This window comes from Amblyomma americanum, chromosome 9 (assembly GCF_052857255.1).
Source record: "Amblyomma americanum isolate KBUSLIRL-KWMA chromosome 9, ASM5285725v1, whole genome shotgun sequence".
Lineage (NCBI taxonomy): Eukaryota > Metazoa > Arthropoda > Arachnida > Ixodida > Ixodidae > Amblyomma > Amblyomma americanum.
In genome coordinates this window covers 99547138-99619226 of record NC_135505.1, presented here as the reverse complement: position 1 = coordinate 99619226, position 72089 = coordinate 99547138, and the positions used below count along the sequence as shown (strand labels likewise).

The 72089-nt window shown below is 47.1% G+C and overlaps 1 long non-coding RNA gene across 1 annotated transcript; it reads right to left on the bottom strand.

Annotated features, from left to right (window-relative positions):
- Positions 1 to 45594: 45594 nt before the first annotated feature.
- On the bottom strand, positions 45595 to 60488 carry LOC144105309 (uncharacterized). Its single transcript, XR_013308752.1, has 5 exons — positions 60338 to 60488; positions 51696 to 51856; positions 51512 to 51597; positions 46944 to 47033; positions 45595 to 45801 (listed from the first exon to the last, which is right to left on the bottom strand). It is a non-coding gene; the product is annotated as an uncharacterized LOC144105309 (long non-coding RNA).
- Positions 60489 to 72089: the final 11601 nt, after the last annotated feature.

Genomic DNA, 72089 nt, shown 5'->3' with positions numbered 1-72089 from the left:
AGCCATATCACATGAACCGCTTCGGAAAACGACCGAATCATCATACTGCCAGTGCCGCTGTGCTTTCTACGCAACCGGAAAAGGCTGAGAAATGTGCCTTCTGTGATTCAAGCACGCACGGCACATAGTTTTGCACAGCTGCGCTGAAAAATAAAGAAAAAACAGAGAAGTTAGCCAAGGCATAAAGGTGCTTTCGGTGCACGAAGTGGGGGCACAGATCTAAAGATTGCAGGAGAAAGATAAGCTGCGAGCATTGCGAAAGAAGACACGCCACCTCAATGTGCAATCCAAATTGGACAATAGACAAAACCGACGCACCAACGGAGGTCACTGCCACGAACGTGCATGCAGCCGCTAACAGAAAAGAGACTCAAGAGACAGTGCTGCAGACTTTCCGCGCCTTTGCTGTGGGGGACACTAAATACGGCTACATCCGGGGCGTAATGGACGGTGGAAGCCAGAAAACGTTCATTCGAGAAGACATCTCAAAAACACTTGGTTTGAAGACGTTAGGAGAATGCGAATTCCATCTGAACACCTTTGGGAAGCCTGCCACGCAGTTGCAAAGATGACGGCTCGTAGAACTTCGCCTTCGCAGCCAGTATAGCGGCCAAGAAACCACAGTAGAGGCTATTGAGGTGCCCTTTATATGCAAGGATGTCCAGCAAGTGCCCGCAGATCACAGTTTTGTACAAAATATGGAACTCGGAGGAGCATTAATCGCAGACAAATTTCTCTATCCCAGCATGACATCTGTCCCAGGATTTGGATTATTAGCGCCGATCACCTCTGGAAATTCCAAAGTGGTGAAGTGCAGCGAAGCGACGAAAACGAAGGGTTGGCAGCCGTTAACACTAGGCTTGGTTGGACCATCCAGGGGCCGTTCAGTGTGACCCCCAACCTCATACTGGCAAATAATGTTTGCATATTGCGAATAGGTTTGGAGACGGCTGAAAAAGTCCACACTACGCTGCAGAACTTCTGGGAGTTGGACGCCATTGGCATGAAAGATTCCCCAGAGACGCCGAACGCACGACCACTAGTCAAAATACAATTGGAAAAGAAAGGTCAGCGTTATCAAGTTGCACTGTCATGGAAAGACCCATCGCAGGAACTAAGTGACAACAGACACATGGCGGTGCAACGGCTAACCAGCTTGGCGAGGCGACTTGGGCGGAACAAAGAACTTTTGGAACAGCACGACTCGGCTATTAGAAGTTACATGGAAGCTGGGCATGCAGAAAGAGTGCCCAAGGGAACCATCGGTCCTGACGCCTTCCCATCTCATCACGGGCAAACGGCTGATTGCTTTGCCCGAAGCAAGGATAGCGTCCATTCCTTCGGCCACTGCAACAGACATAGGTCGAGACGGAAATACCGGCAGACTATAATAAAATCATTTTGGAAGCGATGGTTGAAGGAGCACATCCTTCAGTTACGGTCAGCCCACTTCGCCTCTTCAAGCCCTGCGAGCACATAGCCGTGGACGACTTGGTGATCGTGCACAAAGAAAATGCGCCAAGGCATATGTGGCAGACCGTGCTCGTGTTGTGGAGGTCTTTAAGGGGCGAGATGGACATATCCTATCATGCACCGTCAAGCTGCCGTCCGGGGTACAGCTCCTCTACCCATTAGAAACGAACATAAAATTAGTTTGTACTCATTTTTTTTGGGGGGGGGGAGGATGTAAAGAAACAAGGAAACAGAGAAGCAGAAATAGAAGTTCCCCAGAAAGAAGCGCCAAGCTTTGGTAAAGTGCTACAAAGCAGAAACAGACGGCAACAGAAACCTGGGCGCCCTTGGAGACACCCGAACGGCGGCGCCCCGAAGAGAGCGGACAAAAGAACACCAACAGCCCGGCGCCTTTAATTGGCAGCGACATTAGGGAGGGCCGCGCGGTCGGCTACAGACGGCGCTTCAGCTACACGCTCGCAAGCGGTCTCCTTCCTGAATGAACTCCAGATGTCAAACACGGCGCAAGTGTGGGGGTGGGGACGGGACCACCAAACCATGTGCTCGTGCGGGTGAGAGAGAAAGAGTGCCTCGTGGACACTTAGGGTGAAAAAGCGTGTGGACGGGGCCAGTGCGAAAAGAACAGTCGTAGGAAGAAGACGTGTGTAATGCCTCTCGAATATAGCCAATGTTTTTGTTATCGGTAAACAGTTTTGTCCCTGTGTGATTTTTCCGCTGTTATTCGAACCCCAAAGGTTTTAAAGTTTAGAGCTTTAGATTTGTCGCTAGATTGAAAAGTAGCTACTACATATACATTATAACCCTAGTTTACGGACGCGCCGTGACGAAAACCCTCGACGCAATGCCTCCCTATGTAGACGACAACGTAAGTGACGAATTTTCCTCTCTCTCAAGGATTTTATAATGCCCACCAACTAGTAAAAGGGCGAAGGCCGGGACGCTCGCCACTACAACCAACACCGGCGAGATGCCTTATTCCTGGCACAGCTTTGTATCGATTTATTACCCAATGCGACGACATGGTTATTTCGATTCAGCTAGAGGTCATCGGCGCAGGGGGTGATTCTCGGCAGACAGGTGATTCTGCACATGCTAATTAAAACGGCTCGGCAAAATACCACAGGCAACGAGGGACACAGCTGCCCTTCACCGTTGTAGCTTTAATTTGATATGAAATCGCTGAACACAAATACGGGCGTCTAAATATGATGTGTTCTGTTTAAAGTTTTAGAGCGACAGATATGAATTTTTCCATCACGATGCCAGAAATATATCTTCTGGCTTTGTTTTTAACCTTCATCAAGCCCCCTATGAAACAGATGAACACGAATAATTCGCACCAAGTCTAGACATTCTGTCAAGCAGTAATAACTGTGCCTTCGGTACATATACAGCGGCTATAGTCGATTTTACTTTCCGGTATTGTTTGTAACGTTGCGACGATATATTCCGCTATTAAATATTGTAACGTGATCCGCAAACGAAGCCGATAGCTCTATCATTAGCAGCTATCACTATCACTCCGACACCGTGGTCGTGTGCGAGTCTGGGGGCTATCTAGGACCGAATTGCTAGTCGTAACCTGCATCAGGCATAGGTGACGGGTCGAACTGTCAACCAACAAATACACGGGCGTCAATTGGAGCCCGTCGGCCTTGCCAGACGGGGTCCTCTTCGCTCGCATGTTCGGGCCCGGAGGTGCAGATGACATCTTTGCCGGTTTAATGCCATGCCGCTGTCCGCACGTAATTTAAATAAGTGGGTATTGCCTTCATGCTAGAAGTTACCATAAATGAAATGACGACAGAAAAGGGAGAGTTTTCACTTGTCCCCGAAACTCGATTTTGACCACCAGATTGTTCCACGGCAGCTTGAAGTGTGCGGAAAATTTGTTTACGCGAACTGCTCATTTATAAAAATGGAATATATTAAGGACCAATTAATTTCGTCTTTAGAAAATTTCACTTTATATATATTGCCAATATATAAACGCGACTTCCCGAAACGCGATTTCGAGCTCTAGATTGTTCAACGGCAACTTGAAGTGTGCTGCATATATATGTTTGCGCAGACAGCCCTATGTTAGAAATGAAGTATACTTTGGAGGATTTAATTTTGTATTTACGAAAGCACACATTAAATACATTGCCAACAAGCGAATGCCGTTCCCCTAAACGCGATTTCGAGCACTAGATTGCTCTACAGCTGCCAGAAATGTGCTTCAAATATGTTTAAAAGGGCTGCTCGTTTGTTAAAAATTCAAGTATACTTCAGACGCATTTATTTATTTTTAGGAAAGTACATTTTTAATACACTGACAAGATTCTAAAATCGCGTATATATTTTTCATATATTTAAAACAAGCTCAGCGCGTGCTTTAAGTGACACATTTTTCGCAAATAAGAATAATATATTTCGAATACCAAGCATGAAATTTCAGCAATCTATTTCCTGCATGCTTTTAGTGCATTTATTTCAATTCATTTAGGTTTATTAATTTAAAGTCCCAAAAAAAGGGGTGTTACATAAGAGGTGGCAAGGATTAAAAGCACAAATTCACAATAACAAGAAAGTTTTTTACATTTTCAGCGGGAAGACTTGGGCAAATGAAGATGGCAACGGTGTTTGGAAGGCTGTTTCAGTCTGCGGCTGCACGAGGAAATAAGTAATTAGAAAAAGCGACGGTTCGTGAACGCGGACGGGCAACTTGTAGGTGATGGCTGGTGCGATAAGATATGGGTGCTGGGGGAAGAATATAAGGTGCGATGTGCATAGGGCTGTGGAAGAATTTGTGAAATAAAGATACGCTAACAATGCGACGGCGGAGCGATAAGGGTGATAATCCGGATGCCGTTTTTAAGGAGGAAACGCTGATGTCATAAGAGTACGATGAATGAATGAAGCGAGCAGCGTGATTTTGAACAGATTCGAGGGCATTGATGAGATAAGCTTGATGAGGATTCCAAATGTGCGACATAACTTGTAGTTTTGGCCTGACGAATGATTTGTAAGCTAATAACTTTACAAGTTGGGGAGCATGGTGAAGATGGCGCTTGAGGACCTCTATCGTCTGGTTTGCTGACGATATTATGATAGTAACATGCAAGCACCAAGAAGGGTCTCTAGAAATTGTTATGCCTAGATACTTATATCACTGAAATAGTTGTACGGGAACTTCTGATATTACGTAAGAGAAGATTAAAGGATTACGGCGACGACTGATGGCCAAAAGATTACATTTACGTGGGTTAAGTTCAATTAGCCATATATTACACAATTCCTCAACAGCATTAACGTCATTCTAAAGACAAGATTGGTCAGCGACGGTGAGAATAGCACGATAAAGTACACAGTCGTCAGTGAACATGCGTATGTTAGATGTTACGTTTGAAGGCAGATCATTAATGTATATGTGTTTGTATTAATGTAATAACGTATACGTGTTTTTTTTTTGCTCTGGTGGTGGTAGTGGTTTTATTAAAAATAATAGTAAAAAGGAAGGAAAAGATTTTTGCTAGCCCCGGCATCTGCCATCGATACTGAAGTACCTGAGCTGGGGCAGCGGAAATAAAGGACAGCAGGCAGAATAAAGAAATGAAATGGAAGTAGTGAGGGGACAGGAATAGAGGACAGGAGGAGAATTAATATGTACAAACTATTTACACAATAAGAAATGTGTCCAGGTTGTGCGCGTGATTAGTTCATTTTAGAGGAATTAAATCACACACGCGCACAGCACTGTGTAGGTTACAACTGGAGTGGGGCGTCCAGTTATTAGAGACATTTAGTATAGCGTATGAGCGCTTGCGTACGCTATACGCAAGCATTTAGCGGGAGGTAACAGAGAAGGTCGCACGACCACATTTAGTTTTCCGTATGCCAACCTGAACGCAACGATAGCGTAGGTTGCAGTGGCGCCATCTGGTGTTAAATTGTGAAAATATGTTGCGACAAAGTTTTTTCTATTTAGCCAAGGCATGGCCAAAGTTATCCAAGTCGCATCACGCAGATAGCCGGTTGCGTGGCCAAATGGTTCGTGCTCTGCACAGTGGAGGTAGGGCCCGACTTTTTTTAGGTAACCGAACCGAGCGAGGTTTTTAATAACGTCATGGTGCGTACTAGCATCCTTTCGGACCCCTACTGCCTAGCGGTTTTAAACTGGGGCGACATCGAAGCCGTGATGATGCGCGAGCGTGAACAGCAACGCAGACTCTATGCATTCAGGCGCGGCCTGCTGAGTTTTCCTTAAGAATCCAAATCAAGGCAATCCACAGTCGGTTCTGTCTTGTTAGGGTTAAGAGCTGCGGAATCGTTACACAGAATCGAAAATTGGGCAAGTTTATTCCTCTTTCTTTATGCTGTTGGCGAGAGGAGGCAAATAGAATATCACGTGTACCATTTCAAGGCAATGAATATGCCTAAAAACCTAATAACATTGACGAATTCTCTCCGAAGCGGGAGGCGTGGGCGCCGCCATCTTGACAACGCTATATTTCCTAGCGTACGCAAGAGCACTCACGCTAAATTCGAGAAATAGCGTACGTAACGCGCACGTATGCTAAACCTCAGTTTGGAATAGCGTTTAGCGCATGCGCAGTACGAAGGGCGCTATTTTATAGCGCACGCTATGCCTTTGCGTATGTCTGCGTACGCAATACTAAAAGTCTCTATTAATCGTTCAAGGTAGAACTCGCGGAGCGTTCGGTCGCTGCGTGTAACTACCTGACGGAGAACAGACGGGACGTCAAGCCCGTGTGTTCGAGGAATGCACAGAGGCTCACCAAAGTTCGCTCACGAGTGCGCGCACTGCCCTGCGGCCACAATAGCGTCTTGATGGAGTCTGGTAGTATGCCCGGCGCCCTATAGGCAGCGAGCATATCGCGACGAGCATCGGCGAACGCGGAACAGCGAAGGAGCAGGTGTTCTAGTGTTTCCACTGCACCGCATCCGTCACACACATCACTCGTCGCGTTTCCGCGACGCACCCGTCGTTCCCCGGGCCGGGTTAGCACCGGCACGATGCTTCTCTAAAGGGGGAGGTAGTGTAGCGAACAGAAAGTTGAAGCGCGACTGCCGCGTGCCCACGACGACGCTGCTGCTGGCAGACCTGCCTGTTCCTGTGTTCTTGTGCTCCTGCTATCACCACGTGTGTTCGCCGCCGGCCTCTACATCAAGCAAGCCGCGACAATATTTCGCATATGGACTAAATGTTGAATTATTGTAAGATACAGTTATGAATTTAATGATAGGAATTATCTCAGATTCGTAGTTATAGAAGAATTTTGCTGTGAACTTTGTCCGGTTCTCGCACCCTGTAGCTAAAAAGGTATAAAAATGAGCCGCCGTTGAGGCAGCGATAGAATATCGAGCGTTAACACACCTAACATAAATCTCGAGGTCGAATCTCGGCCACGAGCTAAAAAGTACGTTTATGCTGCACGAAACGCTGAATCGTGTGAGACCATCCGGGGCTTTCAGCCACAAACGGTTGGCCCACAAATTTTACGCGAAAGCCGGGACTACGTGGCCCGACTTTGACGCCTGTAAAATAGAGTTATATATAGCGGATCTACTGAGCTTAATTTCCGAGTTGCGTGCTCGGGCATCACACCCCCGCCTGTTATTTTATTTTTTATGTAACCCCCTCGGTTACCACGGCAACCACTGATGTACAATGTCGTTGCCGCCGCGGTGGCTCAGTGGTTAGGGCGCTCGACTACTGATCCGGAGTTCCCGGGTGCGAACACGACCACGGCGGCTGCGTTTTTATGGAGGAAAAACGCTAAGACGCCCGTGTGCTGTGCGATGTCAGTGCACGTTAAAGATCCCCAGGTGGTCGAAATTATTCCGGAGCCCTCCACTACGGCACCTCTTCTTCCTTTCTTCTTTCACTCCCTCCTTTATCCTTTCCCTTACAGCGCGGTTCAGATGTCCAACTATATATGAGACAGATACTGCGCCATTTCCTTTCCCCAAAAAAAACCAATTATTATTATCATTATGGAGGTCGCCATCTTAGTCTCTGTACGTGGAATCAGCAGAACTCGGAAGCTCGAAACGCGACCAGTAGAGCTAGCGGTCTAAAACAAATGAGGTGCATTTTTGAAAAGACATGTACCGCAACTGTTACAAATTGCAAACTGTTTTGCGCATATTGATGGGCATGGCTTAATTTTCGGATTCGTAGCAAAATCCTGCTGTTAAAGATTTTGCTGACCTGGCATTCAGGAGTTAGGGTTCGCATAGGAAACCGAAAAGATGCGTTTTCGACAACACACAGCAGAAAATAAAAGCTGCGCGAGTATCGACCTGGGGATATATTGATTGTTCTGGTGAAATCTTACAAGATGAAAATTATTGGGTTCGCAAAGAACTTGCTCATGCGCTATTCTTGAATTTCTGGGTATGGCAGCACGCTAAACGTTGATTTATTCTTCTACATCGGTGTTTGTTTTTTGAAATGTGAAACAGCGTTTATGATTGCATTCATTTTATGTTTAATTTGGTATTGTTGCGAGTTGGGAACGTCTAACCGAGGCTTTGGACATCGTAGAAGGCTAGCTGTGCATTTGATTAAACAAATTTGCATTACATTAGCATCGACGGAATGCATCACTTGACCCTGGAATATATAAATAGAGATTGCAATAATGCTCTGCTACTTTCGTTTGCGAGAAAATTATTTCTTTCATTCTTTGCGGCTATGATATCTGTTCGCCAGAAATATTGGTATTTATTGCTAATTACGCTGCATTCCAAAATCTACACGTCCTTTCCGGCCAATCGCTTGACTCTAGTAAAGAAGGTATGATCGTTCTCACATTTTCAAAGTAAAAGACGCTTGAACATAGGCTGAACGATATGTGCCCAAAAGTAGGCGTGGACGTCAGCCCAGCCCCGCCGCGGTGGCTCAGTGGTTAGGCGCTCGACTACTGATCCGGAGTTCCCGGGTTCGAACCCGACCGCGGCGGCTGCGTTTTTATGGAGGAAAAACGCTAAGGCGCCCGTGTGCTGTGCGATGTCAGTGCACGTTAAATATGCCCAGTTGGTCGAAATTATTCCGGAGCCCTCCACTACGGCACCTGTTTCTTGCTGCCTTCTTTCACTCCCTCCTTTATTCCCTCCCTTACGGCGCGGTTCAGGTGTCGAACGATATATGAGACAGATCGTGCGCCCAAAACCAATTATTATTATTATTGTTATTCTTGAGGAAAATTCATGCCTCAGTAAGTGTTCGTTTCAGATCTCGGTGGACACTTGAACCGTGCCGTAAGGAAAGAGGTAAAGCAGGAAGAAAACGAAGAATAAAGAAAGAAGCGGTGTATTGGAGGGCTCCAGAAAAATTTCGACCACATGGGAATCTGTATCGTGCACTGGCATCGTAACAAAACATGATGGGCGCCTTTTTGTTTCGCATCAATCGAAACGCGGTTCGCGGCAGAGTTTCGAATCACAAAGACTGCGACTGGTCGGCACTTCCTGCATTCCCTTGAAACACGGATACTAGTCAATGATCCAAAACTACTCTCCATGCCAAGACCAGCACACCAAGAACTGCTCATTAAGCCACTTCGCGGCAACATGCATCTCAAACACCACGATCACTCGTGTGGAGTTTGTGCTAAATCCCACCACCGATGTTAAGGCTCTGAAAAACGCGCCGTCTGGGCAGACCGAGCCTGTACGGGCGATGAAGTTATCGCTGTCTTGGTAGATCGCATTCTTCTCCATTGGCACACACGCACTTCCCTGAGACACCTCCCCTTAAGCCGCTTCGAGCTCCGCTACATCGACAGTATAGAGGTCCTAGTGATCGGAGAGACCATCAATCCAAAGAACTATGATTCCAGGGACTGGAACCGTATCCTAAGCTTACCCGCGCGTCAGAAAGGGGCACCGAAAATCCAGGACCAGGCGAACACCGCCATCGGCTCACGAGCTGGAGATTCCGCACACCAAGCGTCCCAGCTTTGCGCGGCGCGTCTCGCGGCGCAAGGGTCGCAACGCCAGCCGCGGTTGCCTGAGGGTGCCTACAAGATGGTGTTTCGTTCAAACGGGAGACTTACCTTAAACGACCTTTAATCGCGCCAGCCTCGCCTGGCCCTGATAACTGCAGCCAAGGACCTCCAAGCCCCAGACGCCACCAACTTGCGTATCCAACCCCTAAACACCTGCACGATGAATACCCCGCATCAAGCCGACGAGAGGGCGCTGCGGTCGCCGAGGTGTGTGGACGTGCTCCCATAGGCTTCGTCAACTTCACATGATTCCGCAGCGATTTCTATTGAATTTCGCCAAACTTTTTGCACCAGCAGATTCGTGAAGTTACAAGGAATCCGTGGATACCCGATTTTGAGGTGGGCAATCATATCTGAAGAATCGACAAGCACTTTTCTACCGCGTCCACGCCGCCGCCGAACTGAGCCTAGGCGTGTACGCCAGAGGCTAGGCTTAGCCGACACGCCCACTGCGCGCCGGCCCAGGAATGCGCCAGCTCGGAGAGACGCCACCCAGGCGAGACGCCGGGCTCGACACGAAGAGAATGGCAACTTCTACCGAAGAAATGGATAGCTCCGCGGAGGATTTACCAGCAACGTCGACTACTTCAGCAACAGCTAATGGACAAGAGGACGAGACGGGCTGGAAAGTGGTGACCAGCCGGAAAACGAAGAAGGAACGCGCCGAAGCCACTGCGCAACTTTCACAGCAAGCACAACATACAAGAGGCGGGCAGGTGAGCTCTTCTCGCACGCCTCCTAACATTATGAACCGGGTGATAAGATACTCACGCATGCCACCCCTACCGCAAGACAACATCAAGATAGTGCTTCGCCCAAAGGGCGGCTTGAACTTACAAAAGATTGGACCTACCTTAGTGAGAAATTCCCTCATGGCAGCAGTAGGACTTGATCCAGAGCAGACCACGGCGGACATTATATGTCCCAATATTACGCAGAACATCATGGTGGCGCTTACGCCTTTTCGAGAAAATGCAGACAAGTATGCGGCCGTAAGGACTATCCGAATAGCCGACAAATAGTACGCAGTCAGCGCTTAAGAAACAGCCCCAAGCGACACCTGCAAGGGGGTAATCAGATACATCGACACTGCCGATGATCACAGGACGATTGAAAGAAACATCGTGAATGACCGTAACCCCCTGGCATTAGCGGCGAAAAGAATCAAGAACTCAGGATCGGTGATCATTGTATTGGATGGACTTCGCGTCCCAAACTACGTCAGATATGGACCCACACTGGTACCCTGCTACTTATATCGCAAAGAAGTGGACACATGGTTCTTATGCGGCAAACTCGGACATCGTGCGGACGTTTGCCCCGAGCCGGGATCCACCGAATGCCCATCCCACGTGTGTGATCCGAAGTGCAAGCTGTGCGGGGGCTTGCACGCGACGGCGGCCAAGGTGTGTAGGCAACGGTACCTCACTCCATACGTAGTACACGCACGACGACAAAGAGTGCGACTGGAGCAACAAGAGAAGGCACAGCTGGACGAAGAAGAGCAATACTCGGAACGCGGCCGATCTGCGTCAAGGACGCCGGCACGCAGCCGCTTAAAGCCGCTTATACTAAGCTAACACTCGACTTGACTGAAATAGGTAAAGCGAACAGCAGTATGCCATCGCGCACTCCCGAGCCCCGAACCGATATCGAAACTCCCCAACTCGTTGAGATTGAGAGACAGGAAGAAAAACGCGAAGAATGCCCGCTTCCTAAGAAGCGAATGGCCGTGCGATCAGACGTTAAGGAGGCTATGAACGCCATGAGTGATAATATGAGGCTAATGCATGACAGCATAGCCCGCATCAACGAGAAGTTAGACATATTTAGCACACGAGTACAGAAAGTAGAAATGTATCTAAACAACACAGTAGTACCGGCAATGGAGAGGATGGATTCACAACACATCGCTGCGCAAGGGCCACCTCGCGACGGTCTCACTGCAAGCGGAGGGGGCTACAATGGTCAACATGGCAGTGAAAAACACGACACGAAATCTCTGGGTCTGGCAATGAAACTGCAGGGGGATCGCCTCAAAAAAGGCGGTCCTCCTGCAGCTGGTCAAATCAGAAACCGAGAAGCCACACGTCATTATGCCACAAGAAACACTCACAACCGAACTGACCCTTACGGGCTATAAGGCCGAAGCCCACAGAAGCGAGCAAGGCAGATACGTCGCTTTACTGATTGGAAAGAAGATCCTGTACATTCGGCATGGCATCCGCCACACAGCCTCCTATCTAGAACACCTCACGATCGAGATTATACCGAACGACCACGTAGGGAACAAGCAAAGCATCTTCCTCCAAATCTGTACAGCAGCCCTAAAGATACCAGGCAAGGGTTCAGAGGAACTCTGGACAAGATTGCGACATCGCCAAACACAGTCCGCTGATTGTAGGTGGAGATTTTAACGCCCCACACCAGGCATGGGGCTACGCGTATCCCTCTAGTAAGGGCGATCGTCTTCCAATGACAACCTCTGATCTCGAATTCACGCTGATCACAAACCCGGAAACTCCAACTAGATGTAGCACTTCCACATGTAGAGACACCACACCGGACCTCACATTCGTCCGAGGCCTTGAGAAATGTGCCTGGCACAACTCGGGCATAGGCCTTGACAGTGACCACTATATTCTCCGAATTGATGCAGAGATACTGGGAAAGAAGCAAAGGGAGTACAAACTCATCGACTGGGACAAATTTCGTGCAATATGGACGCAGCCATCCGACTCATCAGGGGCAAACACAGAGCACACGATAACGAGCTGGATCGAGCAGCTCAAACATTGTAGCCTCGGAACGAACGATTACTACGGATGTTAATGTAGAGAGAATGGACAGTCGGCTAGCGAATCTTCTTGAAGCCAAACATTCTATTCTAGCCAGGTGGAAGGGTCAACGTTTCAACAGAAGACTACAAAGAAAACTGGGCGAAGTGTGTAACCCACTCAACGGGCAAATACGCAGAGGGAGTGGGTTGGGCCTCATAAAATACTTCCTCGATGAAAACGGAACAAAGTCCAAGACTATGCAACGGATCAGGCTAAGCAAATTAGTACACCGTGCGATGCAAAGCAGTATTGCCGAAGCACTTCTGAATGACCTTGCCAAACGGTACTTACCACATAAATCGGGGCAACCTAGTAACTTACAAAGGACGAACTATGATGGTGCCGCAAACTCAAAGCTTAGATAAGGACTTCACAGAAAGTGAAGTACTCTTCGCAATTCACCAACTGAACAGTAACTCTGCGGCAGGCCCCGATGGTATCACAAATCGGGCTCTCCGAAATTTAGAGGACAACTCGGTCAGGTTCCTAACGCAACAAATCAACGAAGCCTGGAAAAATGGCCATCTACCTGCAGAGTGAAAACGTACCAACATGGTCCTCATCCCAAAACCAGGCAAGCCGCTGGGCCTACCAAACCTAAGGTCAATCTCACTAACGTCCTGCCTACAAAAGCTAGCCGAACACGTCATCCTGAATAGACTATCGGAATACGCAGAAGAAAAGGAGTACTTCCCCTACAATATGATCGGCTTTAGGCCGGGCCTCTCAACGCAAGACGCTATGATACGAATCAAGAAAAGTCTGCTGGATCGCCCCACACGAGACACCAAGGCGTTACTCGGACTCGACGTGGAGCACACTTTTGACAACATCCACCATCAAGCCATTCTAAAAGCCATATCTGACCACAATCTCGGAACACGCTTCTACCACTACGTCAAGGCGTTTCTGGAGGATCGTTAGCCACTCTCCGGATAGGCGAGCACGTGTCGGAGAGCTTTGATCTGGGCGATAAGAGAACATCACAAGGCTTCGTACTTTCACCATTCTTATTAAACTTGTCGATGACAAACCTCTCTCGCGCACTGGGTGAAAGTGCCGATGTGGAGCACACCATATACGCAGACAATGTCACCATCTGGAGCACCGGTGGCAGCGATGCGGAATTGGAAGCTCGCATGCAAGAAGCCATCTCAGTTACCGAGGCCCATCTCATCCCAATGGGACTTCGCTGCTCTTCTAGAAAATCCGGGCTGCTCATCTACCACGCCCCAAGACCAGGGCGCCCGTCCAACGACTGGCGCAAACACCACACTTAGTGCATAGAGTTACACGACATGGACGGGAATCGCATACCTGTGGCTGACAAAATACGAATTCTAGGACTAATCATCCAAAGTAACGGCTCCAACTGGGCGATGCTGGAAAGCATCACGATGAAGATTGCGAACGCGATCCGAATGTATCGGCGCATCATGAATAGACACAAGGTACTGATTTAGGACAACTCCATTAGAATGGTCCACGCTTTTGTACTGTGTCACATCACATACGTGGCTGCAATGCTTAACTGGAAAAAAGAACATCGGAAAAGGCTCGAAGTACACATACGCCGAGCTTTCAAGACAGCGTTGGGGCTCCCCGATAATGCCTCCACTGATCTACTCTTACAGCTAGGAGTCCACAATACCTTTGACGAAATCATAGAGGCTCAGCACACGGCACTGCTCTCACGCCTATCAAGCACCAAAGCGGGCCGAGAGATTCTCGTCAAGCTCGGCCTGAACACCATAACAGAAAGGGACAACGTCCCGCAGCTACCTGAAGTCATGCGAGAAGCAATTAAAGTGCCCCCTTCCCTAGAAATATACACCCGGTCCACAATCAAGGACGAAGACTTGCCCGCGCCAAAGCCCTCGCTGCGTACGCGGCAAGGTTTCCCGACGAGGCAGCTTTCGTGGATGCAGCCTCCATACCGGGAAAGCATGCCTACTCGGTAGCAGTAATTGACGGGCACGGGCGAACGCGCAACTCACTCACGCTTTACACAAAGAAGCCAGAGGTAGCTGAACAAGCAGCGATAGCACTAGCTCTCAAAGACTCGAGCTTCACAACTGTCTACAGCGACTCTAGAGCAGCCACACGAGCTTTTGCCAAGGGCGGAATAGACAAGACGACGCTACGAATCTTAGGCGGAAGTAACATCAACGATCACTCCATCGTATGGTTCCCCGCGCACATGGGTAGCTTAGGGGGTGGTCTGCGGAATCTCAGCGAGATCGCACACGAGGCGGCGCGAGGACACATCGACCGCGTCCCTCCGGTTTCCTCCGCTATCCCCCATATCGAGTATAGGGATCATTTATTCACGTACAACGAGCTCACTAAGCACTTTTATTTAGGCAGACGAGAAATTCGCCTCCCGGATAAGAAATTTACCCGCAGCCAGTCGGTCAAGTTACGCTTACTCCAAACGAATTCATACTCCAACCCCTGGCGCATGAAGCACATCGACCCAGACTACGACAGACAACATGTGTGTGAACAGTGCAGTGAACGTGTAGACTTGAACCATATGCTGTGTGGTTGTGCATCGAGTGACGCTTACACGAAGAACAAGGAACATTGGGACAAAGTGCTAAAGAGTGCTTCACTTCACGACCAGCTTCGGCCTGTCCAGGAGGCCCGAGCGGCGGCGGAGAGCTTCGGGCTCTTTGTGCCGACGTGGGAGCTGCCCTCTACACCTGGCGCCTAGCCAAGTGTCCTTCAGGACCCCTACTATGGGATGACCCTACTGCGCTCCGAGAACCCGGCCAAGCAAGCCATTGCCACAGGCCGGGCTGCCAGCGTCATGAGCTTCCGGGACATCAACGTTTCAGTGCAGTGGGGCCGTGCGTGTCCCAAGGACCTGCGCGTCCTTTACTCCCCTGTCTATAATAATGTTTCCACCGCCATGACCACCACCCCGAAGCTGCGGAGGAAGCCACTATTGCTCTTGCCAATGTGCCAATATAAGCGCAGAATTACGGTATGTATTATCAGATTCAAAAACTTTAATGTGCAATTTCGCATGGGGCCGAATCCACGTACCTACTTTTATTATACTGGACACACTTGCTGCACCCCTATCACGTCGCGTGGAGCTGATATGAGTTCCCGCCGAATCCGGGAATCCCGGAAAGGAGACCGCCAACCATCCAGCCCGAGGTTCTTTAAACCGGGCTCTGGCGACCTCCCGCCCGGATTTACGAAGGAGCGCGCCCATATTTTCAGCGAGCTGACGCAGGCTTCTAAGGCCTTGCGTTAGCTATGCACTCTACCGCTCAATTCCGTCAGCAATCAACAGACAACCCATGCTCTCAATCTTGAATACGGATATAGTATGGACGATAGGTTAGAAATGGCGTATGTATCGGACTTTGTTGAGGCCACAGTACGTGTCGCTTAGGTTAGTGATTATGATCACGTCTGTTACATGGTAAAATCCACTTTAACATCCAAGGCGAGTAATACCCGTTCATTATCGCGGAATTCAAGAAGGTCAGGGACTTTCCGCTTGAGTGTCAGGAGGACGTCATGTTCGGATTTGTGTGGTCGGAGTACGAACATGGCGCTCGCAAGGACATGTTTGTCTTGAAGATATGCATATAACTGGTCGCACAGCATCGCCGCCATTAGTTTTCCATACGGGAGATGAGAGAGATGGGGTTTGCCTTGTTCAGGAATAAAGGTTACCCGCGTAGTTTTCCAGTCGACTGGCAGGACGGTGTCCCCACACCAAATCGCCTTGATGTAGTCGAGGAGGGACTGGTATGCCAAGACGGGTAGGTTCGTCAAAACGTTGACGCCGATCTTAACCTTTCCCGGCGGAGTGCCCAGTTTCATTTAGGCGAGATCACCCTCATATCATAGAGATGAAAAGGTTGATCCAGTTTCGTGTTCTCTCTGCCGCGCATAAGGGAATACTTCCGAGATAGAGAGCATGGTCGTTACCTACTCGGCACGCACTGTACCCCCAAGGCGCGGTACTTTGCCCGCTGCTGTTAGGGCGCTCGGCTACTGATTCGGAGTTCCGGGCTCGAAACCGAGCGCGGCGGCAGCGTTTCAATGGAGGCGAAACGCTAAGGCGCCCTTGTGCTGTGCGATGTCAGTGCCCGTTAAAGATCTCCAGGTGGTCGAAATTATTCCACAGCCCTGTACTGTGGCACCTGTTCTTCCCTTATTCTTTCACTCGCTCCGTTATCTCTTTCCTTAAGGCGAGGTTTAGGTGTCCGCTGATACGTGAGGCAGATACTGTCCCATTTACTTTCTTCAAAAACAATTTTTCATTTTTTTATGCAACTGGTGGCTGGCTGGGTGGAGTCGCCAGAGTATAGCACGCCCTGAATGCCAATGACAACGCGCTATGGGTGACGCAGGGCAGTACAGGGGGCATTGAATCCACTCTGCAGTTTGCAGGATAGTAGCCCGCCACGCCCTCGGCTGCGGTTTTTTGTGGTTTTCTCATGGGATATCTATTTCAGTCTGCAAATAGCGGCGATGATAGTAGACCGCTACGCCCACGGCTGCGGTCTTTAATATTGGCCTCAAAAATTGGAATTTGTGCACGTACACCCCTCGGGAAAGTGCACTACTCATAGCTCTTGTTTTCTTGACAGTGGTCCCATATCGAAACTGAGGAGATACGGGTACTCTGACTCTGCCTCCACAAACGCAGACGGCCAGACACTACACTGGTCAAACACCGCATGGTGGGGGAGCAGCTGGGCCGCTTGGTCCGCCGGGTTTCCAAAAAACGCAAGTAGATGCGAAGTAAAGAAGCCTTGCCGCTGGCAAACGCCTTTGTGACCAGTCAAATTCTCTTTTCGACTCCATATCTCAACCTGCGGAAACAAGAGGAGAATTCCCTTAGGCTCATCGTTCGCAAAATTATTAAGTATGCCCTGGAACTCCATGTCACTATTTCAAACAACCGTCTTGTGGCCTTTCAAGTACTGAATAAGTTCCGGGAGCTACTGGAGGTGCACCTTACAAACCAGTACATGCGCTTGTCGCAAACGGAGTCGGGTCACTGCGTTCATGCTCGACTCCATATCCAACACTCCGCTCTCAAAGAAGACAGGTTTCGCATCCCAGAGAAACTTCATTGTGTAGTTATATGTCCTGATTGCATTGTTTAGCGCGCAGAGGCTCTGTAGTATGGCTACGTGTTTGACATTATGAAAAGCTTTGGAGACGTTCATTCCCACAGTGACCCTATATTCAACAGTCTTTTAATCAATTAGAGAGAGCGAGAAAGAAAGACGCTAGGAAAGGCAGGGAGAATAACTAGGCAACGCCAGGTATGCTACCCTGCACGTTAAAAGAGGAATAGAGGGAGAGATAAAAAAATAGAAAGGGGAGAGAGAAAATTGGGATAACTTTTTCCGCATGTCCGTTAGCCATTACTTCCAGGGTACGCAGGGCACACACTGATAGTTCACAACCTTGCACTCAGTCTTGAGTCCTTAGAGAACTTGAAAAGTGCCTTCAAAGCTGTCCTCTGCGATTAAGGCTTACTCCAAGGGCCCGTAATCTTGACGTCAGTAAGAGGCCGAGGATCTAAGCGGCGGAGTGTTGCAGCCAGGACTTTAGGCTCAAGATGAAACCGATGGCATTCAGAAAATAGGTGTTCTATTGCTTTGTCGCACCCACAGATCTCACACGCAGGAGAGTCTGCCTTTGCGATTAAGTGCGAGTAGGAATTTGTAAACGCCATTCCCAGGCACAGGCGACACAACAGCGTAGCATCGCAACGGGAGATGCCGGACGGAGGACTGAGTTGAAGTAGGGGTCGAGGCGGTACACCCGGCATTTTGAGTTTCCGGGAGAATACCATGAGGCTACAATCTCATTTCGGCCGAGCGTTCGCCAATGTCTTGCCGCCTCGGCTCTTGTCAACGGTGTCTGGACAATGCTGGCACTGCCATGAGCCGATCGAGCTGCAGCGTCAGCTGCGTCGTTTGCGACAATGCCCCGGCGTCACGGTATCCACTGGAAGACGATGTAATAACGTTCTTCCTGTGCCTGGTGTTGAAGATGTCTTTATTCAGCTAGCAGTTAATCGTGATCGCCATGGAGTAAAGCAGAATTAAGAAATTGTAGGCCTGTTTTTTAGTCGCAGAACACAGCCCATATTGGGGTGTTTGTGCACCAATATACTGCACAGCCGCACGAAGAGCGGCCAGTTCTGACCCGGTGAATGTTGTCTGATATGAAGTTTGCTGGCTAATACTGGACTGTCTCGTAGGAATGACCATGGCGTAGATTTAACTTGCACGTGGGACCGAACCATCTGCATAGACATGAGTGTGGTCATTATATTCGGCGTGGAGCAGGTAGAGTGTCAAATGTTTGATCGCGGACGACGATAACTTCGATGTTTTCGTTATGCCTGGAATTGTAAGGCGCAGACATGGCTGCCGCAGACACAACAGCGCAGAGGAAGGCAGTGCTGCCGGGCTGAACTATGATGAAATGGACGACTGGTGTGCTGCCGTAACATTTTAAAACGCGGCGTGTGGTCTTTGAACCGCCACTGACACAAGGTGGGGCTGGGGAATCCTTGTGAGATGACGTATGTGGATCCGTAGAGTGTCAATGATTACATACGTCGAAAGTGGGTAGTCCTGGGCGATAGCAATGGTAGCAACTGTTGATGCGCTGCGAGGGAGACCCAGGCATTTGCGTAGTGCCTGAACTTGTATAGTCTGGAGGGCACGCAAATACGTCTTGCATGTGCCTGAAAGCACGGGTGTGCCATACTGCGGAAATCCCAAAAAGAGCGCTCTGTACAGCTGCAGCATTGACCGAACCGATGAGCACGAAGATTTTTTGCCAAGAAATCTGAGCATGTGTGTGATTGAGATTAGTTTTTTTTACAAAGCTGCAATGCGCGCTCTAGGATAAATTCCGCGCTATGATTCCTAAAAAGCGATGAGAAGCACGATAGGTGATTGCATGGCTGTCAATAGTTAGCGAATAATGAGTCATACTCTTGCGCGTAAATGCCACTATAGCGCACTTCTCGGATGACACACTCTGGCCTTGCTCTGGGAGATAGGAGGAAGTTATGGTTGGTGCCCTCTGAATTCTTGCTCGCACCTGGAGACGCGTCGCAGAGGAGGCCCAGATGTAGATGTCGTCGACATACATAGAGATACTGACGGTACTAAGTAGGTACTCCGGGTTTTATAAGTGTTAGATTAAACAAAGTAGGGCTGATGCCCTACTTGCGCGCCCTGAGGCGCGCCCCAGTAGGTGCAATGCACGGGTGTGGAGCCATCTTCTCACATAATAAAAATGTCCTTTTGGTCAGATAGCTTTGGATCCACCTATACATTCGTCCACGATTCCAACAACCTCTAGCGCATCAAGGATGCCCTCATGCGTCACGTTATTGTCTGCCCCTTTGACATGAAGAAAAATTGCCGCGCAGATGCGTGCTTCTGGCGTTTCTGTTGCTGAACTGTGGAGACAAGATCAAAGACGTTGTCTATAGAGGAGCGACCCCGTCGGAAACCCACCATGGCATTAGGATGCACGTTAATCTGCTCAAAGTACCACTCAAGACGTGCCAGACCTATTCTTTTCATGATTGTTTCCGCACAACTTACCAAAGCTATTGGCCTGCATGATACCAGGTCGAGCGGGGACTTCCTTGATTTTGGTAGTGGTATCATGGGACTGAATTTCCACTGGAGAGGAACAACTCCGTCTTGCCACGAATGGTCGTAAAGGCTGAGCAGCTCTCTACGCGTGTCGTGGCAAAGGTGGCACAGCGCAGCTTGAGTAATGCCATTTGGGCTTGATGCAGATGAACGCTTACTTTCTGCAAGGCCGGCATCAAGTTCTTCACGAGTAAAGATAACATCCATTCAAGACTCCCGTGATGCAGGAGAAACACGCTGGGAACCCGAGGTAGTCTCTGCACCCGCGATTGCCCAGCAGCAGTCAGTTTCACCTTCAATCTCTAGACGGTTTTGATGTGAAGCTAACGCGTAGAACGGATGTCTTTGCGGTGGACGCGTTCTAAACCCTTGCTCTGTCCACCAAATGAGGGACATGGGCTTTCGAGGATCAAGAGATTAACAGAAGGACTTCCAGCGCTTTTCATTTGTCGCTTGATTTTCCTCTGCAAAGATGCGCCTCTCTGAGGTCCGTTAAGCATTTGGTCCGTCTGTAATGTCTTTCTGCACGCCGACGAATAGCACGAAGGTGTCATAATTCTATATCAAATTCGGTGCGCATTCTAGTTGACGTGAGGTAGCCTCTAGCAGCCTTAATTGCTGTTGCTATAATATCCTCCAAACTGGAAGTTAGGAGTTCTTTGCACGCCTCTTCCATTCGTGTTTTAAATGCTGTTTAATCGATGTGCGTGTGTTTAGCTGGGCCGGACGCCCCAAGACCTAGAATCTTGAGATAGGTGGGTATGTGGTCACTCCCGTGGGTCTCCACTTCATAAAACCACTGGACACGCTGGCGCAGAGACCACGAAACTAGCGTTAGGTTCAGGCAACTCCTATATGAACTGCATCGCAGGTATATTGGGCTGCTGTCATTCATTACGTAAAGTTCTATTTTTGAAGCAAATAAGGCCACATTATGAAATCTAAGGTTCGACGAAATCTCGTCTGGTCGGGTGAATACATTGGCGAAAATAACGAAGCGCCGACCAAAAGGTGTTGTCAAGATGGAAGGACGTTTCGACTTCCACACGGAAGTCGGAGTGAACAAGACTTCCGTGTGGAAGTCGAAACGTCCTTCCATCTTGACAACACCTTTTGGTCGGCGCTTCGTTATTTTCGCCTAAGGACACATTACTCCCTCTGGCGTTGATTATGGGACTTCCCCAAAGTTAGTGGTTGGCGTTGAAATCACCGCTAATAATCCAAGGAGCCTGGTTTGCCTCTATGATTATCTTCAGACTCTTGCAGAACAATTGAGAGCAGGGCGAGACATACGCCCCAAACATTGTGAGCTCTATGGATGCTTTTTTTACTATGAAACCCAAGTACTGATTGTCGTTGTGGGGTTTAACTGGACAGAAAACCTACGTTATGACGCTGCGGATGTAGACCAGAACGTTGCTGCGCTCCCCGCATGTCGGAGCAAAGAAGGGCTCATACCCGGAAAGCCTGATTGCTCCGGATAAGTTAGGTTCGCAGATTACTAATATTTGGAAGTGTTTGTTAAGAACATATTACCGAAAAATTGCGATTCGTGAATTTAGGCCTCTTGCGTTCCACTGGAAGACTGCAGCGCCCCTGACTTCCTCACGAAACGTGGGAGGCTGGCCAGCCACTGTTTGAAAGATTTTGTAGTGCTTGAACCAGGGAGTCCAGAACAAGTAGGACGCTTCGAGCGGTTGACGATCGCAGGGTCTGTATCATAGAGCGAATAGCGTTTACCGCCGTCCTAAATATCACGAGGGCTTGACGATGTCGCCCTGGGAGCCCTTCTTTAATAGCAGGTGAGCTCGGCGGCGAGAACTTGCGCAGAGGAGGCTCAGCAAGATGTAGCGGCGGAAGCGCTGGCCAAGCATCAGCACACGAAGAGGTCTTATTGTCCTTGAGGATATTGCGCTGACTGTACACACTCGGACGTGGTGGCACGGGAGGAGGTTCAGCACGAGTTGCCATGGGCGCGTCGGTCTGATTGCTTTTTGCAATGCTATTTTTTGCGTTTTTCTTGCGGCGAGAACGCATTTAGAATTGTCCCGAAACATTTGATTTAGAATGGCACGCTTTTCTTTTATGCTCGGACAATCCTGAGGCAAAACGCTAAAGGCGCCCGTGTGCTGGGCGATGTCAGTGCACGTTAAAGATCCCCAAGTGGTCGAAATTGCGATACAGCGCTGTGAGCTCCGGGACAACGAGAGCGCACTCTCGTGTTGTCGCAGACCCCACTCACATGACCCAGTTTCAAATATTTGAGGCATTGCTGGGATTTTGGAATAAATGGCCGCACACCATGACGGAAATGGCCCACCTTCACGTGTGATGGAAGGCTGTCGCCTTGGAACAGAGCGATGTCTTCGAACACCGATCACAATGTGTGGGCCTGGCCCTCCAAACCGGCTGTTTCCCCCTCTTCAACTCAACCTGACATGCTTGGAGGCGACCCTGCTCAGCTCCCTCCACTTTCAGGCCCAACAAGCCTTAGTCGGGCGCAACCTGACGGTAGCCACCGCCAGTAGTGTCCCAGACTTGGCACGTCCATTCCTTCCTAAAAAATGTCCAAAGAAGACCATATTGGCCGACGGCGGGCGCGGGCCGATGCCCTCCAGTGCCATTATGGCAACAAACACGGCGTCTTTTATGCGGACGGTACTACCTGGGTTCGCTCTGCCTCACAGGTTATCCTATAATAAGCAACGCGGCACACGACCGAGATCTACACTCCGCTTCCTAGTATAGACTCCGGGCTACCAAAGCCAACCAGGAAACGACGCTGCAGGCGCGGGCCGGTGAACATCTTCTGCAAAGACTCTTTTCAAATACTGTTGTGCCCCTAAGTACTGAAACACTTCGACCTCTCTTTTTCTGGCCTCTGCTCATACTGTACGGAGATGGGTGACACCGTCTGTATGGCGTGGGCATGCCACACTAAACCTTCCCTCACCCCTGTTGAAGATAGGGCTCCAATTCCATCGGAGGCCAACAGTGTTGGAGATTGTACTTCAACGTCACCGGTGACACCAGAGGTGGAAACGGAGGGGCACTTGAGTAGGCTGACTCGTTCAGCACCGTAGGGGGCGCTCCAAAGTACGTTGTTGGATTCCGTTAAAAAGAAAACTGTAAAGTAGGTGTATTTACATTTTTACAAGCATGAGGATCAAAAGTGCGGATCGCTTTGAATGCACTTGCTGCCGAGTTTTACGGCGTTCAACTTTCCTAGATTTCCCAGGTTGAGGACGCTCATGCCGGAGTGGGATTGGCCTGAAACCTTTACTTCATCGCACAAACTCACACCGCCGCACATATGGACCAGCTCCCGTCATATCTTGAGTCTGGGACCCTGGAATGCCATCGGGTTCACGTCGACTCTGGAAGGTGATGTTATCTGTCCAGTCGAAGATTCCCACGTACTGCCGACACCCGTTCTTCATTAAATGGCGACGGACGCGCAAGCCCAGAACGCAAGGTCGGGAAGAGGGACTGAAAGCTGTCGTTTGTCCTGCGATGCCTGTGATGGTTGGGGACGTTGCCAGCCAGCACGCCCCGGTGCTCACAACGCCCGTAAAGCCACCGGAAACGATGCCCCTTTGTTCCCCGTCATAGTCACAGGAATTGGGGAAGATAACGGCCGCTTGCTCGCTGCTGAGGCATCCTTCAGGCCTCTGCTTTTTCAAATCCTATAATCTAGCCGCGCCAAGCTCGGCAATTGGAACCAGCTGACACCTGGGTCTATTCCGCGTGGTCTTTGACGGCAGGTCTGATAACAATCACCATCCAGTTGCTCGGAGCCACTTGGTATCAAAATACCAACCACGGATCCTACACAGCTCCAGGTCCCCCACCACATTCACCTCGAATGACTTATTAAACCTTTCCCGAAAAGCATGCACCCCACTTACCACGAAACCCGTCGCAGAGCTAGCGCACGTGCGCTTCAGAAACACCATGGCACGAAGCCGTATGCCTTGTGTGTGGATGCCGCATGCACACTCGAGGACGCAGTTTTAGCCATCACGAATCCTTCCCTACAACCGATTGCCGCTCTTCATATATCCCGCCCTGCCACTTCAGAGGAGACTGAAGAGGTCACCATTGCCCTATCCGTCACGCGCACGGAAGCCCGAAATATATGTCAGGCTCAAAAACTGCCATACTAAATTTTTCTCGCGGGAGAGTTCACGTCCCTGCATTTCGCATACTGAACTCCCTCGCCGCACACTCGCCCCGCCACATGAAGTTCATATAGATGCCTGCCCACTCCTGGAATCTCGGAAACGAGGCCGCTAACGATTTAGCCCGAGGTTCTCTGAACCTGGCACCGTGTGTCTCCGATCTATGGTTCTCACGGGAGCGCATGCATTCCTTCAGTGAACTCACGCAGCCCTGCAAAGCCGAGCGTGGGCTCTACCTCCCACTCCATTCCTCCCTCGACAATTATCGCCAGACACTTTGGAGATGGTCCTAACATGTGCTTACCCTCCCCTTATACGCGCTCGCGCTATCAACAAGTCTGCAGAAACCCCTCCTGTACCCTCTGCAACCACCCCAAAGCCACTCTCGATCACATAATTTTCCTCTGCCCGGCGGATCCTCCCCCGCGGGGCATAGAGCACCTTACACGTTGGGAGGCTTGGGAGACCCTACTGCGCTCCGAGGACCCGGCCAAGCAAGCCATCGCCACAGGCCGGGGGCTGCCAGCGTCATGAGCTTCTGGGACATGAACGTTTGAGTGCAGTGGGGCCGTGCGGGGGCCCAAGGATCCGCGTGTCCTATACTCCCTTGTGTCAAAGTTTTCACCACTACCACCGCCGGTAGAAGCATAATTGTTGGCTGCCAAAAGGCGACACTTGCGGTCGCCGTTGCTAAACCAGACTGGCTGTCACCGATCGTAGCAGCTCCTCGGCGGCATGAAACATATCGACTGGCCAGCGTTGACGACCGCAGGCAGGAAGAGATGAGGTTGCGGCCGCATTGTTTTCCTGGTTTGCATCGTCAACTTCCAAGGCAAAACCCAAAGCACTGTTACGTTTCGCCTACGACGCGCGGTATAGCCGGCGCGGATGCAACGGACGCCGGGGCTTCGTTCAAAGTAGCGGTCATTTTGGCCCGTTCAGTGCTGCCGCAACGCCTCCCGCCAAGCGCGTCCAGGCAGGTTTCAATGCCACGTCTCTTCGTGTGTGCGTGTGTGTGTGTGTGTGTGCATGTTGGTGCCCACGCATGTCAAAGCGCGGCAGCCGGGGAGAGGAGCTCCCCAAATGGGAGGCGAGGAGTTCCGACCGGCGCCGGCCCGGCGGACGCGACACGTAACGTCTCAACATGTCCGTGCGTCGCCGTCTCGTGCGCTTCATCTCGAGCCGTTCCTTCTTGCCCTCGACTCCGAGGGTATAAAGGCAGCTGCCCCGTACGCCAAAGAGAGACTTCGATTTCTTCCGTCGTGTAACGTGGTCGACCTGACCGGCTGCTCTTTTGTGATGCTAGAATAAACAAGTTGTTCTGTTGGCAGTCGACTCATCCTTTGCCAGGACCTTCGGATGTTTCCAGCTGTGTCCCAGGCCGCCAGGCCAACGCTACCCTTGGGGCTTGGGACCCATTTGCAACAACTGGTTGCCAGCGGTGAGATCGCGACAACGGAGGCCAGCAGCGAAGATATGCGGTCAACTGTATGCTGAGCAGCACAACGACCATCCGGGAGCAATGCAACGAGCCCTGTGTGATGACTGGTTGCCTGCAGCGGAACGACTGCGCTGAATTCTTGGCTGCGAGGTTTGGTGAGTGCGGGACTTTCTTCTTCTGAGTTTTGCCAGGCTTTTGTTAGTGTCAGAAACAGAGCTGGTAATTGTGTTGTCGTTGCTGCCGGGTTAGTTTGCGGCAAGACAATAGTAGGCAGTAGAGAAAGCAGCATTCGGAGCAGCCATGGATTTGAAGTCGTTGCGCAAACCGAAATTGCTGGAGCTTGCAGGAGAGTTGGGTCTGGATGTCTCAGACAAACTCAGAAAACCAGAACTGCTAAGGGCTATTCTTGAGTTGGAGGCTGAGGATGACGAGCTGTCGGAATGCCTTGAGACCAATGAGGAGAGGGAGCAAAAAGAGAAAGACGAGCGCGAACGTAAAGAGCAAAAAGAGGAGCGCGAACGTAAAGAACAAAAAGAGAAAGACGAGCGCGAACGTCAACACGCTTTGTAAATGAAGCGTCTCGAGGTAGAGATGGAACGCACTCGTAATAGAAGTCAGGCACACGGTGCAGGAGAACGAGTATCGTTCAAAATGACTGACCTGATGCGGCCGTTTAAGCTTGGAGAGGACATTGGTTTGTTCCTGGTTAACTTTGAGCGAACGTGCGAGAAGCAGGGGTTCTCTCGGGAAACGTGGCCACAGCGCTTGCTCACTTTGTTACCCGGCGAGGCGGCCGACGTAGTCGCTCGCTTGAAGAGAGAGGAGGCAGAGGATTTCGACCAAGTGAAATCGAGTCTGCTAAAAAAGTACAGGCTGTCAGCGGAGGCGTTCCGTCGGAAGTTTCGGGAAAATGAAAAAGGCAGAAGTGAGTCATATACAGAGTTTGCCTACAGGCTTATGTCACACATGCAGGAGTGGCTCAAAGAAGAGAAAGCGTTTGGTGACCACGAGAAAATTCTGCAGTGCTTCGGGCTAGAACAGTTTTATAGTCGGTTACCTGAGAACGTGCGGTACTGGGTCTTGGATAGGCCAGACGTTAGTACAGTGGCTAAAGCCGCCGAGCTAGCCGAGGAGTTTGTGACGCGTCGGGCTCGCGGAGCTAAGGACGGCCAAAAGGGTGAATTTGGCTCCAAGTCTGAGAGGCCGAAGTTCACACCCATGAGAGCAAGGGGGGACACACGTAGTGCGGATGCGAGTGAAAGCAGTCCGACCGAATGTAAAGAGACGGCGGCAGCCGAAGCCGAACGCAGAAAGCGGTTCGAGACGAGGCAAGCGCGCGTGTGTTATACGTGCCAGAAGCCGGGTCACTTTTCGGCGCAATGTCCAGAAACAAAAACAAAAGTCGTGTTTTTGTCATTATCCAGCACTGACGAGAACATGAAGCTTCTCGAGCCTTACATGCGAGACTTCCTCGTGAACGGGAAAGAGTGCCGAGTGCTCCGTGATTCCGATATGTTCACGGGCGAGTGCGCATGGATCAAGCAAGCCGTGGAAGCTCATAGCGTGTGTCTGCCCGTAGCAAAAGTGCTTATTGAAGGACCTTTCGGAGCAATTGAGACGGAGGCCGCAGTGTCATATATGGTGCCCCCCAGAACCCGTACCTATTTTCGAACAGGTCCGATCACCTCCTGCGCGAGAAGGGGCTTTTGTTTGGAAGGCTAGCGTTCAGGCCTTAACCAGATCGAGAGTTCGGGAGCTCGCTGCAAAGGCGGTAGTTGCGGGGCCGACGTTGTCGAACAATGAAAAAGGGTTGGAGGCGCAGCAAGCTGATATTCAGAGCACGTCCGAACTGAATAAAATTGAGCCTGTAGCGTTGAAGGCGCCAGGTACTGGAGAGGAAATGCCGGACACGGGAAAGTTAGAAGAGCTATCTGCAGATTTGCTCATCGCGCCTACGTCAGATGGACTTAATAGGTTGCTGAAAGTCAGCCGGTCGGCTTTGATAGCCGAGCAAAAAAAGGATGGCAGCCTAGAAAACATGCGCTGCAATGTCAAGGAATTTGTCGCCAAGAAAAATGCTCGTTTTGTGGAAAGAGGTGGGGTCCTGTACCGGAAGTATCTAGACCGCAGAGGAGTGGAGTTCGATCAGCTGATCGTGCCTAAGTGCTACCGTCAGGATCTGTTGCGGTTGTCGCATGGCGGTTCGTGGTCCGGACACCTAGAAGTTAAGAAGACTAAGGACCGTCTCTTGCAAGAGTACTATTGGCCAGGGTGTTTTCGTGACGCAGAACACTTTGTGAGCCGTCTCGTGCGCTTCATCCCGAGCCGTTCCTTCTTGCCCTCGACTCCGAGGGTATAAAGGCAGATGCCCCGGACGCCAAAGAGAGACTTCGATTTCTTGCGTCGAGTAACGTGGTCGCCCTGACCGGCTGCTCTTTTGCGATGCTAGAATAAACAAGTTGTTCTGTTGGCAGTCGACTCATCCTTTGCCAGGACCTTCGGATGTTTCCAGCTGTGCTCCAGGCCGCCAGGCCAACGCTACCCTTGGGGCTTGCGACCCATTTGTAACAGCACCAAACCACAAAAAAGGAAATCTTAGATGAGACGTTCCTAACAACAAAGCACTGTTCCACATATAAGCGCTCGTAATTAACTCAGAACCCACCAAGCTTCCCTCTAGTGCCAAACAAAAATCTGCCACAGAATACTGACCCCTTAATTTTGCCCGAATTCAGCGGGAAAGCGAGCGTCCGCGTCAAATCTGAGACCGCAAAAAACTGCCATGCTGTACGATAAGCGGTGGTGTGTCAAAACCTCAAAAAATTTAAAGAAACCCCATTCCTTATCAATCAATGCTCTGATCCCCCTACACCACCACAATATCGAAAGTCTACTTAAAATTTGGCCCAGGCTCAGATTAATTTACGGGTTCTTCTCAATGAAGCTTGAACGCTCGAGAATGAGAATCTACGGTCCCAGTTGAACTATCCAATTAGCGACTGCCCATCACAATCCTTACGCATTTTCGTACTGGCGAAAGGCTCATCTTAACTCATTGAGTCAATGCTGCACCTCGTCACCATAACCTGTACGAAAAGCTGCTGCAGCTGTTTTCCACAAAATTCTGCAGCCTCACTTCATTCGGCTAATCTCCGAAGAACACAAACGGCTAACTAACCACACGCCACTAAACAAGGGTACGCAAATGCGCACAAATATACGTACATCTATTGCCCCTGCAATGAATTAGCTACACTGTAGTTAATGTAGCAACAAACCGTTGGTATATCAAAAGTTTGACACGCCTTAATATACTGAACACACAAAAGAAAACACGTGCAAAAATTCAGCGAAAAAAACCTTCCGCCGCGAGCGGTTCCAATTAAGGAATCCTTTTCTCATTGACACGACTGTAGCTGCGTTCCTGTGAGTGCCCTTGTCATTTGGTAGCACGCCAACTTGACACTCTTCATTGCTAAGTCAATGGCGCAATAACCTTTATCGAAGTTATAAGAAAACTCCGAATACTTATCAACTCCGAATACTTAACCAAAAACAAAGTAGCCTTTCATTCCCCGATTTTACACATATACAAAAGGGGAATAAAAAAACATCTGCTTCGAATGGCTGCGCGGCGTGAAAGCTGACTCACCACCCCCAAGGATTCATCTTTCACACGCGCCCGCCGGGGTGGCGCTCTGGTTGATGGCACTGCTGTCAACACGTGATAAAAGGCAACTGAAGAAATCCATCCCTGGTCGCTACTGTCCTCTCCACGACCCCTCAGCACGTTCAGATGGCATTGGTAGCGCATGCACAGTCGATAGCCGACACTGGGTAATGTGCTGTGACCAGAGCCAGAAGCTGCTCTTTGTTCTCGCCCCAAGCAAGCTCGGCTACACTTTCGTACTGCGCGCTTCCTTGAAAACAGTGCCAAAAGTTAAGGAGCCATCCTTATTCTAAAGTGCGCGCGCCAGAGACGCCTGTATGCGTGGTCTCTTTTGCATGATCCCTGCGCTCGCATGCGCTGAGTGTCGCGCAACCTAGCACCCTCCGACCTTTCTTGGCGCTTTGCTTTTTTCTTGAGTGTCGTTCTGTCAGGTCGGGGTGTCTGAGTCTTCCCGCAGGCCGATGCCCTTTAAAAAACATGGCTCCTGTTCTACTTGCAAAATGTGGTCTTCTCTTTCAGTTACTGCGGTCAGGCTTAGAACGATCCGTGGATTTTGCGTGTCTAGTAACCTTAGCCGAAAATTTACGAGGTTCAATGCGGCAAGATTTTTCATTCCCTTCTGCCGCATCTCCATCTGTGATAACATTAGCACGTGTCTGCAGACCTGAATTTAGGGCTTGACATTTCATCCGCATTGTCTTCGTCCTTGCCCTTTTCCTTTTCACCTAAACTGTTCCCTGTGCGTCTCCTGATGACAACCAGCTTTCTCTTGTTTTTCACTCACCCCTAGGAAACGTTCATCTAATTCAAAGCTGGCCTCCTTGCCTTCGCAGCAGAGCGTCAGCTCCACACATCTGACAGACGGACCTTCAGCAGACCCCGAGTTGGGCAGTTCTTACCAGAAGGTAGTCCTCTGCCGCCTGCCTATCGCTTCTATTGCTTTCCCCAGAAACGCACTGGTTGTCTAGAATCAGGCTCTCGTCCTCTGCCTCAGAGTAGCTTTCAATACTGCGTTTCAATACACCTACAGCTTCGCAAGTTTCGTGTGCCAGCTTCGCTGAGGTAGCCACAACTCTGCCTTGTTCACTGACGCCACAGTGATGCCTCACCTCGCAGTTGCCAAGATTCACAATCCTTAAAGGGCCCATTTGTTTCCCTTTTGAAACCTCATCTTTTGGGGTAACGATCCATTTTCCACCCGTGCCGGTTAGTCATCTTTACAGGCCCCTTTCTAGCGTCCTCGCTCTTAACAAGCTCGGCGACGATTTTTGTTGTCACTGCACAGTCTATCTTCGGAGCTTTCTTTTTTTCTAAACCGTCCGTGCCGGTAAGACTCCGTTTCTCTACCCTTAATCGTAGGTTTGCGACTATCGAACTGGGCGACGGTCAGTTAAGCTACTTCGGATACTCTCCCTTGGCTCGGCTTTGTCCGACGCCATCCGTCCCCTTCCACACGTTTTCTGAACGAGCTCTAGCGGAGCTATTCCTAGCTAACTCAGTGGCGGTCTCTATGGCCACTTTCTTCTGGGCGTGTTTTGTCGTGTACCATTCATGCCGGTTGTGCGCCATTTCACAATTCTGTCTTACGGCGTCACGTCTGTCCAACTCGGCGATGGACTGGAACATTGAGGGCCCTGTCTTTTGTGCCATTTCGCAAAAAATAAGACCACCTTCTTCTTGTACATGCTCTTGGCGCGCTGCTTTCTCGTTCTCTGCATTTGTCGAAGTTCCTTAATTCTGGTCTGCGCCTCGTCGAATCTCAAGTGCAAGCTCCAATCACTTTAGTTCCTTCTCTTCGTTTTCAGCTTCGCACTTATAGCGTTGCTTCTCATCTTCCCATTCCCGATCAGCTTCCTCCCTAACATTATGTGCATTTTCCTCTTGGTTCGCCTTTCTCTTTAGCCTTTCCTACAGCGTTCCACGCATCTACATGCTGATCATTATTCTCGACATGCTTATAAATGGTGTTGCATATCTCAAGTTTTGTAATTTTGCTCTGCAATTGTACTGATACTTCCTCGCATAACAACAGCAAGTCCGGCTTCGGCAACTGCATTAGGTCCATGAATTCCCTTTCTCAGCTTTGGCTGTGCTGTCACAAAATAATGTCGTGAGATTAACCCCTCCGAATTGAAAAACACTCGATTCTCAGAGGTTCAACATTATTCTTTCCAAATATGAAGCCCGGTGAATCCCATAGCAAAATCACTACGTCGCACGGTCCATCCCAGCTGCTGCCAACCAGTGTTGGGGAAGGGGCTTCAATCCCATTGGAGGCCACCAGTGTTGGAGATTGCGCTTCAACGCCACCGGTGCCACCAGAGTTGGAGACGGAGGCGCCCTTGAGTAGGCTTACTCATTCAGCACCGCAGGTCCCGGCTCCGAAGTACGTTGTCGGACTCCGTTAAGGAGGAAGCTGTACAGTACGTTTATTTATATTTTCACAAGTATCAGGATCAAAAGTGGCGATCTCTTCGAATGCACTAGCTGTCGAGTTTTATAATGTTCATCTTCCCTAGATTCACCAGGTTATGATGCCATCGTCGGGGTGGGAGTGGCCTTTAACTTTCCCTTGTTGGCACAAACTCACCCCAGCGCACATATGGACACGCCCCCGTTACATGTTGAGCCTGGGAGAGACGATGATGCCGTCAGGTTTACTTTGACTGCGGAAGGTGATGTTATCTGGCCAGTCGAAGGATCCCACGTGCTGCCAACACCTGTTATTCATTATAATTGCGAAGGACGAGCAAGGCCGGGAAGAGGGGCCAAAAGCCGTGCTTTGTCCTGCGATGCCTGTGATAGTTGGCGATGTTGACAGCCAGTCCGCCGCGGTGCTCACAACTCCGTAGAGCCACCGGAAACAAGGCCCCTTTGTTCCCCGACATAGTCATAGCGATTGGGGAAGATAACGGCCGCTTGCTCGCTGCGGTGGCGTCCTTCAGGGCTCCGCTCTTTGGGGCCCCATACTCTTGCCGCGCAAAGCTCGGTGATGGGAACCAGCTGGCACCGTGGTCCATTCCGCGTGGTTCTTGACGGCAGGTGTGGGACGATCTCCATCGAGTTTCTCGGAGCCACCCGGTGGAAGCATAAGTGTTGGCTGCCAACACGGAGACTTGCTGTTGCTGTTGCTAAACCAGACTGTCTGTCACCGTTCGTACACCCTCCTAGCCAACAAAACTCAAGAGAACTGGCAGGCGGACCTGCTCGGATGCCACCATATTCTGGCCCAAGTTGCCATGGTCCGGCGTACTCGAGTTGAGGTGGAGTCAGATGGGTCCCGGAGTTGGGACCCCAGGTAGTATTGTGGGAGAGCGGTGGCCTCTAGGGGTCAGCTCCCAATCAAATGACATTTCTGTATATAAATTAAAGGCATTTCACCACCACTACCTCCTAGTGTTTACAAGGACAGGTCCTTGACAGGCTGATTCAAGCACACCACCTGCCTCTTGTTTGGCCTAATAAATGTTTTCACCACCAGCGGTCAGTAGGTGGTGAAATTGGAAAATTGGTTTTTGTGGAAAGGAACTGGCCCAGCACTTTTCTGACATCTCCGTGGACACCCGAACCACACCGTAAGGGAAGGAATAAAGGTGGTATTGAAAAAAGAAAGAGGAAAAAGTGCCGTGGTGAAGGACTCCGGTATAATTTTTACCACCTGGGGATCTTTAATGTGCAGTGACATCGAGCAGCACAACGGCTCCTCATTAATGCGAAAGGACTACTTGCCTATGTAGGCGAGGCCGTATCCACAAAATGTGTCTGCAGCCACTGTATCGTTCTCAGGACATTTAGGAGCAAACCAATGAATGTAGTCGATAAAGCATGTTGTGAGGGTGATTTGGGGAAAATTTAGGACGATAGGAAGATTAGTAAATTATTAAAATCCAAAAAAGTTAAAAAAAGTCGAAATAGCCTGGACGTTGATATAGTGAGTGGACGGGAAAACATCCGTGCTCGGCAAATAGTGGCAAAATAGACAAAAGTGAAAATAAAGTTTGAATCGAATTCAAATAAGTTTGTTGAGCGGCAGTTACTTGCAAAAAATGTTTGATTGATATTCAGTAGTTAATTAATGAGAAGCAAAAGTGGTAGGGCGGCTAAATACGCTGGACGGGAATATAGTAGGTGGGCGGTAAAGCAGCAATTGGCGCCAATTCTGAAAAACAGAAATGTGTGTTTGAGGTGAAAGGGGTGAAAAGAGGATTTAATTGCATTGACTGTGTGAACCTTCTGAAATCCTCCTTGGAGAAAAAAGAGGAGCGAAGAGATGCGACCAGTTATCCTAAAAACACATGATTTCGCATTCCTAACGAGACTTCAGCGGAATGAAGTACCTTCAAAACTTTTGCGTTTTGCCTCCAGCGAGACGCGACCGCAGCGGCCGGGTTCGGAACCAGGAGCTGCTTCTCAGTGGCTGAACGCCCTAGACCCTAGCATGGAGCTAAGAAAAATGAAAACTGGTTTTGTGGAAAGGAAATGATGCCGTAACACATATCTAGGTGGACACCCGAACCGGGCCGTTAAGAAAGGAATAAAGAAGGGTTTGAAAGAAGAAAGCCGGACAGCGGTGTCGCAGTGGTTGTCTTCAGACCATTTCGACCACCTGGAGATCTTTAACGTGCACTGACATCGCACAGCAGACGGGCGCCTTTTGCCTTTCGCCTCCATCGAAACGCCGCCGCCGCGGTCGGGTTCGCACCTAGGTACTCAGGCTAAGTATACGAACGCCTTAACCACTCAGCCACCAACCACAGCGATGAGAGGACTTAAGAAATCACACGTTTATGTGCTCTCCCTTTTCTCAAAACCAGCGCAATGTCTGTATTCTGTAGACATTGAGGAAAGGAAAGGCGCACAACTGGTTGCCTGAATCGGTGAACGCCTCAATCTTTCTTTGAGGTTTATGGCTGTGGTGTCCACCTGCAAAAACTGTTCTGTATCTCAGTATTTCGTGTTAATTTTTGTGGCAATGCAATGCCCTCAATTATTTTTGTCCGCCCTGTTTCCATCTGTCCACACGACTGGAAATAGCACGAAGATGATATGCACAGAAGAAAATTTTACGGTAGTTGGGTTGAAAGGCACGCCTCTTGTAAAGTGTACTAGAAGGGGGCAGTGGGCTTACTCTCCAGCCAAGCTCCCACTGTCGGGCGTGCCGGAAATGTCAACGATTTTTGCTTCACGCACGTGCTCCAACACGGTCCACACGGCCCGCTACAGTGAAGTTGACATCAGCGCCGCGCCGCGGCCTTTTGGCATAAAAACGCTAACTAATGGATTCCTTTGCAGATCATGTACGGAGCGTCCGTCAGCCGTTTCCCCCATAAAAGTAGGTTCAGGAATTAAAGCAGCGCGTACATATATGTGAGCGACCGAGCAGCGCCGAGCAGCACGAAGCTACAGTGAAGTTGCTGGTGGCGCCACCTTTCGTGCTTGACATGAACGGCGTCAGGGAACGACGGGCAGTGTTAGCCCCGCCGCGGTGGCTCAGTGGTTAGGGCGCTCGACTACTGATCCGGAGTTCCCGGGTTCGAACCCGACCGCGGCGGCTGCGTTTTTATGGAGGAAAAACGCTAAGGCGCCCGTGTGCTGTGCGATGTCAGTGCACGTTAAAGATCCCCAGGTGGTCGAAATTATGCCGGAGCCCTCCACTACGGCACCTATTCTTCCTTTCTTCTTTCACTCCCTCCTTTATCCCTTCCCTTACGGCGCGGTTCAGGTGTCCAAAGATATATGAGACAGATACTGCGCCATTTCCTTTCCCCAAAAAACCAATTATTATTATTATTAGCCCACTGCCCTCTTCTAGTACACTTTACCTCTTGGGCGCTAGGTTGGTTGGCCACAGCCGCACGGTTGCCTTTCATGTTTGTGTATTTTATTTCTGATGCCCAATAAGAAAATGGTGATCGATTCTTACCGGATAGTATGCTGTCAATCGTAGAAAACAAAAATTTTGATGCTGGAAAGCTATAAGAAATTAAGAGAATACATAACGAAGACAAAGAAGCGGATACAACAGTACATCCGCTGATGCGGAGCGGGTGACCTGAATGCCGCAAGAAGAGGGACGGTCGTGCACGTCTTTAATAGGGTGTTCTCATTCCGGCCTTAGAAAACACGGCCAGAAAAGGGCCTGCCGTCTGTTGCACTTGTGCCTTTTATTTGTCGCGCATCTGCAGCAACACACTGCGATCCCAGCAATGAAAGCGACCTGCACGCGAACAGGTGTTTCTTCAGCAGAATTTACTACACTGGCGTCTGCTCCTACGACGCTCTCCAACGCTTTGTCGACAAGATAACCGCTGCGTGAGCAAAGTGGCGTTTGAACTTGTTGTGATTTGAAAGCACAGAATGGCTCACAGGTAACGATACTCGTTTGTGTTGACCAGCAGAAACCGCCAGTGACGTCGCAGGGTTTCGCAACACGTTAGAACGCAACCATAAGGCACTGATATCTACACCAAAGAAATAAATTTCCATCGGAAAGTGCTAGGAAGTGATCCAAGAACCCTCCGATAGTTTGGACGCAACCTTCTGGCAACTGACCGCTTCTTTTTAAAAATTCTATTCATTACACTGAAATAATGTTCCATTTACATGATCTATTTAGAGAGCGTTTTGGAAATAGCACGAAAGAACAAGAAAAAGCACAGAACTGGAGCCCTACACGGCAATAAGGTTGAGCACGCCGCCGCGAGAGTCTACCACTTTTGTTTGAAGTCGGTTCATACTCTTCCCTCACATAAACAAGTGTTTGAGCAGATACTTTACAGCAATACAATTAGGCACTTTGAACAAGCAATTTTTTGTTCCCAACCAGCATGGTTTCCCCAAAGGCGTATCCTGCACAACTGTGATGGTTGAACTGTTCCGTAAGCAAGCGGACAGGGCTGAAAAAAGTTTCCGTACCTGTGCAATTTTTTCTCGACCATCGTAAACGTTTGATTCTGTCTCACATCAACTGTTAAAGTACAAAATTAGAACTCTTAACTTGTATAATAAAGTGATCAAAGTAATCGAAGACAACCTCAGCAACAGAATATAACATGTAGTAACTAGAGGCGAAAATTCTTGTTTTGTTCAAGTTAATTTGGCAGTGCCGCAAGGCTCAGCGCAGGGACTGCTACTCTCCTTAATGTGTGTAAGTGATATTCGTTTAAATATTTCTTCAAAAATAAGACTATTCGCAGACGACTGCGTCGTTTACAGAGAAATCCGTAACCAACATGATGTAGATGCTCTCGAGCAGGATCTGAACAGCCCAGTTTCCCGGTGGCAAACATGGCAACTTGACCTGAATATCAATAAATGTTGTCAGGTAGCTTTTAATAAATACAAGATCCCAATTGAACCTGCCTAAAAACTAGGTGGTACCATACTCGGCACGAAAAATGAAGTTAAATATTTAGGGGTCATACTAACCGCTCACATGTCCTTTTCAACTCATATTAATATGACCGCCAAAATGCTGGGAGGATGCTCAACCTTCTCATACGGACCCTTGGGACTGCTCCTCAGATTCTAAAAACTACAGCATACAAGTCACTGGGAAGGTTTCAGTCGGAATATGCGTCCGCAGCCTCGGATCCACAACAGCAGTACCTGACTGATAAATGAGAAGCAGTACAAAACCGTGCAGCCAGATTTATATCAAGGCAGTACTCCACACATGTCAGCATAACTCAGATAAAGAAATACATCGAGCTGGAACCCCTACAGATTAGGTACCAGAAGTGAATACTCAAATTCTGCACTCAATATAGACGGACGCGTCAGGCATTGATAAATAAAAGTACCTCAAAACATCCTACTATCATTCTAACAGGACAGACCACAGTCTTAAAATACGGAAAATGACGTGCAAAACGAACAACAAAAAGTACTCATTTTTGCCGCGCATTATTTGAGAATGGAACAAGTCGAGCGTACGTGGAGATGTATTTTTACGGCTTATCAATGATTTATGATTTTAGAGTTCTTTCAAACCGTTATCTGTTTATCGAATGGACTTTTTCTCCCCCTTTTGCACATTTTAGCTCAATTTATTTTGATACATTACTCCCTTTTGTTCTTTCTCTCATGGGATTTTTTTACTGTTCGTCACTTGTACTGAAAATAAATAAAGTAACAAATAATTTAGGAAAAAACAAGTTTTCATCAAAAAACTTTATGAGTATTGCTGGTCTATCATTCTGATCTCCCCAAAGCCGCAAAGTCCCGTCAAGAAAAAACATATAGAGAGGTTCATCAACGTATTGCGCTTCGCAGAGAAATCGTGTCGTATGAAAAGTGACGTAAGTTCGCTTTTTCGATCCCTGTTGCAAGACATCTCAGAACAAGATTGTGTCTTTTCTATCTACGAGCTAATGTTCAACTGTTTTAGGCACACCTCAGAAGCAGCAGCTCAAAGACGACACAAAAAAGCCCCTTTGTTGAAAGCAGGTCGTTAAGGCCAATGTTTCCGTATGCAACTTGTAAGCGTGCACAAGTCTCAGCGCACGAGGCAGGCAACATGTTTCGCACCCGCGTAAAAACATCATGTCCTGTCTATCCAAAATATATTGAGTGGCAGATAGGAGCAGGGAAAAGAAGTGAAATTATATATGTATAGAACTGGTTCTGCAGAACTAATATTAAGAAGTTTGCTGAAAAACAAACTGCACGAAAGCGCACAGCAAAATGCATGCCGTGCACAAACCGCCATAAGAAAGAACGGCCATAGAGGTTACAGGACGCAATCACTGCTGGAAAAGCAATAATTAAAATTTGTCTGAAAAAGCCTCCAACTGTCGCGACAAAACGAGAAGCAAGCACCAAAATGCGACGTACATAAAAATGGACTAAACCTAGGCCATCTTCGCTGGCAGGTCGGAAACATTCAAGCTGCACGGGTTCTATAGAAGAACCCCAAACAAATGATGCAAAAATGTGTAGAAGCTGCGTCTTGAAATACTGGCGCATTTAAAATTCTCAAAAGAAGAATTTTTTTGAGCGAAGACTTAAAAGGCTTTAAAATTGCCAAATGTTGCTAGACTTCGAGGGGATATTGTCTGAGCATAACACTGCACAACCTTCGCGCGGCCTTTCCAGATGCTTTGACTGTGCTTGTTAACGCTTAATGGGACGCTACGGTACTTAGGCTCCACTCACACCCAATTAATGCAGCATACTAGGCAGATGCAGATGCCCATTATTGAACCCACATGCCGCTGCTCTTGGAGTGCTTCATCTGGGCACCCGAAATTGTGCCAAAATACTCAGTTAAGCGAAGAACTTCACCCGCGCTTAACTTGTCAGCGCTGAAAATCATCACATCATCAGCATTATCGAGTACTTTGAGCTCACTTCCTAAGAAACAGAAGCCTCGAATGGCACTGCTGGGCAGAACGCTCATACATAGTGGCTCTAAGTGCGAAAAAAAGTGGCGATAATAGGCGATCATCTTTGAGAGACCAAAATATGGGCACTGGTTGTGAAAAAAACCACTGACAGTCAAGCAAGTAGAGCAATTATTGTAGCAGAGGTGTTGTCTGTCGTAGACACTGTCGTGGACAACTGAACCAACAGTAAAGTGTTGTAAAGCTGACAACAAAACATTGTGCTGGACACGATCAAAGGCCTTGGAAAGGTCGATTTCAAGTATTTCCAGTTCGTGAAAGTTCCTTCAAACCTGTAGAGCTCCTTGGAAAATATGCAGGTCATTGTGATTGGAACGACCTCCCAAAGCACATGACTGTTGAGGGTCAATGAGAGTCGATAGTGCTAACTGTAGCTGGTTCGCCAAGTCTGTTGCAAATATTTTATGGCCTACACCGTAAAGCGTAGCGTAGCTATAACCCTCAGAATATTGCAACGCTCCTGAACCAGTGCAGTTTGGTATCAATACAATGTGACTTCTTGTAAACGGCTGAATGAAACTCCGATATTCAGAGAAATGGTGAAAAGCTTAATTGGAATGGGGTGAAGGGGTTTAACGGCCTTGTAAAATTTTCCAGAAGGCCCACGGACGCAGGTACGTGTCTTTGAAAGCGGCAACTAATAAATGACATCCTCTAGTTCAGCTGAAGTTAAAAAGCCAGCTGTCGTCGAGCACTCATCCTACGAAAGGAGCTTCACAAGAGAGACGAAGCGTGCCATATTCTCAGCATGTGAGACTACGGAGGAAACGAGAAAACGGAGACACGTAGTATTTCTCTAATTCTGATAATATTGAATTCTTGCATGGCGGCGCTCATCAAGCGAAGCCTGGCTAGCAGGCTTTTCAGAGTGCAAGGCGCAATTGGTGCGAGACCGAACACAAGGAGCCCTGTATCGTTCCGCGGCTAACTGTTGAAGTTGGCACTTCAAACGAGACGTTACCTTACAGTGCTAGCTAGAAGCTTAGGAATGAAATCATAAATGTTATAAATTGTCTTCATTAACTGCTTCTCTTCCGCATTTGTAAAGGATGACCATGCCGAACCAATTTCTATTGCTATGCTTCGCACGTCCTGGGTAAAGTTCTGTCAGGTTGCATGTATATGCCTTCTTTTTGAGAAGCAAAACTGGAAAGCTAATGCCTCCAAAATTAGAAAGTCGGGTTCGTTCTGCGTGGAGACTTATGAACCTTTTATACGCGTTGCTTTTTAACTGTGTGCTGATGAGTAGGTTCGTCTTTGGAAAGGAAGAGAAATAAATTAAATCGTAAATATAAAACATAAAATAAATATAAACACACCGCAAATTTAACGCGCATCTCTATGGTCACATAAACGGCGCGGTTCGTATTTCTACATTGCAGGAATGCGCAAGCGAAGGCCACGTTTAGAATGTGTTTGAATCTCGTAAATCGAAAATTGATTCCGAGAAAAAGCTCAAATGAGTATGAGAAAAGCCAGATGCAAAACATTTGTGACATTTCCGAGGCGTTCCCCTCCTGAAGTTTGTTTTTAAGAAGGACGTTCATTACAAAATATTGTCATCAGATCAAGTTGGCTTTTACATATTTTATAAAAGCCAGATATAGCAGGAGACATAGTCCAGCAATAATAATGCCCTTGCGCGAAAGGACAAGATTACTAGAGAACAAAGGTTATGTTAAATATGATGAAGATAACACTTGATGATGCATCAATGTGATTTTTGTGGCTTCGTCACCACTGACTTAAAGGCAAATACATATAGCTTAGCTGAGTGACGCCAATTACTTAGATGGGCCTCGAATCGAAATACCCTGCCAATCAGATTACAGGAGCCATATACATAAGAATTCACCGGTGATTTTAAGCCCCCCCCCCCCCCCCCTTTATATACACACAAAAAATTACTTGCACAAAATGTTGCGCATTGCACCGCAGTGAAAATTGCACATTAAAACTTTCTTATGCTAAAGTTTGAGAAACGTTTGGCACACATATAATGCGAAGCCAAGATTCCAATATTTGTTGAGGGTAACGGATTCTGGTAGAAAGCTTGGTGCTCGGAAGAGATTGAGAAGTCTGCTTTGATAAGGTACCGCAGCTGCTGCAGGTTAGGGTTAATTGGAGGGATAGTGGACAGACCTTTCTCCTGCAGTGGGCTTAATCAGGCTTATGGCAATGACACCAGCGCTCGTGCGGACGAAAGCACCAATGATGAAAAAAAGGAGTTTTGTGGTAGCGCGGTTCCAAAAGTTCACCGCTGCTGACCTTCGGCCGCTTAACAACCATGTGACATCGGGTGCAGGCGCTGGGTACGTCGCTAACATGCCGTACTCCCCCTTAAAGCCGCAATTCAAGCCCCGGACAAATACCTAAGGTAGACATATCCCTCAATAAAAATGTGTTCAACAGCTGTATCATACAGGTACTCATCTACGGGGCAGAAACGTGGAGTCTAAAGAAAAGGGCTCAGCTTAAGTTATAGAGAATGCAGCGAGTCATGGAATGAAAAATGATAGGGGCAACGTTAGGAGACCGGAAACGAGCAGAATGGGTGAGGGAACAAATGCGGTTTAATGATATCCTAGTCGAAATCAAGACGAAGAAATGGGCTTGGGCAGGGCATGTAATGCGAAGGCAAGATAACAACTGCTCCTTAAAGGTAACCGAGTGGATTATAAGAGAAAGTAAGCGTAGCAGGAGGCGGCAGGAGGTTAGGTGGCCGGATGAGATTAACAAGTTGGCACGCATGAGGCAGGCGCAGCTGGCAGAGAACAGGTCTAATTGGAGATACATAGGTAAGGGCTTTGCCCTGAAGTGGAAGCAGTTGGGCTAATTATGATGGTGATGATGACACGCCAGTTCATCAGGGCAGTCTCTGATTGCAATGCCTACCTCCCTAATTTGGACCGCTCCTTGCTTTTAATTCATCACGAAGGGCCAGTGCTACCATAACGAATCCTGTAGCTAAAGTCCCACCGGTCCTGATCCACTAACAGTGAGAGCCACCCATTTTCACGGCCAACCCCACGAGGACGCCGATGACTTGCTAGACGAGTACTACTTGGTGGCCATCTACAATGGTTGGGGCGCTGATAGCAAGATGCGTGGTGTTTATTTCGTCCTCGAAGGCTACGCGACTACCCGGTTTCTCAATAATGAATCTGGCCTTCGAGCGTGGGGTATGTTCAAAACCGAGTTCCACCCAGTCTTCAAGCACAGCACGTTACGCAAGGAGAAGGCTGACGTGCTTTTGCAGGCCCGACATCAACTCCCCAATGAGAGTGTGATGGTATATGTGGAGGAAATGAAGAGACCCTTCCGACGTGCGGACCCAAGCATGTCAGAGGGAGAACGGTGAGCGTCCTGATGGAAAGGGGTTAAGGAGCAGCTGGAGTTCAAAGTCCTCCAGGGATTGTAGCTGATTTTGTAAAGAAGGCGAGCTCCGTTGAAAAATCTCTTGACATGAAGGCCTGGCAGTCCGACCGCACAACAGCATCGATGTACACGGCCACTGTGGAGGGAGCCACGATGAATTCGGCAGAATTTCTACGTGAGATTATTCGACACATCATGCGAGAACTGGCGAAGCTCTTTTCGGCTAAGGTACACTCTCATGTTGCCACTCTTGCTGACGTTGTTCGCGAGCAGGTGCAACAAGCTATAGGTGCGAGCACTGGCGTCAATATTACCATTCGGCCAACTTTGCTCGCTTAGGCCCTGTTCAGAGTGCAAGCCCAAATAGATCCCCAGGGTATATCGACAATTATATATCTGGCAAACGTAACCGTATCAGTCGCACAAAAGTGGAAACAAAATGAGGGACTAGGGATTCTGAAGTTGCCGAAAAGCGTTTGACTGTAATGAACGCCAAATCTTGCTTCAAATGTTGGCCGCAGAAGGTATCCGTGGGCTGCCACTTTTTTTAATGGAGAGCTACTATTGCAGGCACATTGCTATACACACAGCTTCACGAATTCAGGTCAGGCTTGGGGATATAAAATTTCGACTCGCACAAGGATGAATATTGAGTCCCTTGCTTTTTCTTTTATACATCAAAGATATTGCTAATATTTCTTTAACCCCTGTCATTGTTGTTGTTACCCTCACACATACATCATACATCAGAGATTTTTTTTAATAATTTCTTTTATTCATCAAAGATATTGCTATTATTCCTTTAACCGCTGCCATTGCTATGTGCGCCGGTGACACTATACGTCTTGTTTACAGGTGCAGACCGCTCCTCAATAGAGCAGCGTGCTAACATCTGGCTTAACGAGCTTCACATTTGGCTTAATGTGAATGAGATTAACATAAACGTTAAAGAAAACTCGGTGCATAGTATTTTCACAAAAAACATAAGGTTGAGCATTAATAATTTTAAATTATTGCCTGCAAACTCAAGTCGATTTACAGGGTTCTTTTCAGGTCTGACCTTCGTTGTTCTGAGCACATAAATTATATCAAAGTGAAGTTATCTAGATCGCTTGGCTTGATATGCAGAACAAAAGATTTTTTGCCGTAACGTTTTAGGCGACAATTGTATTTCTCATTTTTCAACTCTCACCTGACATACTGCCACCTACCTAGTCTGGGGAACACGCAACAAGGTATAATCTGAGCGTCCTTCTTCGGTAAAAAAAGAGCCTTAAAATGATATTTTCTCATCAATCCTCAATAACACGAGAGGCTCAACATATTGCAGCATAGAAGAAGACGTCAAAGATGACGACTGGGTCTACGAGCGCGAGGCTGCAGGGGAAAGAATCTGAAACGCAGGACTCTTTCTGGTTGACCAGTAAACCGTTTGTATCTCTAAGCCCTCCCTGGGGTTCTACCGAGTCATGACAATATCATTTCCACAACTGTTTAGTTTTTACACACCACACAGATTTTCCAGTAAATTAAACATGATTATGCAGCCCCTTCAAGCACATATTCAAACAGAGATGTGGCATAATACTTGCGCACTATTTCATTGATGGGGTTAAGACAGGGAACAAACTATGATACTAAAACTATACGTGATCAAATAATTGCGCTGTGTAATGGATATTCATTTCCTAGTTTAACTATCCAACAAAGATGTAACTATGCCTGGTTTTAAAAAAACAAGTAAATCTACTCCTGCTTCCGTCAAACTTATAATAGCTTTCTCCTTATGTCCCATTTAAGTATCCGAAATGTATTGAAATTGAATTCAATTGAATAAATGACAGGTTTATCGAGAACCGCATTCTACATAAGAAAAGTTGCCGTAAGCAATTGTAGGCAAACTACGTCCTAAGCGATCTTTCATCCTTTCAAGAGTAGCGATAACTGTTAGTCTCCAGAGAGAAAGCATGTTTAGCGGAAAGGCGAACAGCTAAGAGAGGTACCGCTGTCGCTGTTTGAAGACTAAATGTTTAGCCCTCCATAGCATAGATATAAACGGAGGGACAACTAAATCATTTTTCATGTCTACAGCGCTAAAGACTAGACAGAAAGAACACACACGTCACACAACAGAGTGTTCTGTTGTGTGACTTGTGTGTGTTCCTTCTGCCTCGTCTTTAGCGCTGTAGATATGGAAGTTAAAAATCATCTCGCCGTACATATTGTATTGTTGTACTTATTTTCAGTTCTGCTGTCTCCTTTGTTCCGCTGTATGCTACCGACATTTGCGGCTATAGTTTCGTGATGAAAGAAACTGCTGCCCTTTGTGAAATGCGCGAAACCACGGAAGAAGAAAAAGAGATGCAATTTCATTTTCAATCAGTAAGATCACAGTCGCTATCTGCTCAGCGGCCAAGACTCCTGCTTTAATAAAGGTTTTGTGGCTTCGGAGTGATCGGTAGTTGAGAATTGGGCGATATGTATACGATGAATTTCGAAGCGTGTATTAAGAGAACTTGTGCACTGCAGTGAAAAGATGACGAAATTCAATTTCTTTGCTGCAAATGCATCTATTATTACTGAGAGAGAGCGAAGCAATGCTCTGAAGTAGCAAACAGGCTGTGATCGACGCGATCTACGGAACAGTTCACCATCTGTCGTTGTGTTTGTCTCTTCGTGGATTGTCTAGTGTTCGCGCTTATCGTAGACCCTAAGAATGCGGAAAGTAAGCCACGCAGATACGGTGCCGGGGGCATCGGTTGAATGGTACGATGACTCCGACAGCTCGCCTGGGAACCGGAGGGTTTCATCATAATCTTCACTCCAAGAAGGGGTTATAAGCTTGTGGTCTCAGTTTTAAGGCTTATCAAAAACTGCTGAGGACGCCTATGCTTGTAAATCGGCTACACATTGCACAAACAATAGGAATGCGTTGATAAATAGCGTCTCGGCTCCTGTTACCGCTTACACGCGTCATATATGACCCCGTGTTCGGAAAGCTCAACCATTTATAGGGGTGGTCTGATAGGGTATAAAAAAAGTTTCATGTACCAAATAAAGGTACAAGTGGTATTTCGAATAAGCTGGCCTATTCCCAAGAGGTGAAATAGCAGGTCTTTTGGAAACTCAGTCTAAAGTTTTCTTTTCTGTTTTCAGCTGTCGTTCTATTTGGATCAACAGTTGCGACCATTCGTTACTCGCTTCGGACGGACTCCTGCGCCCTAAGAACTAATTTCTGGAGACTATGGGTTAACCTCTCTGCTTTTAGTCTCGAGAGGAACTAATTGTTTCCACAACGCATTTTGTAGTAGAAAGGACAAATATTTCGTCGAAAAGAAAGAGAAATAGCTCAGAGAGTTCAGTGTGTTGAAGTTTTTTTTCTTAGTTTTGCTAATTAGGCCTGCACTCTGAAATGCAGCTAACAATAAAGAGAACAGTGCAGGCGTCTGGAAACAACTTCAAGCTGCACCCGAATTTTCTAATAAAATAAATGGTAATTCCTCAGTTTCTCCGCCCCTTTTATTATCGGTACATTTTGTAGCGCAAGGAACCGTTTACAGTGCAAACTTATTCAGCCCCGTGGCACCACAATTTGTCCAAGCAGCTGCCGGCACCTGTGGTTGTAAATTTCAACGGTTGCTTCAGGGCAGTGTTCTTCATAGATGTCCTGGCACCGCCTGGGAACAAGTTGGTCTACTGTGCTGCTTGCTTGAAGAAGTCGGCATGCTGTTAAAAAAAGAGTACATTAGTTTAGTTGTTGCAGACCTGAAGTATGACCACTCAATGCATGGGGTTTCTTTAAAGAAAAGAACAATGACATTTTATCGCAGTTTGCTTACACCCTGACTTAGTGAGACATTACCACTCGCTGTGTTCCGAATTGCATAGATCCAACGACAATTTTTTCACCTCGTGTGACCAGAAAGCTCGGACACTCCGCAAGTGATTTGTCTCGTTTCTCGCTGTGCTTCGTTGGCCTTTAGTGAATATCTTCCCTATTTCGCCATAGCTGTTTGCTGAAAAATTTCATTAAGCGTCACTGAGAATCTGCGCCTAGCACACACGTGCAAAATGCAAGAGCTGTTGAACATCCGCACAACAAAACAACTAACATACCCACACAAAACACAGCTCAGGCGAAGGAATGTACGAAAAGGAGAAAAACAACAGGACAAGCGCTGTACTCGTCTTTTAGTGCTTCTGCGAAGTTTCTTCGACTAATGTTGAACTGCTAACATGCCAAAACCTGATTTTTTTTTCTGAAAGGCAAATAAACGCTACGGAAAAACTGCATGCTCGGTGATCGCGGCTAAGCGTGGAGCTCTTGCATGAGATACTTTTGCCCCATCAAACTAAAATGCAAGCAGCCAAGGCATCGCTGTGAATAATAGATGGCGCAACAAAATGCTACAACCGCAAGCTGCTCGAGGGAACAAAATAAAGCTTCCAAGTGACGGCATTACGCGAAAGTTTCCATGCTCTGGGCTCATTGCATTGGTCGTTTTCGTGCTTCCTATACGGCTCTTCGGACAAGGCTGGCTTCGTACGCTTGCTGCACCTGCCAAAGCCGACAAATCTTAGTTTACAAGGGTTTGTGACACAGCATTAGGACAGGTAGTGAAAATTCAACGCCGGTTGAACATGCATGCTGGTGGTATCGCCGTTGTGCAAGCGCATTTGATCCTTTAGGTGTTCGATGAAGTAGGAAAGCGATACAGAATGTTGGAGAGGCGTAGCACCCCCAGTCAGAGTAATATTGTGTGGATGTCAGCTGCGAAGAAGGCTTAGCTACAAAAATTAAAAACATTGTAGACCAACATGCGCAAAGAATTCTCTGTGCTTAAGGCAGTTTCATGAATTAGACTCACCCCTTATGCCAATCCTCTCGACAAACACAAGGATGAAGCAATGCCTCCGACAATCCGCAAACAATACCTTGTATAACCTGAATGCGCCATCTGCATTGGGAGTTGCGTAAACAAGAAGTTTCCTGAATATCTTACACAGCTCACAAATTCTGACTGCTTCTTTTTTTCCAAGGTCATTAATTTTATAGGTTCTAAAGAATTTAAAATCGTAATCCTTGAGTAATCAAGTTTGTGACGAAAATCCATTGCCCACTGATGAATTTTGCAAGGAAATGTGCTGGACTGGAAAGTTCTTACCCCGAGAACTTGATTGAGAATAATTCCAGGGCGTTAGTAAGCGTGGCACACGAGGCATTACAGGCAGATAAACTAAATGCGGAAACGGTGCGAGGATTATTGGACTTCCGGCCTTATCTGACTGCTTCAAGAGCGAAAACTGCGGCGACAACCATTTTCTTATTGAGGTTGGATTGAAGCGTTCCAACACCAGTAGCGACATATTGACAGCAAAGAAAAATATCTTGGGAAGCGTATTAGTGCCAGAGTGGTTCTAAGCATGGCAGAGGGTGAATCCTTTTAGATAAGACAATATGAAGCCTTTGTTAGGCATATTAAAGCCCCCGGCCTTAACATTCTGCTAAAAGACCAAATTTATCTATTGAAAATCTTATCCTTTAGCTACACTCGGACAGTAGCAGCTAAGGGAAGAATTTCTGAATATTATTCATTACATTAAAGTGGGCGAAATAAGCCACAGACAACTGAGAAAAATATGCCACAAAAAAGGCTACGGTCTAATGGAACATTTCTCGAGAGTCGTCATACTTTAACGGAACCATTGCCTTGTTTAGCCAGTTTCTTTCTGTTCTTGGTGGTTTATTTTCTACGATAGTGTATGCCTTTATATCACTATTTTCTCTTTTATTCCATATAATAAAACATGTCATCTGGAAAAAAAAACGAATCAATTGTAAAATTCGCCATTGGGTGTAGAAAAGCGACGTCACGAAAACAGCGGAGCGATAATTCCTGTTGAATCATTAACAGATTCTCATGCAACACTGCCAACAAAATGTATTTGGGTGTCTGTGTTAATGTCTTTCTTGTTTTCCTTTCTTTTTTGTTCTCTTATGCCGCTAATTTGTATTTGTCATTTTTCTGCGGTCATCTGTTCTTACTACCTTGGGTTGGCCTTGCTCTAGATTTGGCTTGCCTTCGCTTGGCAGAATCCGCCTGACAATGACTTTAAATTACTGATAGCTTAAAGTTGGTCATTAAAATGAATCTCGCCATAAACAAACCACACAAGCATATCATAATTGCTCATTTAAAATATCGTTCAGCGCAAACGAAGGCAGGAACGTTACTTTGCTTTGTGCTCGACTCCATGGCTGTTTTAAACTCCAGGAGCCGACTTCGAGCACGAGCTTTTGTGCCACGCGTTTCGTGCATCTTCTTCCTCTTGCGGTCCGCAGTGAAGGGGTGGCGCTACTACACGTCTCTCTCCCCTTAGGCAGGGGCTGGGTGACGAGTAATAATGCTGGCGTCAGTGAGGTGTGCTGGCGCTACTGAAATCGTCTGGTTGCCGTTGTCGCTGAGGGCAGGTTAACAGGAAGGTAAAGAGCGACTGAGTTGTTGACAAGGTGCGCTATGATCAGCCACTCCAGGGCTACGGAGACGGCGGTGCCGGTTATGCCGATGGTATATGAAGCCGCATAGAGTTGAAGGAGGAAAAAGCACCCAAGCTATGTAATGCAGCTGAAGATGACTACGGAGAGTGGTTTAACGTACAAAAGTATAGGTAGCTGTCCAGACATGAGGGGACATATAAACTCATCGAGTTGTCCCTGAGAGGCATGGCACAAGTTGATATCAAAACGCATCCCGGAAGAGCAGCATAAACTCCCTTGGATTGGGAGGTGATTGTGAAACTTCAGAGAAGTCACTACGAAGGCGAAGTGAGGAGCCATAAAGAAACTGAGGCGTTGATAAGGAGAAGGCTTGTTTGAAGGCCCAGCATATGCCTAATAGGGCTAGTGGCAGGCGCTGAAACCACTCCATTGGTGTGGCATGGGCGATAAGTGCGGCCTTGAGATGACGGCGGTACCGTTCCTAAGAAAATTTGTCGACAGAGGCACAGAGTGATGCTCAGGCCAGTCAGCACAGCAAAGGGAAGGAAGTAAGCGAAGACAGGTGACTCGAACTTTCTGCCATGGTTCGTGACGATTGTAGGTGGAAATCAAAAGCGGGCCAACCATGTAGAAAGGAAAGCAGACTAGACGGTGAAAGCAGAATTATCGGACAGCAGTGTCGCTTCAGGCGAACGGGTGTTCCTACGTGCGAAGATTAAGTTCAAGCGACTTTGGCTAGGTGAAAGCGGTCCGACCAGAGTGATAAGGACCCTTGCAAAACAGGCCTACGGTGGAATAAAAAAGTGGCTGGACGTATGCGGTGGCAGTGGACTTTCGCTAGTTGGCAAGAAGCCCATGAGTGTCCCCAGTCACGAACTTTAGCGCTAATGCGCTGCCACCTAGTTTTTGCGTTGCGCGGATTCCAGGGTGGGCCAAGCTTTGCTAGGTGTCGAAGATATGCTTGCAGTACAAATTTGGCATACATGTTCTGGAAGAACCCTTAAACAAGTCGCACATGACACTGGTGCCTTGTATATTGATTTCCACGAGTTTTGTGGCGTCGTGTATTTCCGCAAACGTGTCCTCTCGGATTCGGTAAACTAGGTGGCAACAAGGTCAAGATGGGAATTCGGGTAAAACGTAGTTACGGCGTATAAAAGACTGACAATCTCGGCAAGAAATTTGTCGGCGCCACTGACGTGCCGAATTTATGCGGTATATTAGCATATGTACGCAAGCTAAGGAGCTTCTCGTGGAGTCTAGAGGTTTCCTGGAAAATCCACATGCGTTGGAGCAACAGCAAGGGGTTGTAGCTGTGACCAGCTGATCGAGGCGATGGGAGAACTGATCGATAGATGCTGACTCAGCAGTCTGGTCCGAATAAGAAGATACGGGTGCCTGGCTTTCAGATGAAGTTGTAGTGGAAGAGCTGAGGGTGGATGTGTATGGAGAGGAGTTTCCCACTTCCATGACCTTTTCGGCTTAGTCGGCGAAATTCCAGAGGCTCATAGTGGAGGCAGCACCAGGATATTCTGGTCCTTCGCTAAAAGCCGCTGGAGGAGCAGGTCATGGAAAAAAGGGTCATCGAATATGAGGGCCCTTGGGCCGAGATGCTGTTTCATGGGATGTCAACGTTGGCTGGGCAGACTGTCACCATGCTCTGCTGATAGAAACCGTTGTATTCGCGTTCGCTACCGCGCATCGGTGTGCGCGATAAATGCCGACTTCAGCTGGTCATCTGCCGGGGGTAGAACAAGAACCAGGTCGGGATGTCGCTTACCTCTTCAGCCGCGATGAAAGGTAGTGTGAAGGCGATGGGTATATCCTGATTATGAGTGGATCGAAGTGTGCCTTGATCTAGAGACACCAGAGCGCTGGTTTGCTCTACTAGGAGGGTATCAAGCAGAAAAGCAACAGCTGAAAGGCGTTCCGTGGTCTGGTTCGGCGTAGAAGCGGCGTAGAAGCGGATCCTAGTAATGTTATATCGCATTAGCTCTACTTAACAAGGGCCACACGAGTCACATACGGGTCAACAGCTGTTGATTGCAGGCGGCATAAAGACCAGTACTCAGCAGTCAGCTGGACTCTAAAGCAAGTTTATGCTGATCACCACAAGCCGACACGCCTGAGCTTTTCCACTACGCGTCTCAAGTATTATCGTCTTTCTTTTGCGCACTAAACTGCAATAAAACTTCATTAAAACATCGTGCAATAAGGTTGAGAGGAAATATCAGCTAATTGGTATATTATTATAGAAAAGGAAGTCAACAGACCTTAGGATGGAACATCTAAGAAAAGTCTGGCACTACACAGACACAACCTGTCCTGCCCACGAGCTCCGCCTTTTATCGCTGTGCTGTTGTTTTCAGTCCGGGAATATGCAGCGAAATAATAACCATTTGGACGTACGCAGGAGGCCCGAACGTCACTGCGACCATAAGCGCTAAGGGAAGCCATGACCTATGTAATAAACAGAATTGAAGAAAAGCTCACAGATCAGCACCATATCTTTTAATACATTGCTCCAAAATTGCTCATATGGGTTTATTGCTAATGGAATTTTGATTTGCGACGTGTAATTTACGATGTGCGTTAGTACTTGCCTCACGGTCTCATAGGTCACACCATTGTACTAACACCACACCGCGGAACACTTCAAACAATGGGGCGCAAATGCCAGTCCGCGAGGCCCCTTTGTCGGGCCAGAGAAAAATGTGTTACGTGCCAAGAAAAGGTGCTTAGTTGCGTCGAGGGCAGCTGCGGGCAATCATGAGCCATAATTTTCCGCGTCTATCCACACGTATTCCCAGCGTGTTGTTTCGATAGCATTGTATATACCTGTCGGGTACTCTGAGTTGTGTAAAATTATCACCAGCTCGGAGGTGCTTTACGGGATGGTATCTAGAGGTTCCTTTTGTAAGTAAAAAGGAAACTTACCTTCTGTTGTCTGATAAATCACGGCGTTTGCTGTAGGGTGCGACATAGTTTTTAAAGTCTTCAGCGTAGTTACAAAGGTTTCACTCCTCGGGAAGCATGAAAAAGAATCGGATACGAATATTCGGCTGCAAGATGTTTATTGTGAAAGGAATGCGAAAAAATCTAAATAATATTGGGGGCTTACGTCTTATTCGGAGTCGCTGGAGCCATGTAGTGCACAATATATTTGAACTCGTTCCAAGTAATTCGAGCTATTTTTCTCATCGCCTGACATTGGGTGGAAGGCAAAAAATACCTGGCGTCTGTCTGCCACCTCACGTAGAGCATCTCGTTAACTTCAGTCAACTGGAAAAAATAAATAAATTATACATTTTACTGCTGTTATTACTACTGCGGTCTAATTTTTTTTATCATAGGATACTGCCGGTCCCTAGCTTGAACTGCTATAGGAGTGGGTTGATGTACAGGAGTGGAAGACATTCAGGCATGCATTCAGACCCAAAAAACAAAAAAGAACATCTCCAAGGATGCTTTTACAAAAAAAAAATCAAAGGCACAGTAAAAAACCAAACAAGAGCATTGTCAGTGATGTAGTTCATCAGAATACAGCTAGCACGTGCTAACTAGCAGGATTTTAACTGTATTTATGCATTTCCAACTTTAGGAGGCTTTTAACTTTTAACTATTGCTTTTAGACACTTTAATTATTGAGAGGCGTGCATCCTACCGAAAGCAATATCTATATCAACTTTATAGGATTTCTAAAACCCGGTTCCCCTCTGTGCTGTGGCCCAATAAATTGTGTCATCATCGCGCCAAAATATACATGCTTTCGAGATACTTATAGGCAAATCGAACACTCCATTTCATGTAACTCGCCGAAAAAGCCATGGATTGTTGGGCCTCATCGCCGAGGGTAGCCGCGTTTTCGAAATTCTAGAAACTGATATGGACATTACTTTAGATGGGCCTACACGCCTTTCAATGATTAAGCAGCCCGACAGATAACTAACAGTGAACAAAGAGTAGATCACTATTCAATATTAGTGAACCCTCCTGCAAGTTAGCAAAGTCTTAGCTGTCTTTTGGTGTACTACACTGCTGACAATGCTGTGCCACAAAACCGCTCCTATTAAAAAGAAAGCCTAATTTTAAAAATAAAAAGCGCTAATTATTATGTGAAGCACCTTGCATATATTATATTACGCAGACATGGCGAGGGAAAAGATACGCTCGTTGTATACCTGTATATATAGCAGGTGTTTCCGCGAAGGTTAGGTAGGATTTTTGAAGACAGAATTTTTCACATATCAAGACGGCTTCTGTGGCACAATAATACGTGCGTTGGTAGATATCAGAGCACCGGTGAATGATGTTAACTTCTGAGCCGCGTTAATAATTTATGATAATTGAGTTTATAAATATAACTGTCACGCTAATGGTTGCAGTGAGAGATTTGCAGCTAGCCGTCACTAATTCGTGCCAGTTTTATGATTTAGAAAACGGGATTACCCTCGGCGCTGTGGTTCTACGAAACTTGGCTATTTCGACTGGTTCCGTGCACTGGAGATGTGTTTTGTCTGCATGCTCTGCGAAAGCGCATGTATTTTGTCATGATACTAGCAAAACTTTTTGGGGCACAATGCCAAGGGTTACCCTGTTTTCAACATTCTAAAACAAATTTATAGCTAATACCAGTTACCGACTGCAAATCTCTAATTGTGAAGGTTAATTATCAGAAATTAGTCAAGGGGTAACTCATTAAATTTATTCAATTTTTTTATATCCGCTAAAGCAGGTATTATTGTATTATTGCGCCGCAGAAGCCGCCTTCATACCTCTGAAAGGCTATTTATAAAAATTATGGGCTACCTGCGCTAAACGCCTTGTGTGAAATGCATTTATTTATTTATTTATTTATTTATTTATTTATTTATTTATTTATTTATTTATTTATTTATTTATTTATTTATTTATTTATTTATACATTCTGCTAATCCCATTTGGGGTTGTTGCAGGAGGGCAAAATTGGGTTAGTAATAACAGTTCAAAAAATGCATCATTTTGGGGAAGACCGTAAAATAAACAACTAATAGTAAGAGTAAAGCAAAGGCACTGGAATTAACTATGGAAATACAACCAAAAATACAACCATGCAGAATAACAATACAAAGAACTGTATCATAACCATATTGCCGCGAATATTTGCAGTGTTTATTCGTTTTTCAAATCTGCCGCGACACCACCTTATCGCTTTGTTTGCGACGCAAGACGCGACTAGATTTATCTCGATTGATCGCAGCCAGGCAAAGCTGATTCTACGTTGTTCCGGAATGTTCTAGTAACTTTGCGCCCTTTATCTCGAATGTTCGCTATCAGCTTTAAATTGAGCACGGCCGACAGCGGCGGGCATTCTGTTCGACGACCGCCGAGCACGCTTGTCGCTTCGCCGCCGCCGAGTGATTCAGTCCATTTTGGGTGCAAGTCAGCCCAATAAACAGTTCTTTTAGCAGACCCTTTCGTCCGTCTTCATCGCTGCTTCGACTGCCGTCACCACTACGTGACATCTGGTGGAGGTGCTGGGTAGCCTTTCTTGTTCCGGACGCCCCCTTCAAGTCGTGAAGCCAGCCCTGAGCGCTTCGCACCCGAGTACGAGCCAGTAGCTCAGCGAGCCAGCCGACGTCTCCAGGGAGAGGAGCCTGAGTTCGGGAAACTGCCGGACCGCACAAGAAAGCGAAAAGACGCGTCTACGAGCACCGCAACCTCGCCGAAGATGTCGACACCGATCATACTGCAGCAGCCGCGGGTGCCGCCAACTTTCAATAGATTCCTAGGCGAAGACCCTGAAGAATGGTTGGATCAGTTTGAGCGCGTGGCGTCATTCAACAAGTGGGATGATGCGGCAAAGATTGGACACGTTTTTTTCTCATTGGATGGCTCCGCACGCACGTGGTACGAAAACTACGAGTCGTCCCTTACGACATGGGAGCTATTCAAGAGAGAACTATTGAAGGTATTTACCAGTGTCGTGAGGAGAGAAAGAGCCGAACGACTCCTCGAGTCCAGGATCCAGCTTCCGAATGAGCCCGTCCGCAGCTACGTCGAGGAGATGAAGAGCCTATTTCGCCGCGCCGACCCTGGGATGACCGAGGAAAAGAAAGTTCAGTTTTTAATTCGCGGCGTAAAAGAACAACTCTTTGCAAGCCTCGTCCGCCAGCCGCCAAAAACAGTCGAGGCATTCATGCAAGAAGCCTGCACGATTGAGAAGGCCCTCGACGTCCGAGCTCGGCAGTACAATCGTCCTTCCTCTGCCTGTGCAATCCGTTCGGACACGCCGGCCACCAACAGCGACAGCTTGCGGGAAGTTATCCGGGAAGTCGTCCGAGAGGAGCTACGCCGAATACTGCCATCCTTCCCACAGCCACAAGCAGCGACTCTGATGGACGTGGTACGGGAAGAAGTGCAACAGGCACTTGGCACCCCGACGGCCACAGAGCCCCAGGCCATGACCTACGCCGCTGCAGTAAGGACTGCCCAGCCCCAACGACAACCCCCACGTCCTCCCCGAGATGAGCCACTTGTACCACAACGCCGCCTCCCAGCCCCCGCCCGCCCAGCCTATGACCGACGCTCAAGCCCCAGGAAATGCGACGCCTGGAGGACTTCCGACAACCGGCCGTTGTGCTTCCATTGCGGTGAGGCCGGCCATATTCTTCGTCACTGCCCGTACCGACGTACCGGTTTTCGAGGATTTGCCGTTAACGCCCCACGACCACGCTTCGTGCAACGTCCGCAGGAAATCGACGAGTACCTACGTCGAAATTCCGCCCCTACCTCTACGGACGGCCGTTCAAGGTGGTCAGCGACCACCACGCGCTCTGCTGGCTTGCCAATTTGAAGGATCCCTCTGGCCGACTCGCTCGATGGAGTCTGCGTCTCCAGGAGTTTGACGTCACCGTCGTTTACAAGTCCGGACGCAAGCACACTGACGCCGATTGCCTCTCACGAGCCCCTGTAGATGCACCGCCGCTGGACGACGATGAGGACGCCTTACTGGGACCCATCAGCGCAAGCTCTTTTGCTCAGCAGCAACGCTCGGGCCCCAACCTAAAAGGCCTCATCGAGTACCTGGAAGGCAAGGTTTCTTCACCCCCCGCTTCATCCAAGCGAGGACTGTCTTCTTTCTGTGTGCAGAATGAGGTCCTTGTGAAGAACTTTACAGCGAACAAAACAGCCTACCTCCTTGTTGTACCTACTTGTCTTCGCGAAGAAGTTCTACAGGCTTCACACGACGAGCCGACAGCTGGACATCTCGGGTTTACTCGCACCCTCCGCCGCATTCAAGACAAGTATTACTGGCCCCGACTGTCTGCCGATGTCGCACACTATGTGAAAACATGCCGAGATTATCAGCGACGAAAGACTCCTCCCACGCGACCAGCAGGATTTCTGAACCCCATTGAACCTCCCTCAAGACCCTTTCAGCAGATTGGCATGGACTTGCTTGGCCCTTTTCCAACGTCAACATCTGGAAATAAGTGGATCATCATAGCGACCGACTACCTGACCCGCTGCGCCGAGGCGAAAACCCTACCGAACGGAACAGCAGCAGCAGAAGTGGCCAAATTTTTCGTGGAGTGCATTCTTCTTCGACACGGCGCCCCCGATGTGCTCATCACGGACAGAGGAACAGCATTTACGGCGGAACTCACGCAAGCCATCCTGCGCTACAGCCAAACCAGCCACCGGAGGACAACTGCATACCATCCGCAGACCAACGGACTGACCGAGCGCCTGAACAAAACCATCGCCGATATGCTCGCTATGTATGTCGATGCCGAACATAAAACCTGGGATGTCATCCTGCCTTACGTCGTCTTCGCCTACAACACCGCAGTGCAGGAGACCACCCAGATGACGCCTTTTAGGCTCATCCATGGCAGGGATGCCACGACCACGCTAGACGCCATGCTGCCCAACGTTACAGAAGAAGAGAACGTCGACGTTGCCGCCTACCTTCAACGCGCAGAAGAAGCTCGAAGGCTTGCCCGATTACGGATCAAAGATCAGCAGCGGTCCGACGCCAGACGCTACAACCTACGAAGACGCAACGCGGAATACAAGCCAGGAGACCAAGTCTGGGTGTGGACGCCCATTCGAAGCCGTGGATTGAGTGAAAAGCTTTTGCGCCGCTATTTCGGCCCGTACGAGGTTCTTCGTCGGCTGGGCGAACTGGATTATGAACTCATCCCTGACGCAATTACTGCATCCCAGCGACGCCGCGTACGACCAGAAGTTGTCCATGTAGTCCGTCTGAAGCCGTATTATGCGCGCTAAAGGCCGCTGCATTTCCATGCTCTATTTTCGCAAGATCCGTTTTTTTCCCTTACTAGTCGCATTATTTCTTTTAATACATCGGGTCGATGCTTCTTTGAGAGGGGAGTAATGCCGCGAATATTTGCAGTGTTTATTCATTTTTCAAATCTGCCGCGACACCACCTTATCGCTTTGTTTGCGACGCAAGGCGCGACTAGATTTATCTCGATTGATCGCAGCCAGGCAAAGCTGATTCTACGTTGTTCCGGAATGTTCTAGTAACTTTGCGCCCTTTATCTCGAATGTTCGCTATCAGCTTTAAATTGAGCACGGCCGACAGCGGCGGGCATTCTGTTCGACGACCGCCGAGCACGCTTGTCGCTTCGCCGCCGCCGAGTGATTCAGTCGATTTTGGGTGCAAGTCAGCCCAATAAACAGTTCTTTTAGCAGACCCTTTCGTCCGTCTTCATCGCTGCTTCGACTGCCGTCACCGCTACGTGACAATATCGAAACAAGCCAAATTACTGTCACTATAGGCGTCATGACAGAAGTTACATAGCAATATTTCCGAAAACAATACTGGTAGTCTGTGTATACCTGAACATAGTTAACATTATAAAGGCACACAGAATAGGAAGCAGTATTAGCAACACAGAAAACACACACACAAAAGTGTTTGCTAATGAAGTACCAAGATCTCGATAGCAGCGCTGAACTTTCCTAACGATGAGCTGCTAGTTATTGAAGGGTTTAGACTGTTCTATTCACGAGTGGCAAACGGAAAAAATGAGTATTTGAAGCAGTCAGTGTGGAAAGGGCACTCGGTATATATATATATATATATATATATATATATATATATATATATATATATATATATATATATATATATATATATATATATATATATATATATATATATATATACCTGATCATGGTAGTTTTTTCTGTTGCTTTGTACGATATTTTCATTAAGCGACAGAATAATCGAAGTATTATTCTCCCATTGACCAGCACTACGAATTAGAATTAATCAAGAAGCATTCCTATGTCCACCTTTGTTTCGGTGACTGTTGGCTTCGGCTTCGGTCATATATATATATACATGAAGGAAGCCAACAGTCACCGAAACCAAGGTGCATTCGGGAATGTTTTTTTTATATTTATAGTGCGGATTAGTGGGAGAAAAATACTTCACTAAAGCTTTGATTTAAAGAAAACTACTTATAAAGGAGCAGAAAAAACAACCATGCCGCCGGTGGGCATATATATATATATATATATATATATGCCCACCGGCGGCATGGTTGTTTATATATATATGTATATCCGGAGCAAGCGGCCAATAACAACCGAAAACAACGGTGAGCAGTACACAGCATTTTTCAGCCCACAGCACAAGACATCGCGCCTCACTATGTCATCATCCTGCAGACTACGTTCAACTGCGCCGCAGTAGCATATTTCCTGTAGAAAGGGGGGGGGAGAGGAAGCGGTAGGGGGCGCCAGTATAGCTGCCGAAGACGTTTGTTTCTTGAAGAAATATGCTCCGGGATGATTCGGTACTCGCCCTTAAGAACACGGCAAGGACCCACGGCGACACGGTAAGGGCGCGGTATTGGGTAAGAGCTACGGGGCACGTCCGGTAGCACGGATGGTGCGTCTACGTAGGACAATGTCACAAGGTTTAATGGAGGGAAGTGGCTGAGCCGCGTGATCACGCGCATGCGCCTTGAAGAGGTTCCGATGAATTAGAGATTTGTAGCCAGCCGTTAGTAATACTTTTATCGAACTTTCAAATTTCGGAAGGCGATTACCCTAGCGTGTGTGACGAAATATATTTGGGCCATTTCTCGTGCCGCTCAAAAACCTTGCGCGTAAGGGAAGCGGAAAGCCACATTCGTCAAATTGCGACACACCGTGGTCACATACCACGTGAGAATCAGCGTCCCCCCCCCCCCTCCCCCACGCTGCGCTGCGCTCCGCGACACTTCGCTGTATCTGCACGGTCGGGGCAGCGATTGAACGTACCGCGTCTCCATGGTATGTCACGATTTGATAGAGGTCGTTTTGTGCCCCCACAGGTGCGCAGTTTTAGAAGAGCGAGAGAAATTTCCCAGGCGTGTTTTTGAGCAGTGCAAACTTTGACAGGCCTATAACTATTGTCCAGCTACAAATACTACTTGCAATCAGGTACCTATGGGTAGTGGTTAAAAAGGTAACTATTAGATAATAATTATTCAGTTTGCTAGTTATCATGACTCGCCTGTTTCTTCAAATCTGTCCACACTTTCATTACTGTGCCCCAAAACACTTCTCTTTAACGAAAAAAAAACGTTATTTCTAGATTTTAGTGATCAGCTTCTTGAAACAACTAGTGTATGTAATATTGAGGCCATTTAGGCTGAGGTTACCAGCACCAACCGACTAACCATGCGATCCTTAGTCTGAACTATCTCACCTAAGCGATGCCTTATAAATGAGATAACACCTGGCTCCGCATCAACCAGGAACACCGCAGGTGCACTTCGGCCCCAGCGCTGACCGGGCCTGAAGCCACCTACCGGACTACCCCTGACAACTCCCCACCTTAAGTCCTACGTTCGACGACCCCGACAACTGTAGGAGTCCGAGATGTCGAAGGCTGGTCGTCATCATACCAGTGCATTAGTTCATCGAATTAATTATTGCGCATCCAAAGCTGGGCAACATGAATTTCGGCCTCTCCGAAGTTGTCAACCTGAACTCTCCATTACAATCTGACGTTCCCAGTTGGTCCACAGAATTGACCGATTTCGGAGAAGCTACATAACTAGATTCAAGCATTTGTCACGTTGAAGCATATCTAATATTGCAAATACGCCCAAAGTGTTCAAGCCCAGCTTTCCAGAAAGTCACTTTTGTTGTAAGGCAGCTGAGGAATGTTGCGAAATATTGTTATGAAAATATTAATGGTACGCTGTAACCGTTCGATGGAGAGCGTTTAAAGTCCGTCCTGCACTCGCACCCAGAAATTAAGTACCTTAACAAACTAAATGGGTGCGTTTTTGGCAATAAATTCCAGAAAACTAAACCCGACAGTGAAGTAGCGCGCGGGTATACCTGTAATTATCTGTAACAGTCTTATATTATGTGAAGAATTGCGTTCAGAAAAAACTTGCCGCAGAAAAAAGGCGCATGTCATAACTTTTTGGTTATGTTTGCACTGCACGGACACAAAGCTAAAGTTAAAGTTTTCATAACTACTAACAGAATGTACCAATTTCCCCCCCCCCCTATACCTCAGACGACAGAGGCCCATGTATCCTCATTGATAGTGTTTTCTAATTTTTATTACATTCGATTAGGTATATATGACAAAGAAAGCCTTACATATATAGAAACAATCACGCTGTCGATTGTAGGTTTATACGTATCGAAATAGCTTCGTTGAAAGTACGGCGATGAATCATACAAGCCCTTAAATGAACGTTTCGAAGATGAAACCAGACAAGTAGAAAACTCACTCACGTAATCTGCATGGTGCCAACGATAATACCAGGGATGTTCTTCATAAGGTGGTGCAGCAGCTATCCCCGCGGCAGAAATTATATGGATCCCCACATAGACTGCGATCATGCTGAGGACGGCTTCTTTACAAGTCGGCACTTAGAGTTGCACCTCCTGTACAGAATAAATCTCTTTATACAGCGGAGCGCTCCTTATCTTAATGAGCGCGTATTTGCTTTTTGCTAGAGTATAGTTTCGATTTAATAGTACATGTCTTAGTCTGCATTTCAATTTTTTTGTCAGCATACTAACGGCATAACTTAAGTTCTCTCTTTTTGACGCGCGTAAAGTTTGTCTCTAGAGAGATGCTAGATGCACCGCATAATAAGTAGTGAGCGATTGCATACGTTCCCTATCCGTTGAAGAAGACGTGCCATTCAGCCTTAAGATGCGAAGTCCGCCTGTTTTATTCCCTATCACTTAGCACATTCCAATAAACACTCTGTCAGGTGAGATTACCAAATATTCTATCAAAACTGCTAGCATTCTCTCAAATGAAACTAACTCCAAAGCAGGATCCTCTTTCAACAATGCATACTCCATCATGTAATTTCAAAGAAGGCTCATGATGATAACATAATGAAGTCTGTTAACATTTGCCTTCCTGGCCTTTGGTTGGAAGCAGTAACATTGTTGTTCTCCTGTAATTAGTGCGCGATACGTGATTTTGTCTTGGAGGGCATGAAATTGGTAATGAATATTCTTTTGAAAAAATCTTTCCAGTGCTTCAAAATATGAGGTAAACAAAAATTACGTGTGCAACCAAAGCGCACAAATACCACAGCAGACAATTTGTTGCGCTCAACTCCCCGCAAGTCAATTGCATGACATGCCGTTAGGTTCATAGTAATGATTTTTACGGCCTGGTAACGTGGACAATGCCGTAGTATAAAAGACTAAAAATACCCATTAGTAATAATGTGGCTTCGGTAGACAGTAAATGGGGGTTGTTTAAACACATTATTTTTTTCAGCGCGTTGTCGGCTTCTACAAGACACCACCTGCAGCGGCAGCTTTTCGTGTGCAGGTCGAAGAACGCATAAAAATAGTAAGTAAGAAATAGAAGCGTCTCGAAGGCACACGCGGCGTTAGCTATTTTCCAGGGTTCTAGATATATCGCGCGGGTTCTTAACTTTCTCTGCGCATAGGTAGGACTCACTTTTTCATTGTGGTATGATAATAATGAAAAAAAACGTTTAAAGCCCGAAATAAATCGGTGGTGCACGCAGGAACCAGACGTGATGGTTCCCTATTTACGGGACCCATATGTTTCCAGCAGCTCCTGGCCCCTGTCCCTCAGTGGTATGGAGGGCGACGCGTGAGAAGAGAAAGCTACGTCACAAAATGATTAGGTGAGCACGACTAGTAGATAACCGTTTTTGTTTGTGACTGAGTCTTCCTGCGTTGCGAGCTGGCTTTGAACATCCGCGTTAGTTGGCCACAATCGTTATGTGACGCCTGTCTTCATAGCTTCTTGCTTCGAAAACAGTTCGAGAAATATGGACCCTTGCCGATCCTACCTTCACGAAATAAGCCTTCCCGCCGCTTCTTAAAGCATGCGGAATTCCAATCTTCTACTTTTTCTGCACGCGGGTCGTTTCTCGACTCCTTGTCTTAGTTTCCCGGCAAGGTGTCAGAAACTGGGGCCTGCGACAACGCCTACAAAAATACATTCGCAATCGTCTCTTCGAGCGCAATCTTCTTTGTCGGAATTGAGCTACTATATATTGTATGCGAGTTGAACTGACCTTGTGTCGTGGCGACATGCTCCAGGAGGACCACTGTACCGAGAACCCGTGAGCAGGCGGCAGAGATATGTATTCACAGGACCCGAAACTTCAAGCCTTGAGCGCACTTCAGCCAGATTTGCATCACCTTCCTTCGCCGCAAGTACTGCGTGGTTATTAGAAACCTATGAAAGCGCATTCATCGTATGTGTGGTTGTCGAAGCAGCTGCATGAATACGCGGGCCTCCATAATCGGTGGGCGAAGTGCAGTATCTTCAAACTGGCGTTCTAAGCTCACCACGACAGCAGGGAAGCACGGCCGCCCATGAGGCAGCGTCGGTGCCTTTTCTGCGCATTCTGCGCTGCTGCTGCTAGGATAGGATGAGGGGGAGAGCTTAAGGTAGACTACAGTCGAGAGATGGATTTTGCATTAACCGCCCTGGACTCGCCAAAGGAAGAACTACACAGCACAGCCTGCACCAGCCGTTATCTGCACATCTTGACGACGCTACTTCTTAATCACATATTATATTGCTCTTTCTTTCCACTTCTTGTATTGATCAAGAATTTCAGTTGGACTACCTGTTTGTTACCCTTTACCTTTCAGATGTTGACACCGAGGCGGGGTTTTATGACTGCGGTACATAAGGTAAAAAAAACTAAATTATTTCCGAAGGCATTGAACTCTCCAAGAAAAAATAATGGTTTAGTGAAAAGCCGTCAGTGAAGTGGGATGTAAGACAGTTAGAAAAGCTTGTAAATTTTTTTTCTAACCTTTTCCTAAGATTCTCTCCTTGACATGCTCGAACCTTTGCAAAAATCTGCAACGGAAAGTTTCACCGAGCAATGGTCCTAAATTTGCTCAATGATACGTTCTGTGCCTTAACGAACACTAATACGTTTGGAATATGCGCCGCTATATTTATAACGTATCTGAAACATATTTTGTATTCATAAATACACTAAAAATATGCTAGAAATAGGTTCCTCAAATTTTATGCTTGGTATTCGAAATATATACTTAAACTTTACCAAAAATACGTCACTTAAGGCATGATTCCCGCACGTTTTAATTACGTCAAAAAGAATGTATGCGGTTTTAGCCTCTTGTCAATGTATTAAAAGTGCGCTTTCGTAAATATAAAATTAAATCATCTGAAATAAACTTCAATTTTAACAAACTGGCATTCCTTTTAAACATATTTTTAAGCACACTATTGGCGGCTGCAGAGCAATCTAGTGCTCGGAATCACGTTTCGGGAAATGGCCTTTGGATGTCGGCAATGTATTGATAGTGTACTTTCGTAAAAAGGACACTTATTCATACAAAGTATACTACAATTCTAATGACTGAGCTGTCCGCGCAGCCGCATTTGCAGCACACTGCAAGATGCCGCTCAACAAGCTGGTGCTGGAAATTGCGTATCGGGAAATGATATTCCGGCGAAAAGGACCCCGAAAGGCAGGGCCAAACGTCTCCCATAGACGCCCATGTATTTGTTGCTTGAAAGGTCGACTCCTGCTCGATGCCTTACGCAAGTTACGACTAGCAGTTCGGTTCTTGAGAGACCAAAGATTCGAAAGCGACCACTCCGGCACTTGTGCTACACTTTTGGGGCCCACAGGTTTGACGCAAAAAGCGCCTGACAGGGCAAGATAATGCGTCGCCTCTTGGGGGGTATATATAAGCCAAGCCAAGTATAACGCTTATAGGAGCAGTGCCTCTTCTGCTGATGTCGCTTTCCGTCTGCATTTCCTGTGTGGCCACATCTTCCCCGTTCAGGTCCCGTCACGTCACCTTGCCTTGTCATAGACTTCTTGATGACAACGCGTTTTTCCTGGGATGATCTGTCTACTGATGCTTATAGCCAGTGCAGGCAACACTTCTACTGTTAGCAACATTGATCAGTAAAAATCGGTGAATAGTACAGCGTAATTGTGTATTTATTCCGTACTTATATTGTAATGTTATGTATGGAATGTATGTTCTTATTATAATAATAATGTATTATTGTATATTTCTAGAGTATATCTTCAATGAAATGTAATGTATACAATATATATTTTAGTATATTTTAATGCATTATAAATATATCAAGCGGAAAGAAAATGCATATTTGCTGAATTTGTAATGTTACAAAATATTACTCTTAGCATACTTAGAAAGCATTCGTATTGCAATTTAGGCATAGGGACAAATAAATAAATAATTGGTTTTTTTGGGGAAAGGAAATGGCGCAGTATCTGTCTCATATAAAAACGCAGCCGCCGCAGCCGGCTGCGTTTTTATGGAGGAAAAACGCTAAGGCGTAAAAAATGCAAAATCCGGGGTTCCCTGGTTCGAACCCGACCGCGGCGGCTGCGTTTCGATGGAGGCGAAACGAAAGGCATCCGTGCGCTGTGCGATGTCAGCGCACGTTAAAGACTCCCCAGGAGGTCGAAATTATTCCGAAGCCCTCCACTACGGCACCTCTTTGTTCCTTACTTCTTTCACTCCCTCCTTTATCTCTTCCCTTGCTGCGCGGTTCAGCTGTCCGCCGAAATGTGAGACAGATACTGCGCCATTTCCTTTCCCCAACAACAACCAATTTTTTATGTGGGTAGATGGCTTTGTCGTAGTATACGTCCGCTGCTGCTGCTGCTATTGCTGTCAGGAAGATTGAAAATGAAAGTGCACCGGCCTGCTCACTGGCTCAGGCTGCGCCACAACGGCAGGCACGTGCTAAATATAGGAGAGTCGAAAGATATCAGAGAAAAGATAAGGAAAGATGCGCGTGATAATATAGCCCGGGCTGATCCCGGAGGCAGTGCAATACCGAGCCAACCCGTGCCGTAGTGCCTCAAACACTCCGCCATGTTTCCAAAACTAAAATAATATCTTGTGTACAAATAGGACCCCTAGCAGATATTAAATAAGGACCAAGCAATACGTCCAAGCTCTTTCTCGTTCGTGGACGTTGGTATACGTCCGGGTTACAAACCAACGGGTTACAAACCAACGTCCACTGACTGCGTCAGCTACGAACAAAAAATAACAATGGAATCAGATCGGCGAGAAAAAATTTCGCAGAGTTTGTGCCATTTATATCAGCCTGCGGGGCGGCCTCTTTTGTACAGGCCATGACGCTTATTATATCTGTCTTCGATGCTGGGAAAAACCAGACTTGACGCATTTTGGCACAACATCCCGCATTGTGTGGAAAACACCAACTGCACACGCTCGGCCGATATTGCTTACTACACAGTCTTTAGGAAGGTTAGATTAAAAAAATCCTGCGAAACTTGGAAGCTCCGCTTCTGGGCTCACCTGCAAGTGCAAGGAGCTCACCGAGTCTTCCTGTGGCCTTTCCCGCCAGAAGGATCGGTAGAAAAATACATCAGTGGAAATATCAGTAGAACATCAGCTGAAAAAACACACTGAGCGATTACCACGGTGAAACGCGATGTTGAGCGGCAGCTGTTTAGGCGTTTAGTTTTGGGGATCGTTTCCTGGCTCGCTAGTGTAGTGGTCAAGTGATGCACCCCTGAAGAGTCAGGTGGCTGTTCCAAACAAAACCACCCGTATGCTTATGCGACCCAGGTTGACGGGCGCTGGTGCACTGGTCACGTGATGCATCCCTGCACTGGCAGGCGGCTGTTCCAAGCAGAGCAACCCGTAGGCTGATGCGACCCAGGTTGGCCGTCACTTAATTTCACGGGACATTAATGCACCTACCGGTTATGCCGATGGCGACGACGAGAAAGCCAGGGACGGGGGCCTAAGAGCTGCCGCTGGAAAATGGCTGCCATTGGTCTATCGCAGACGCATTCCTCATGACTATAAAATTAAAAATACAGATGAAAAAATTGATGACACAATTTGTGATTTTCGGAACGTTGTCGGCTATATCACAGAAGCGTATTCAAATCAGACTGGTGCCTTTCCTGGCACCTCCACTAGTTCAGTTTCCTGGTTAGTGACAATCTAACCTAAAAAAAACACTGGTTTTCTAACTCTGATAACGACCGATTCACTCGACGAATCGTTGGTCGGGGGTTTGACCACGAGCCATACATCGCGTGCTCATACGGCACTATTAAGTGAGGCGGGCTGTCAGCCCGCGGACCAGTCAGAGTGCCTTTCCCTTGGCGGGTTTTATTGGCGGGCATCGAATCTGCCCGCGCTAGCTGATTCACCCACCTCATCTTGCCACCATTTCGGCTACCGTGCCGCTGTGGGCGTTTTGCTAGTTTTTCTTTTAGCCAGGCGGCGTTATTTCTGGCCCACTGTTTGCACATAATGCAATGCCCGCCGACGCTGTTTCAAGACAGTCGCCGAAATGGACGTGGACAAAAAGCGGTGTTAGGCTGCGATAGTCCTAACACAGGTTTTAGATGACAGCGACTTCCTCGCCTACACCTTTGTCCCAAGAACATCGTGCTGCATGAAATACTGGTTCTGGTTTATAAAAAGCACCTGTTTCCCCTTTCATTGCCCCAGATGATGAAAAGGCAGACCAAACTTGCACATAATGATGAGTGTGAGATCTTGTGGAAGCCTTTGCGCAAACCGCAACGAATGTTTTATTTATATAGATTATAATCCTTAACATGGTATCAAAACTTCTGATGAATATTTCGTATGTACTATAGATTGCTACAGCATTTGATGACTAGGCTTCTACAGCTACTCACTACATGTCTAAAACGCTCTCCCACTTTAGGCCCCAAATTTCCGAACTCGCCTGTTTCTTATTTCGAATAGGCTGTAAGTTCTTTCAAAAATGTTGATTACATTGGTGTAAAGATATTAGCACTTTTGTAGCGATAGCTACATTACGGTAGCATTCCAAGCCTTCGGCGTGGCGGTGGCTGCGCCGCCACGCTGTCACGTGGTTCGTCACGTGATACGGAGAAGCTGCCGGCGGCGCAGCGCCGTGGCTGATCACGTGGTTCGTCACGTGACCAAGTTCCACTCGGCCAGCTGCAGCTATCGCGTCACTCCAGGTTTAGCCAGAGCTAAACCACCGCCAATTTTTATATTGCGCTGACTTCAGCTACAAAAAATTAGGGTTTTAACCTCAAAGCTTGGGCAGGAAACAAAACGCTATTGCCAGTGCCAGTTTCATTGAGTCACTTTTCTTGCTGCATGCAGCATCCTTATGCATTCAGCTCATTTTATGCTGATAGATAGACCCTTATTCCAAGCATGAACTCTTACTTGAGGCGGAGGGTGAAAAGCATTCATAGCCTTACTCGGCCTATTCCCCTTAGTGCTCTTAACTTGCAACACAAGGATGTGCATAATGGTAGAACATATACTACTTTGCACAAACAAATATTACATATATGATATACTAATACATGCTAAGAAGGGGGATAAGAAATACAGTACATCTCTGAGCGACAAGGAACAATTTCAACACTGTTTTTTTTTCTCTATGTTCCAGAAACAGCATTTCTATATATTTTTCTTTAATAAGCACTTCCTTGCGTATATAAAGATGAGATCTTTTATCTGGGTGTTTGAATTTACAACAAGGATTGCCTCGTACAGTACGGTCTTAGAAACATAATTGGTTCTTAGAGGTGCCCTGGTGGACTAATTTCTTAGTTGGTATGTATGATGCTGTTCAGTGTGCAGGATATGTGAAAGTGCTTCTCCGTAAAATAAATGTTGAGCATCAGTGGCAAGCTGTACAGTTTATAGAATATAAATATTTAATATCTCTAAGCGACCCAAGCCTGTGGCCGTGCTCTCAAAACAAGGAATGTCAGTAATGGTTCTTATTGCTGATTTTGTAAAAGGAATAGTGCTTTCAAATTTGTGTCCGATATGCTGCCCCAAACAAGTAGGGAGTATTGAAGATAGGGCTGCACAAGTGCAATGTGGACCTGAATTAATTGATAATACCCATATGGCTGGCGGCCTTTAATCGCCCGGAGTTAACGTGGGTCTTCCACAGCGAATTTCGTTAAACATAAGTCCAAGAAAACGGTTCAACTGAGCACACTGGATAGCACTGTTTCCAAAAATAATACTTTGTTACCCATCAATACATGCGTATTCTTGTTTAGGAATTGTATAATTTGTCTTATTAACGTTTAATCCATATTTTTGACGTTTAACGAAACACAGAGCTTGTTCTGCCACATATTGCACTAATTAAGTATGATTTTCAATACGCTCTTCATTAACAATGACAATAGTATCGTCCACTTAGAGTAATGTTTGAGGAGTTTTCGGAATATTAACAGTATGACTTAACTGTAGCAGGAAGACAAGTTGCACTAGAATGGCACGCCAGTAGCCGCTATAACATATCGCGATGGAATGTCATTAACAATGCTACATTGCTCTCTCGATTCTAGATAACTAGTGATTAGTGGGATTTCAATACCGCGTACTGCGTAATACTGAAGTTTATATCGCAGTGAACAGAATCAAAACCTTTTTTTAAGTCTAGGAATAGACCGAGTGTTAAGTATTTATTTTCGATATTGTTGACTAGCTCACCTTGTATATGTAATCAAACAGATTCTGTCAATTTTCCTTTTTGAAAGCAGTGTCGTGCTTTGACAAAGAACGAGGCTTTGCTTAAGATACTCACCAAGCGGGTGTTAATAACTTTTGCAGTTTTCACAAACACTGCCAGGAGAGATATTGGACGATAGTTATTAAATTCACTGTGGGAAACTAGTTTGTGTATAAAAATTATTGTTGCGATCTTAAGCTCTACTGGGAAAAAAATCTTCTTTCAGCATTAAATTACAAATATGCAAAAAAGCAGAGGCTATAATTCCACATACTACTTACACTGTTAGGGCTTTAATAGGGTCCACACCAGCAGCAGACATTTATTTTGGAGGCATTATGTAGAGTGCGATTTTGTCCGCAGTTCTTCGAATTAAAAAGATTGTACATGTTTGATAGAAGCTGAGAAAACTTGGCTGGTCGGTAGGGAGTGCCTCGGGAATTAACGCTCTCGCCTATTGACAGGAAGTTTTGATCAAATTTGTTGCAAAGCGAAGCACCTTTTCAGCTGTAGCCGTCAACCAGAGTTTTACTGGTTACGGCCGAAGTTTTTTGGCGATTATATTGTTGAATTATATGCATACCTGTGAAGGGTTGTCTGTGTTAGAAAAGGCATTCTTAGCAGTCTCTCTTTGCTTTCTTGAGGTCTGAGCTCAGTTTGTTTCGTATTTTTTCAACGTGTGGAACAAATTTGTCCTTATGTTCTAGAAAACAAGCAAAAAGTTTGTCCTTCTGTAGTATCCTTTGAAATAAATGTTTGCTTATCCAAAGTTTCTTTGCATTTTTATATTAATGTTGAGAACAAGGGGAAATGCAGCCTTGTTCATATTTTGAACTTTTTGGCAAAATCGATAGGATCCATTCGATTTGTTTTTTGTTCTACACGGCTGACTAGTCAACCTCGAGTGCAAGGTTTTAAGATGCATTGGTTGCTTAATTATTAATTCTTCTATACATGCGAGAATCGCTTGCCTTAGCAGTTTTCTTTGGAAAGAGAAAAGGGCTTTAAACGGAACATGATCACTGATATCGCAAGCAAATACATCAGATCGCACATCTGGATGTGGAAATCTGTGAAACATAAATAAATTGTGGTTTCAGTGCACGATGTTAGTTGCATGGGGTCATTAATAAGATTTCTACAACTGCAACTAAGCGTCAAATTAAGTCAGGTTTTAGCAGCTATGCTGTCACTGTGTATATCAATATTAAAAGCTCCCAGCACAACGGTAACCTTGCTCACTAGCACCAGGTCTTCAAGTGTGTTATCAATATATCTCAGGAAGAGAGATTATCCCGAGGTTTTCAGATTACCCTTAAGAAAACATATGTAATCTAAAACAAAGCAGCTTAACTTTAACATAACCTTAACTGCACATTTGGGGCCAATCCCACTCCTTGCCTATCACAGCCAAATGAAACACGATCAAGTGAACCGAAACGCAGACTCCACGGTTGACGCAAGCACCGGTTGACTTCGACATCGTAGACAGAAAGACTACTCTTTGGAAGTTTTATTATGCTCTGCCAGTATTCTCTCCTCAGCAGCTAATACTTTTTTATTTGCTTGTGCTCTTGTAACACATGTTTTCTAACTTTGCATTTCACGTTGGTGGTACATAATACTGGATTTGATTTTATACTAAGTGGTTAAAATTACTACCAAAATCGCAGACGGAGTAAGACACATTATAAAAATTTTCAGCATAATTTGTAATTCCTTCGGCATTGTGCTTGTCCAGTGGCATTCCACATATTTGTGTAATAAATTCCGATCAATGTAGATTACTAAAAAGTGCGAAGGATTGACGTTGGCGCATTAATGTGACCTTTCTTACGTCATCAAAGTAATTCATCAAGTTTGTCATATGTCTCATGTAGATGACAAGCACCCTTGAATATGATATATATTACGTTCTGTGGCTATGACCTTTTAAATGCTGATCTCCTGTCGTTATCCACTGTGTCACAAGTCTCGTCTGTGTGACGCGTTTGTTTTAAATCAATTCATAGCATTTACTTAAATTCATAAACATTACTTTTGAAATATACGTTCGCTCACTTTGCGTTCGTTCGGTGTGGTAGCTGTCGGCTACCTAATGCCAGCACGAGATTTAAAGAAACTTCGATAATAAAATGAGCGAAATAATGTATGGCTTCATATGCCGCCGTGAAAAGAGAAGATCTATTGGAAGGAGAATAGGACCTCTACTACTTTTAATCGAAAAGTTAGGCTATCGACAAATCATCAAACTTAGATTCTATATGCCGGAAAGTGGGCCTCCATAAACGCCTCAGCAACGCAGTTTTGAGTGGCTGTCGTAAGGCTGCGATATTTTGCCGCGGTGAATTCTGTTAAAAACCCAGCCAGGAATGCACACTGTGGTTTAATTCTTATTCATAGTGCCGTATCGACTTCAGCAAACCTCTCGAACGATTAGGTGCTATGGTTCTCATAGTAATCCGACGACCCAGAAACCTTGGACGGTATAGGCAATCAACTGATGCGATGCCACTTGCTCCTAATGGTTGTGAAATGGTTGGGGTGCTTACAGACCCCTATAACGAAGTCTATAGAAAACTCCGCGTGCGCACCGGATGTCCTGCGAACGTTGTGTTGGGACGCCCTCGTGGTGTCCATATTGTTATACAGCCCACTGAGCCACATGAGTATTACTAATTCGTTGGATTTGAATTTATTACAGTCGCAAGCACTAATGCGTGCGGTGTGTGGAAACAGACTGTGAAAGCCGGCTGCTTGGTTCCGCTGTCAGAATAACTCCTGCTATCTAGAATACATAGCCCGTGGACAACATCCCCCACCGCAGTGAGGTGCGTTGTAGGAAACGGCTAGGGCACAATACTTTCTCAGAAGGCCAAGAGTAGGAATTCTAACACCTCCCTCGGACACGGCACAGTGACAATTAGCAGGGATACCGCGGGAGCAATGGTTATTCGTCCTGAAAGTGTGGGAGGTAGCGTGAATCACTGCTGCACCTTGACGTGTGCAAATGACGGAGTCACCTGCGGGCAGGTGCTGAGAGGTTTTTGAAATTATATTAATTTGTCTCAGCAGGCTTAAAAAGCAACCCGCTGTAGGTGAGCCACAAACGCTCTACGTCCCAGCACGGTCCTTACTAAAACAAAACCCAAACGACGGACTTGACCTTGTACTTTATTGCTATATGCGATCGAATCCAGCATGCCGCTCAGCGCTTAGCCGTAACCTGCTTGCAGGCGCCGTTGACCATTACACCTAATAGTGGAGATAATGTTAGTGGACTTCAGACTATAGGTATATGCGGTGACATAATCAACCTTTTCTCAACGATGCTGGCCGAGAATATCATCAGAAAATTGAAGGACGCCGGCACACCCGCCTGTAGTGAACTGCCTGTATAAGAAGACTTCTTATTCCCAGTGAGTCGGCCGAATATCTGGCCATGAATTCCGATAGCTCTCTTTGTAAGGT